Source organism: Ranitomeya imitator, chromosome 3, assembly GCF_032444005.1.
Source record: "Ranitomeya imitator isolate aRanImi1 chromosome 3, aRanImi1.pri, whole genome shotgun sequence".
In the NCBI taxonomy this organism is placed as follows: Eukaryota; Metazoa; Chordata; class Amphibia; order Anura; family Dendrobatidae; genus Ranitomeya; species Ranitomeya imitator.
This window is the reverse complement of record NC_091284.1, coordinates 167,322,713-167,394,801: the sequence shown is the minus strand read 5'-3', so window position 1 is coordinate 167,394,801 and position 72,089 is coordinate 167,322,713. Positions and strand designations below refer to the sequence as shown.

Genomic DNA, 72,089 nt, shown 5'->3' with positions numbered 1-72,089 from the left:
CTTCTGAGGTCCCAGAGTTCTTGTCTGATTATCAGGATGTATTTGAAGAGCCCAAGTCCGATGCCCTACCTCCGCATAGGGATTGTGATTGTGCTATCAATTTGATTCCTGGTAGTAAATTCCCTAAAGGTCGATTATTTAATTTATCCGTGCCTGAACACGCCGCTATGCGCAGTTATGTGAAGGAATCCCTGGAGAAGGGACATATTCGCCCATCGTCATCACCACTGGGAGCAGGGTTCTTTTTTGTGGCCAAGAAGGATGGTTCGCTGAGACCATGTATTGATTACCGCCTTCTTAATAAGATCACTGTTAAATATCAGTATCCCTTGCCATTGTTATCTGACTTGTTTGCTCGGATTAAGGGGGCTAGTTGGTTCACTAAGATAGATCTTCGTGGTGCGTATAATCTGGTGAGAATCAGGCAAGGAGATGAATGGAAAACTGCATTTAATACGCCCGAGGGTCATTTTGGGTATCTAGTGATGCCGTTCGGACTTGCCAATGCTCCATCTGTGTTTCAGTCTTTTATGCATGACATCTTCCGTGAGTATCTGGATAAATTCCTGATTGTTTACTTGGATGACATTTTGATCATCTCAGATGATTGGGACTCTCATGTGAAGCAGGTCAGAATGGTTTTCCAGGTCCTGCGTGCTAATTCTCTGTTTGTGAAGGGATCAAAGTGTCTCTTCGGTGTGCAGAAAGTTTCATTTTTGGGGTTCATCTTTTCCCCTTCTACTATCGAGATGGATCCGGTTAAGGTCCAAGCCATCCAGGATTGGACTCAGCCGACATCTCTGAAAAGTCTGCAAAAATTCCTGGGCTTTGCTAATTTTTATCGTCGCTTCATCTGTAATTTTTCTAGCATTGCCAAACCATTGACCGATTTGACCAAGAAGGGTGCTGATTTGGTTAATTGGTCTTCTGCTGCTGTGGAAGCTTTTCGGGAGTTGAAGCGTCGTTTTTGTTCTGCCCCTGTGTTGTGTCAACCAGATGTTTCTCTTCCGTTCCAGGTCGAGGTTGATGCTTCTGAGATTGGAGCAGGGGCGGTTTTGTCACAGAGAGGTTCTGGTTGCTCAGTGTTGAAACCATGTGCTTTCTTTTCCAGGAAGTTTTCGGCTGCTGAGCGTAATTATGATGTGGGCAACCGAGAGTTGCTGGCCATGAAGTGGGCATTCGAGGAATGGCGTCATTGGCTTGAAGGAGCTAAGCATCGCGTGGTGGTATTGACTGATCATAAGAACCTTACTTATCTCGAGTCTGCCAAGCGCTTGAATCCTAGACAGGCCCGTTGGTCGTTATTTTTTGCCCGCTTCGATTTTGTGATTTCGTACCTTCCGGGCTCTAAAAATGTGAAGGCGGATGCTCTGTCTAGGAGTTTTGTGCCCGACTCTCCGGGTTCATCTGAGCCGGCGAGTATCCTCAAGGAAGGAGTCATTGTGTCTGCCATCTCCCCTGATTTGCGGCGAGTGTTGCAAAAATTTCAGGCGAATAAACCTGATCGTTGTCCGGCGGAGAAACTGTTCGTCCCTGATAGGTGGACTACTAAAGTTATCTCTGAACTTCATTGTTCGGTGTTGGCTGGTCATCCAGGAATATTTGGTACCAGAGAGTTAGTGGCTAGATCCTTCTGGTGGCCATCTCTGTCACGGGATGTACGTACTTTTGTGCAGTCCTGTGGGATTTGTGCTAGGGCTAAGCCCTGCTGTTCACGTGCCAGTGGGTTGCTTTTGCCCTTGCCGGTCCCAAAGAGGCCTTGGACACATATTTCGATGGATTTCATTTCTGACCTTCCCGTTTCTCAAAAGATGTCAGTCATTTGGGTGGTCTGTGATCGCTTTTCTAAAATGGTCCATCTGGTGCCCTTGGTTAAATTGCCTTCCTCCTCTGATTTGGTGCATTTGTTCTTCCAGCATGTGGTTCGTTTGCATGGCATTCCTGAGAATATTGTTTCTGACAGAGGTTCCCAGTTTGTTTCGAGGTTTTGGCGAGCCTTTTGTGGTAGGATGGGCATTGACCTATCTTTTTCCTCGGCTTTCCATCCTCAGACTAATGGCCAGACCGAACGAACCAATCAGACCTTGGAGACATATCTGAGATGTTTTGTTTCTGCAGACCAGGATGATTGGGTGTCCTTTTTGCCGTTGGCTGAGTTCGCCCTTAATAATCGGGCCAGCTCGGCTACCTTGGTCTCTCCATTTTTCTGCAATTCTGGGTTCCATCCTCGTTTCTCTTCAGGACAGGTTGAGTCTTCGGACTGTCCTGGTGTGGATTCTGTGGTGGACAGGTTGCAGCAGATCTGGACTCAGGTAGTGGACAATTTGACCTTGTCCCAGGAGAAGGCTCAACTTTTCGCTAATCGCAGACGCCGTGTGGGTCCCCGACTTCGTGTTGGGGATCTGGTTTGGTTATCTTCTCGTCATATTCCTATGAAGGTTTCCTCTCCTAAATTTAAACCTCGTTTTATTGGTCCGTATAGGATTTCTGAGATTCTCAATCCTGTGTCTTTTCGTCTGACCCTCCCAGACTCCTTTTCCATACATAATGTATTCCATAGGTCGTTGTTGCGGAGATACGTGGCACCTATGGTTCCATCTGTTGAGCCTCCTGCCCCGGTTTTGGTGGAGGGGGAATTGGAGTATATTGTGGAGAAAATTTTGGATTCTCGTGTTTCTAGACGGAAACTCCAGTATCTGGTTAAATGGAAGGGTTATGCTCAGGAAGATAATTCCTGGGTTTTTGCCTCTGATGTCCACGCTCCAGATCTTGTTCGTGCCTTTCATGTGGCTCATCCTGTTGTCTGGGTTGTTTGTGACCGGTTCTCTAAAATGGTCCATCTGGTACCTTTGCCTAAGTTGCCTTCCTCCTCAGATCTGGTTCCATTGTTTTTTCAGCATGTGGTTCGTTTGCATGGCATTCCGGAAAATATTGTGTCTGGCAGAGGTTCTCAGTTTGTCTCTAGATTTTGGCGGGCCTTTTGTGCTAGGAAGGGCATTGATTTATCTTTTTCTTCGGCGTTTCATCCTCAGACTAATGGGCAAACTAAGCGAACTAATCAGACCTTGGAGACCTATTTGAGATGCTTTGTGTCTGCTGATCAGGATGATTGGGTGTCTTTCTTGCCGTTGGCCAAGTTTGCCCTTAATAATCGGGCTAGTTCGGCTACTTTGGTTTCACCTTTCTTTTGTAATTTTGGTTTTCATCCTCGTTTTTCTTCTGGGCAGGTTGAGCCTTCTGATTGTCCTGGTGTTAATTCTGTGGTGGACAGGCTGCAGCAGATTTGGACTCATGTGGTGGACAATTTGACGTTGTCTCAGGAAAGGGCTCAACGTTTTGCTAACCGCCGTCGGCGTGTTGGTCCCCGGCTTCGTGTGGGGGATTTGGTTTGGTTGTCTTCTCGTCATGTTCCTATGAAGGTTTCTTCTCCTAAGTTTAAGCCTCGGTTTATTGGTCCTTATAAAATTTCTGAAATTATTAATCCGGTGTCTTTTCGTTTGACTCTTCCTGCCTTTTTTGCCATTCATGATGTTTTCCATAGATCTTTGTTGCGGAGATATGTGGTGCCCGTTGTTCCCTCGGTTGACTCTCCTGCCCCGGTGTTGGTTGAGGGAGAGTTGGAATATGAGGTTGAGAAGATTTTGGATTCTCGTTTTTCGAGGCGGAGGCTTCAGTATCTTGTCAAGTGGAAGGGTTATGGCCAGGAGGATAATTCTTGGGTTGTTGCCTCCGATGTCCATGCTACCGATTTGGTTCGTGCTTTTCACTTGGCTCGTCCTGATCGGCCTGGGGGCTCTGGTGAGGGTTCGGTGACCCCTCCTCAAGGGGGGGTACTGTTGTGAATTCCGCTCTTGGGCTCCCTGCGGTGGTTGTAAGTGGCCCTTTTGTGAGTTCTGCTCTTGGGCTCCCTCTTGTGGTTTCTAGTGGTATGGCTGCTCCTTGGAGTTAGCTGTCATCTGCTGCCTCCACTTATCGTCTCTTCTGCTCCGCTATTTAAGTCTGGCTCTTTCTTCAGCCTGTGCCACTTGTCAATGTTTCCTGGCTGGATTCACATCTCTGCTTGGATTCTCCTGGTTTCCTGACCAGTTCTGCAAAGATAAGTTCTGGCTTTGCTCATTTCAGTCCACATGTTGTGGACTTATTGTTCTGTGCATTCTATATTTGTCCAGCTTGTCAGTATGGATTATTTCTGTAAGCTGGAAGCTCTGGGAAGCAGATTTACCCTCCATACCTTTAGTCAGGTGTGGAGATTTTGTAAACTCTGTGTGGATTGTTTTGTAGTTTTTATACTGACCGCACAGTATCCTTTCCTGTCCTATCTATCAAGCTAGACTGGCCTCCAATGCTAAAATCTGATTTCATTTCTGCGTATGTTATTTTCCCCTCCTCTCACCGTCAATATTTGTGGGGGGCTATCTATCCTTTGGGGATTTTCTCTGAGGCAAGATAGGTTTCCTGTTTCTGTCTTTAGGGGACGTTAGATCTTAGGCTGTGCCGAGGGGTCTAGGGAGCGTCAGGTACCCCCCACGGCTATTTTTAGTTGCGCTGCTAGGTTCAGGGTTTGCGGTCAGTACAGATACCACCTCCTTCAGAGCTTGTCTCATGTTGTTCCTAAACCACCAGATCATAACAGCACATCCTGTCAAAATGGTTGCCTCAATTACATGTGGAAACAGGTTCTTAATCAAGAGTCTTTTTCCATTACACAGCTTTGGTGGATACAAGTTTCTCAATAGAAGAATAGGTGCTCCTGGTTTTAGAAAGAGGTTGTGAGGAGGAAGTCCTTGTGGCTCCAAGGAATTGAGGAACTCAGTTGGATAAAATAATGCTTGAGCAGGGTCTATTACTGTATCCACTGACTTGTAGGTTGTGCACACACCTGGAAGGAGATTTAGAATTTGAAGATTGATCTTGTTGATGCTGTCATTTTTGGGAGCTAGAATAGCCCTGTCACACAGCCAGCCAGAATTTTTGAAGTGGAGTTGAATGTTTGGAAAAACCTTTGCTTTCAACTCCTCAATGGAAGTCACAATGCAACAAAAGTTGCTTGGGAAGGTGACCTGTCCAGTGGTTGAGTTTACTGGTGCCTTGCCATCTCCAATAGTCAACAGCTGGCTCGAAAACAGTCCAGCAGAAACATCGCCTGTCATGTAGACCCTCATGTTTGTGTTCAGTGACATTTTCTTTACTTTTCTCCAAAGATACAATGCTTTGAGACAGGCATTGAGTTTGTCTGCAGGGGTTGATCTTGGAATAACAGGTAGTGTTTGGCGGAAGTCACCTGCCAAAACAACAACTACTCTTCCCATGATATATTTGTTGCTATGCAGGTTTTGCAGCAGTCTATCCATTGCTTCCAGAGCCCTTTTGTGTGAAATGGTGCATTCATCCCAAATGATGGCACTGCATTTTTGAAGCAATTTGGCCAGTCCTGATCCCTTGGCAATATTACACACAGGACTGTCACTATGAGACAGGTTTAGTGGTAGTTTGAATGTCGAATGTGCTGTCCTGCCACCTTTGAAAAGTGTATCTGTAATTCCAGAAGATGCCACTGCAAGTGCAATCTTTATTTGTTGTCGAAATTTTGCCAATTGGAAGTTGATTACAAATGTCTTTCCTGTTCCACCTGGAGCATCAAGGAAGACAATCCCACCTTTGTTGGTTTCACTGAACCTTAAAATGTAGTTATAGGCGTCCCTTTGATCTGGTACCAATATTGGCTCATTCTGAGACACAAATGTTGCCAGTGCATCAATATTGTAGTTTGTTTCTATGAAAATCTCCCTACACATTTGGATGCCTTCAGGAGCAGGCAAACCAAGCAACTGTAAGGCTTTTCCTGACATTGCTATGCACTGATCTTCAAGGAGCATTAAAGTTTCATTCAACATTTCCTCAGTGAAGTTGATAAGTTGCTGAGGAATTTCCCTTCTAATCTGCATGAGGATGTCCTCACTGAGATCAGTTTTGCACTTTGTCCAAATCTCAAGAGGATTTGAAATGCTACAGGCTGTTAAAATAATAGCAAAGAGGTGTCTAAGGGTACCGTCACACAGTGGCATTTTGATCGCTACGACGGCACGATCCGTGTCGCTCGAGCATCGTAACAATATCGCTCCAGCGTCGTAGACTGCTGTCACACTTTGCAATGTACGACGCTGGAGCGATAATTTCATGACGTATGTGCGATGTAGAAGCCGTTGGTTACTATGTGCACATTGTATACAATATCGTGCACACCTTTGTTACACCATGCGATCATGCCGCCACAGCGGGACACTAGACGACTAAAGAAAGTTTCAAACCATCTGCTAAGACGTACGATTCTCAGCGGGGTCCCTGATCGCAGGAGCGTGTCAGACACAGCGAGATCGCTGGAACGTCACGGATATATCGCTGGAACGTCACGGATCGTGCCGTCGTAGCGATCAAAATGCTACTGTGTGACGGTATCCTTAGTCATTTTGGGGTTTGTGTGGCTGCTGCTTCACTGAGGGTCATGTCCCAGTGTCCATCATTTTCCAGAAGTCCTTTTCTTTGGCAACCTTCCCTGAATGTTTCACACACATGGCCTCTGACGGTCTTCAGGTCAGAAAATGATGTAGGGCCTTTAACAACATGAAGTAACATGCACAGGTAGAAGCACTCTGCATTTGACGGATGAACAGTGTAGACACGACCAAGTGTCTTTCACCCCTGGATAGCCTTCAATATTCAAGCCTCCGTTTCCTCCGTTCCAGTGTTTTTCTGGAGGCATTCCAAGTGTAGTACTTTGGTAAATCACAGTAGAGAATTGTTTTTGCAAAAGGGTCTTGTTGACACAGCTCAAAAAATGCCAAGAGGGTGGTCATAGGTGGTGTTAGGAGCTGCTGCTGCAAGTTTGCTGGGTTAAAGTAAATTTTCTGTCCATTTTCCAAGTGCACACTCAGATGCACAACTGGTGGGTAGCGCTCATGAATGGAGAATCCTAGTATTCTCCAAACAGCTTCATTGCTGCTTATATTCCTGCCCATCTGGAATGCCTCCACTTCATCAATAATAGGTCCATTTTTCTGGAGTTCAAAAACTGCTTGATCACTTCCTTTGTGGACATATTTGCAGATATACTTGATTGATTTCACAGAGTGGCAAGATTCAACATTTATGAAGGCCTGGAAGATTTTTGAGAACAAAGGGTTGTAAGGCACTACCCTCCTGTTGTCAATTTCTATCTCTTGGAGTGATGATCCAACAAGCATTTTGAGTTTTGCTGTGAAACCACCATCCCCTGGCTTTCTTCTTCGGTAGACTGGATATCCATCTTGTCCTGTTTGGGTTTCACGGACCAGGGATCGTGGGTAATGCTTTGAACACGTGCCATCAATCATACAGGGAGAATTTTTGTTGAAATGGTGTCAAACAGCAATGGGTTAATTTGAAGGTCTGGCAATTCGGCACTGATGATATTGTCAATTTCGGTAGGCTGTATTTTTTGCTTCAGCCAGATCAAGATGTGGGCTGTTGTGAATTCTGTTATCAAACTTCCTCCTGTGGTCATGAATGGTACTTCGGCGAGTTCTGTCCATGGACTCCCTCTGGTGGCTGTGAGTGGAGCTGCTGCTTCTGAGGTTCCTTCCACAGGTGACGGAGTTTATTCTTTGGCTGGCTGCTCTATTTAACTCCACTCAGATCGTTACTCCATGCCAGCTGTCAATGTTCTTGTACTTGTTCAGTTCGCTCTTGGATCTTTCTGGTGACCTGTCTACTCCAGCAGAAGCTAAGTCCCTGCTAGTTAATTATTTGTTCATTGTTTTCTTGTCAAGCTTGCTATCATGATTTTGCCTTGCTAGCTGGAAGCTCTGGGATGCAGAGTGGAACCTCCGCACCGTGAGTCGGTGCGGAGGTCTTTTTGCACACTCTGTGTGGTCTTTTTGTAGTTTTTTGTGCTGACCGCAAAGATACCTTTCCTATCCTCAGTCTGTTTAGTAAGTCTGGCCTCCCTTTGCTGAAACCTGTTTCATTTCTGTGTTTGTGACTTCATCTTAACTCACAGTCAATATATATGGGGGGCTGCCTTTTCCTTTGGGGAATTTCTCTGAGGCAAGGTAGGCTTTATTTTCTATTTCTAGGGTTAGTTAGCTCTTAGGCTGTGAAGAGGCGTCTAGGCCGAGTTAGGTACGCTCCACGGCTATTTCTATTTGTGTGATAGGATTAGGGGTTGCGGTCAGCAGAGTTCCCACTTCCCAGAGCTTGTCCTGTGGGAGTTTAACCATCAGGTCGTTCCGGGTGCTCCTAACCACCAGGTCCATAACAGTGGGCGTGAGGAAGGCCTCTTTTTTTGCCATTCAACTGAATATATCCAGCACTGCGTCTCACTATAAATATGTGATTTTGTGATGAGGTTAGTCATTTTTGAAAGTTTCTGTTTGAAAACCCGAGCAATAAAGTCATGGCGATTTACTGTTTTTTGGCTTGGCAACAGGTGCCCTCCAGTTTCCTCCCAGGCAGGATTGCAAGTAAAGGTGATGAAAAGACCTGGACAGCCATACTTTCTCACATAAGTTATTGCATCCTGTGTGTATTCATGCATGTGTCGTGGGCTTCCAGTGACAGTTGATGGAAGAATAACCATTTTCCCCAACTCTTTTGGATCAGCATCATTTGCAACAGCATCTCTAAGGTGAATATATTCCTCTGCCCTGAGCTTCTTTTGATTTAGTCGGATATATAAAAGACGTTCACTCTCAATCTTTGCATACATGTGAACAATAAATTAGTGGAAGAGGTGTTTGCATTTCAAGATGTGATGTTCCTCTGCAAATCTTGTAGAAAAAAAGCAGATCACAAACATGGCACAAAACTAAAGTCATTTCAAATGGCAACTTTCTGGCTTAAAGAAATCAAGAACAAAAAATGTGGTAGTCAGTAATGGTTACTTTTTTAACCAAGCATAGGGGGGAAATTAAGGTATCACTCAGTTCTGAGGAAAAAATTATGGAATCATGAAAAACAAACAAACAAAAAAACACTCCAACACATCACTAGTATTTTGTTGCACCACCTCTGCCTTTTATAACAGCTTGCAGTCTGTGAGACCTGGACAGTACTCTTCATCAATCTGGCTCCAACCTTCTCTTATTGCTGTTGCCAGATCAGCTTTGCAGGTTGAATCCGTGTCATGGACCATTTTCTTCAACTTCCACCAAAGATTTTCAATTGGATTGAGATCCGGACTATTTGCAGGCAATGACATTGACCTTATGTGTCTTTTTTCAAGGAATGTTTGCACAGTTTTTGCTCTATGGCAGGATGTATTATCATCTTGAAAAATGATTTCATCATGCCCAAACATCCTTTCAATTGATGGGATAAGAAAAATGTCCAAAATGTCAACATAAACTTGGTGGATGCTTTCCTGAAACGGAAAGTACTTGCAAGCAGCATAATACAAAGAATAGCAGGTTTACCCAGAGTCCTTTGCAGTAGGCGGAGCTATGCAAATCATCTCTTTCCACCCCAGTCTAATCCACAGCGCTTGGAACCGCCAAGCGTGCAATGCTGCGGATTAGTTTCTAAATTTACACAGCCAACCAATTCCTACCTGTGGACACGTGTTTCGGGCTTTAGGCCCTCATCAGCACAGGGCTGGAATTGGTTGGCTGCATGGAGTGGGGCTCGGTGAGCAAGCGATACATATATGCTAGCCACCTTAAGGAGAGACCCAAGTTGGGCTAAATGTAGCGGGACGAAAGAGACCGAAAAGCCCTCTACTTAAAGGAAATACATAGTGGATGCTTTCCTGAAACGGAAAGTACTTGCAAGCAGCATAATACAAAGAATAGCAGGTTTACCCAGAATCCTTCCTTCCTGCAGGTAGGAATTGGTTGCTGTGTAAATTTAGAAACTAATCCGCAGCATTGCACGCTTGGCGGTTCCAAGCGCTGTGGATTAGACTGGGGTGGAAAGAGATGATTTGCATAGCTCCGCCTACTGCAAAGGATTCTGGGTAAACCTGCTATTCTTTGTATTATGCTGCTTGCAAGTACTTTCCGTTTCAGGAAAGCATCCACTATGTATTTCCTTTAAGTAGAGGGCTTTTCGGTCTCTTTCGTCCCGCTACATTTAGCCCAACTTGGGTCTCTCCCTAAGGTGGCTAGCATATATGTATCGCTTGCTCACCGAGCCCCACTCCATACAGCCAACCAATTCCAGCCCTGTGCTGATGAGGGCCTAAAGCCCGAAACACGTGTCCACAGGTAGGAATTGGTTGGCTGTGTAAATTTAGAAACTAATCCGCAGCATTGCACGCTTGGCGGTTCCAAGCGCTGTGGATTAGACTGGGGTGGAAAGAGATGATTTGCATAGCTCCACCTACTGCAAAGGATTCTGGGTAAACCTGCTATTCTTTGTATTATGCTGCTTGCAAGTACTTTCCGTTTCAGGAAAGCATCCACTATGTATTTCCTTTAAGTAGAGGGCTTTTCGGTCTCTTTCGTCCAGCTACATTTAGCCCAACTTGGGTCTCTCCCTAAGGTGGCTAGCATATATGTAACATAAACTTGTGCATTTATTGAAGATGTAATGACAGCCATCTCCCCAGTGCCTTTACGCGACATGCAGTCCCATATCATCAATGACTGTGGAAATTTGCATGTTCTCTTCAGGCAGTCATCTTTATAAATCTCATTGGAACGGCACCAAACAAAAGTTCCAGCATCATCATCTTGCCCAATGCAGATTCGTGATTCATCACTGAATATGACTTTCATCCAGTCATCCACAGTCCAAGATTGCTTTTCCTTAGCCCATTGTAACCTTGTTATTTTTCTGTTTAGGTGTTAATGATGGCTTTTGTTTAGCTTTTCTGTATGTAAATCCCATTTCCTTTAGGCAGTTTCTTACAGTTCGGTCACAGACGTTGACTCCAGTTTCCACCCATTCATTCCTCATTTGTTTTGTTGTGCATTTCCTGTTTTGGAGACATATTGCTTAAAGTTTCCGGTCTTGACGCTTTCATGTCTTCCTTGGTTCACCAGTATGTTTGCCTTTAACAACCTTCCCATATTATTTGTATTTGGTCCAGATTTTAGACACAGCTGACTGTGAACAACCAACATCTTTTGCAACATTGCGTGATGATTTACCCTCTTTTAAGAGTTTGATAATCCTCTCCTTTGTTTCAATTGACATCTATCGTGTTGGAGCCATGATTCATGTCAGTCCACTTGGTGCAACACCTCCAAGGTGTGATCACTCCTTTTTAGATGTAGACTAACGAGCAGATCTAATTTGATGCAGGTGTTATTTTTGGGTATGAAAATTTACAGGGTGATTCCATAATTTTTTCCTCAGAATTGAGTGATTCCATAATTTTTCCCCTATGCTTTGTTAAAAAAAGTAACCATTACTAACTACCACGTTTTTTTTTCTTGATTTCTTTTAGTGTTTCTTAAAGCCAGAAAGTTGCCATTTGAAATCACTTTAGTTTTGTGCCATGTCTGTGATCTGCTTTTTTTCTACAAAATTAAACAACTGAATGAACATCCTCCAAGGCCGGTGATTCCATAATTTTTGCCAGGGGTTGTATGTATTCTAGCTTTTCTATTCTAATCGGTTAGTGTGATTTTACAGTAGCCGCAGATGAATTGCCGACTTTACAAAGGACATTGGTGCGTAAAAATCGGACAGCACTCACATGGTGCAAATGCTGTGCAATTGTATTTTCCTCTCACCCAGTGACTTCTATTGCAGGATGCGATCCGATTTCTGATTGCAATCGTAGCATGCTGCAATTTTTTTCCAGCCCGATTGTGATCCGATCTGAGCTGGAAAAAAAAACGCAGATGAGCACACAATCATAGATTAACATTGGTCCGAATTCAATCCGATTTTTTATCGGATTGCATTCGTCGGATTTCATAGCAAGTGGGAATGAGCCCTTACTGTCACTATATGAGTGGTCGTGACCATGGACACCTAAGCTACGGCAATGCCCTGCATGTGGGGTAAACAATATACTGCAGCTTATCAGAAGAACTATACTATATTTATAATTGGAGGTATTTGCTATTATTAATAATAATAATAATAATAATATTATACCTCCTACATATTGGGATAGGATCTTGGAGATCGAAATACCCTTTTTACTCCCAGGCTTCCAGCCTGGATGGTACTACAAGTCCCTGAGAGTACAGGACTGACATTGTCACCCCGCATCAACTGCAACTAAAGTGCATTTCTGCCCGGCGACAGAAATATAAACAGTCACAGTTGCATTTTTTAACAATAATACTTTATGTTTTAGAACTTTTTGTTGCATTGGCATTGTTTGCTCTATAATAATACATAAACTATTAATATGAAAAAATGCAGATGTACAGTAAGATTGTGTTTTCTTTACTTTCTTGTTAATCATTATTTTGAATCAAAGTCATATAGTTTTGTAATGAAAGCTACCATCTAATACAAGAAAAAAACAATCTTTAAAAACAGTCTCAAGACTTCGATTGTTCCTTTCACTATGAAACCAAGTAGGAATATCAACTAATCTGGTCCTGTGATCTTTTTCAAAAGAATACAAGACATTTCTATTGGTCTTTTTTTTCAAAATCTACGATAGCGCTGTACTATAAATAGAATGGATTTTAGAAGAACAATAGTCTCTCACATGGACACTAAAATGCATTGATTTATTCAAAGCTGCCTACCGACTGGTATTTCGACGCTCGCTCCTTAGAAGAAAACTGTCTTTTGCTTAAAGCTTCATTTGAAGGATTAAGAAAAACAGTCAAAAGTAAAGTCAGAAGAGGATAAAATGGAAGCAGTACTTTGCTTTTCTGAACTTGCAGGTCTTTTCCTGTCCCTTTCTGGTTACATTTGCTGCCTGGTGGCCTTATTCATTCCTTACTGGTTGACTTCTTCTTCAGGTCTTCTCATTAACGAAAATTACCGTCTTGGCTTGTGGCAAATATGTGTTATACAAGACGTGGGGTTTAGCGTTTGTCAAGAATATCAGACTCCACAGCAGCTACCAATCCAAGTCCAAATGGGTCGTGTCCTTGTGTGCCTCTCTGTCTTAATTGGGGCTTTAGGATTTATGGCCTCAACACCTGCACTGACCTGTGTGAAGTGCCTTGACAACTCTGAAGGACATGTCAGAAAGATGCTGAACATCCTTGGAGGACTTCTCTTTTCAGTGGCAGGTGCACTGACTTTCTACTCTGTGTCCTACTTTGCTTATGACACGCTGATCAAATTTTGGGACCGCAGCATCCCTAAAGACATTCCCCGCTGGGAGTTTGGGGATGCAATGTATGCCGGCTGGTTTGGTGGATTCTTTCTAGTATCTGGAGGATGTGTCCTGATCTTCTCACAATTCCGGGTCACTGGAGGAGATGAAATAATAATATGGCCTTAAGTAATCTATTTCAGAATTGCAGTTTCTGTTAGTAATTGCATTTCAATAGTCGTGCGTTGTATAGACCTTTTGTGATTCTTGAGCTTTTCTGTTCTCTGTAAGTATAGGATGTAAATAAGTGCAGCTTTGTCTGTACTATGTTATATAAACCATATAAAGGCAGATAGAATGGATCCAGCAGTTATTGCATATGCTTCATACTTAACAATAAAAGTGCTGAAAACAATAAGAGCTTTTGTGTAAGTCCTTTGCTCACATGTTTTCTCTAGTAAAATGTTTGAGAGCAGGCACAGGAATTTTCTACTCAGTAAAAGATACTCAAAGTCTCCAAACTACTCCCATAATGTCATATTCAATGTGATTCGCATTATTCAAAATCAATAGGTATATTATGGTTTCTGATGTTAATAAACTATAAACATTACATAATATGGTGCATATTGTACCTTGTTTTCATAATTAATTTAAAATCTGTTTTTAATGGTCTCAATAATTGATGATATGATTAATGTTTAATTGACTGGCATATTTCATCATGTTTGGTAGTAAGACCAGGGCTCCATGTTACTAAGTAGTCATGATTATGAAACTAATCTACTATATAATTGTCTAAGGGTCACTTCCGTCTGTCTGTCTGTCTTTCTGTCTGTCTTTCTGTCTGTCACAGATATTCATTGGTCGCGGCCTCTGTCTGTCATGGAAATCCAAGTTGCTGATTGGTCGCGGCAAAACAGCCACGACCAATCAGCGACGGGCACAGTCCGAAAGAAAATGGCCGCTCCATCCTCCCCGGAGTCAGTGCCCAGCGCCCGCATACTCCCCTCCGGTCAGGGCTCACACAGGGTTAATGGCAGCGTTGACCGCGGTGTAACGCACTTGGTTAACGCTGCTATTAACCCTGTGTGACCAACTTTTTACTATTCATGCTGCCTGTGCAGCATGAATAGTAAAAAGATTTAATGTTAAAAATAATTTAAAAAATAAAAAATTGTTATATACTCACCGTCCGTCGGCCCCTCGGATCCACAACAGGCCATTCCCGCTCGCGACGCTCCGGCAACCGGTCCATGCTGCGATCTCGCGAGATGATGATGTAGCGGTCTCGCGAGACCGCTACGTCATCATCTCGCAAGACCACAATGCACTCTTCAGACCGGAGCGCGCGACGAGCGTCGGTAACCGCTTTGCTTGGATCCAGGGGCTCTGGAAGGTGAGTATATAACTATTTTTTATTTTAATTCTTTTTTTTAACAGGTATATGGTGCCCACATTGCTATAGACTGCGTGGGCTGTGCAATATATTACGTGGGCTGGGCAATATACTACGTGAGCTGCGCAATATACGTGGGCTGCGCAATATACAACGTGGGCTGCGCAATATACCACGTGGGCTGCGCAATATACTATGTGAGCTGGGCAATATAGTACGTGGGCTGTGCAATATACTATGTGGTCTGTGCAATATACTACGTGGGCTGCGCAATATACTATGCGGGCTGGGCAATATACTATGCGAGCTGGGCAATATACTACGCGAGCTGCGCAATATACTACGTGGGCTGCGCAATATACTACGTGGGCTGCGCAATGTATTACGTGGGCTGCGCAATGTACTTCGTGGGCTGTGCAATGTACTGCGTGGGCTGCGCAATGTACTGCGTGGGCTGTGCTATACACTACACATACATATTCTAGAATACCCGATGCGTTAGAATCGGGCTACTATCTAGTATTATGAATGATAATTATGAAACTGTTCTTATTGATATTGTCCTACAATATTACAGCTACTATGTCCCTATAGGATTGCATGAAGTTGCACGTGTACATGAGATTTCATGCCACCATGTTATTACCAGTATGTCTACCCTGGAGACAAAGCCTAAGTTGGATGTTCTTACTTGGAAAACTTCTTTTAATAAAAATGTGCCCTTTTGCTTTGATCTCATCCTGGGGTGGGTGCACCAGCTTGACTAGTTTAAAGGGAACCTGTCAGCAGGATTGTGCACAGTAACCTACACACAGTGTCAGAATGGATTGATTGATTGATTGATTGATTGATAGAGGAGAAATTCTAACCATAATCAACTGCAAAGTCATGATCAATTAGATTCAAAGTAGAACCTGAATCCACAAATCCAGGCATGTAAACAGAACCAGACTCAATGAATACCTGTAAGAAAAACCCAATGCCTGTACCCGAGACAATCTCAGACGTGTGGAACTAGCATATCTATGAAAAGTCTCTTCTTTGCTTCCCTCTTGAAACTCATTAATATATTTTATTCAGGAAAAATAATGTGCCGGGTTAGGAAGTAGATAGAAAAATATTAAGTGGTTGATACCTTTTAATGGCTAACTGTTACAGAACAATGAAATAGAGACGTCCCTGCACCAGAAGCCAATTGACCATCCAACATACTTTAAATGGGACCGTTTTCATCCAAAACACATAAAAACTATTGTTTATTATCTACTGCCAAGCCATCAGATACAATCAGACATGTTCCAACCCTATGGATAGAGACAAACATGTCGGTGGGCTCAGAAAGACTGGGGTGTGAAAGTGAAAAATAGGCATTTTCAGCATTTTTTTTGTTTTTTTTAATTCATTGTGCTGTAGAAAATGACCTGGTAACATGATTCTTCAGTTCACACAACCGCTTTCTCTACGGCCAGTCTCACACGTCCAGATAATTCCGGTACCGGAAAAATTGGTACCGGAATTATCCGTGTCCGTGTGTCCGTGTGCTTACTGTGAACATCAGTGTGGCACACGTGCGGCAGCCGTGTGCCGCCCGTGTGCCAACTGGGTACCTCACGGACCGTGCAGGAGACAGCGCTACAAGTAAGCGCTGTCCCCTGCATCTGGTGCTGAAGCTGCCATTAATATCTTCTTTCCAGCAGCGTTCGCTAGCTAGAAGATATGAAAAATCCTTTTTTTTTTTTTCGTGTTTAAAATAAAGATCCCTGTCCCCTATGGGAGGTGGAGCCGTATATTCATGACTGTAATCGGCGGCCCCACATGACCGCTCATACAGGAGAAGGTGCGGCGAGGACAGGACGCTGCGAGGGAGCTGGGTGAGTATTTTATTAACAGCGGGACGAAGGTAATACATCCGAAACGCGCGTCGGGCGCACGCAGGTCCCGGACCCAGTCTCTCCTTTTAGGTAGTGACACAAGCTTATCTGCTGTAATTATCTGGCCGCATGGTTATTAACCCATAATAGTCTGCGGTATTCGGGCACCTTTCCATGCAGTAAGCTGTTATATAACATCTACCTTGCTGTGTGAACACTATTACCTATATGATTATTTGCACCTGGGCACTTTTTGGAACATAATACGCTGCTATAACTTCCATATGTAGAGCACTTACCTCGCAGTGAGCTGATGTAAAAAAAATCCCTCATTCAGGAAATCTATCTCGCTGTGGGGGCATTATCATACGGCCATTTGTACCAGGGCACGTTTAAATATAGTGTGCTACTATAACTCTCCTATTCAGACAATATACCTCGCTGTGTCTACACCACTGTTGTCAACAGTCACCTTATTTTACATCCCCTTATAGGGATATGCACTGCTTCCACTTTTTATAAAAGAATCTTTATGCACACATTTTTACTGTGTTTGATTGGATTTTTCTCTTTTTTTCACCAGTTTAGTGTGTGTATTTAACGTACATTATATTTCACATTTTTTATATGGGCCATACATGACTTATATTCTTTTATATTTTTATTTTTTTGTTATTATTTTTTTACATATATTGTATGTATAAATTGCCACTTTATTTAATAAAGGCATATTATTGATCCTAACGCTGTATGACTTTCTGGTGATTTCCTATCTTATGGTGGTTAGGTGTTCTATTAACAGCGGGGGGGGGACGCACAAGGGGTGGGAGGGGGTGGGGACAGGGATCTTTATTTTAAACACGAAAAAAAAAAAAAAAAGGATTTTTCATATCTTCTAGCCAGCGAACGCTGCTGGAGAGAAGATATGAATGGCGGCTTCAGCACCACATGGGGGGGACAGCGCTTACTGTAGCCCTGTCTCCTGCACGGCACACGGACTGCACACGGACAGCGTCCGTGTGCGGTACGTGTTTTACATGACTTTAATGGGTCCGTGTAATCCGTGCGCTCCCAAGAACACTGACATGTCTCCGTGTTTTGCACACGGACACACGGTCCGTGAAAACACGCTGACATGTGCAGAGACACATTGATTTCAATGTGTCTACGTGAGTTAGTGTCTCCGGTACCTGAGGAAACTGTCATCTCACGCACCGGAGCCACTGACATGTGAAACCGGCCTACATCTGAGAAAAACAGTCTGATTATTCTGATCAGACTTTGATCAGAGTGGCATCAGTTTTTCTCAGACTTGGAGAAAAAAAATGTTCCTCACCTTCTCTGTCCTGTCAGTGGATATCATCTGAGTGCTCTCCAATTTTCTTCATGGACCAACAGACTTGAATGGGTGAGGCCCATCCAATTGCCATAGGAAAATCGAGCATGCTGCAATTTGTTTCACAAAAAAAATAGGTACCGGTAATCTGCACTGCCACATTGAAAATTATTAGTACTCGGACCAAAAATATGGTCATGTGCATGAACCCTCAGTGCGATTATAGAAATAACCCTAACTTGTAAAATTTTTGTATATGTTAATGGTTCAAAAAAAGTCGGAACTTCGTAAAAAAAAAAATGGGTGTGTAAAAGATTCTGACTGAGGCCATGTGCAAATGTTGAGAATTCGGTGAGATTTTTACCATAGTGTGTGTAAAGCAAAAACCAGGGATTAGTAAAAAAAAAATGCTGAACTGGTGAGCGTGTTACACTTTTTTTCTGATTGTTCTACTTCTAGTTTGATGTTTATGGCATTACCTTTTTTTTATTTGTATGTTGCTGGACCTGTGTGAGGGCTTGGTCTTTGCGCATCGAGCTGCAGTTTTTATTGATATTTTTAGTAAATTTGACATTTGTTTTAGGATATACAGTCATCCAAAAATGGAGAATCGGGTGTCAAGTTTTTTTTTCTTTTCAGCTTTTAACATATTTGTCACAGTACAATGTTTGCTGCTATACTCATGGATATATCGGAGACTCCATTTTTGGGTGCTTTTCATTGTATATATTGTCTATATGTGTTGTCTAACATTATGCCTATTTCTTCCCCTCCCCTCCAGAGCGACTTTCTGAACAAGATCCAGGACCGAGTCGAAATATTTGGTCACAATCATAATTTGATTTTTATGTTTAATCTGGGCCTATGTCTACCTGCACTTGAATTGTGAAATAAAAATTTATTGCATTCAACACAATACTGTGGTGTGAATTTACCTCACTAGACGGCCCAGGGGTTCACTACTACCCCCTTCCACCTTCACCTCGCCTCCACCACTGTGTGCATGCCAATTCTCTATTGCACAGTTAAGGCAACAATACAAGTTAAAAGCATCTTTGAACCTCCACCATGACTGCAGATACTGTGTTATTTTCTTTGTAGGCCTCATTTCGTTTTCGGTAAACAGTAGAATGATATGCTTTACCAAAAAGCTCTATCTTGATCTCATCTGTCCACAAAGCGCTTTACCAGAATGATTTGGCTTACTCATGTATATTTTTGTAAACTGCAGTATAGCTATTATATGTCTCTGTGTCAGCAATGGGTCCTCCTGGGTCTCCTGCCATAGCGTTTCATTTCATTTAAATGTCGATGGACAGCTCGCGCTGATACTGAGCCTGCAGGACAGCTTGAATTTCTTTGAAACTTGATTGGGGCTACATACCCACCATTCGGACTATCCTGCTTTGCAATCAATTTTTCTCTGCTGTCCACGTCCAGGGAGATTAGCTACAGTGTCATGGGTTATAAACTTCTTGATTATGTTGCGCACCCTTGGACGAGGGGAACATCAAGATTTCTGGAGATGGACCTTCAGATTGTTGATATTGTTCAACAATTATGGTTCTCAAATCCTCAGACAGCTCTCTTCTCTTTCTGTTCTCCATGGTCTATGTTGCACCTACACACAATACAAAAATGTAGTCAACTTCTTCCCTTTTTATCCAATTTCAGGTGTGATTTTCATATTGCCCATACATGTTACAGGTGAGTTTAAGTGAGCATCACATGCTTGAAACAAAATTGTTTACCCGCAATTTTGGCAAAGTGCCAGCGATTTTTATCTCTCCCATTTTTGAGGTTTCGTGCAAAATTATGTCCACGTAGTCTTTTTTCCTGTTTTTTTTTTGTGTTGCTGCAATACACACAAAGGAAATAAACATGTGTTTAACAAAATATATAATTGCAATAATTTTCTGATAATACATCATTTTCTGGAATAATTTCAAAGGTGCCAACACTTTTGGCCATGATTGTATATGCATATATGAAAAAGTATAGAACCAAAAAGCTGTTCCATCTAGTATGTCCTCATGGATATTTTCTCTCTGAACCCTGCTTATACAGGTACTATACAAATGATCAGGTTTTTAATACATCAGATAGGCATTATATACATTAGATAGGACTGCTCTATTATGGGTATACCTTGACGATTGGTGGAGCAGCTTAATATACATTTTTTTGCTTAAAAACGTATTAACTAAATACCCTGTTTTTTTTTCATTTTTTGACTAGCACTTGCTTATTTACTGTGACTTTTTTTACAACGGAGTATTTTTGACCTCGCTGTGCTCTTTTTGTGTCTTCAAGTTTCTTGGTGGTGTGAACATGTTCCTACAGAATTGTTCACTGTGCAAGTAGCCCATGTGTTTTTGGTTCTATAATTGTTTTCTTGTTTCTACAAGACTGGGGAGTCCACCACTCCTCTGTGGGCCATTTGCTCTGAAGCTGTTCCATCTAGTATGTCCTCATGGATATTTTCTCTCAGAACCCTGCTTATACAGGTACTATACAGATGATCAGGTTTTTAATACATCAGATAGGGATTATATACATTATATAGGACTGCTCTATTATGGGTATACCTTGACGATTGGTGGAGCAGCTTAACATACTTTTTTTTGCAAAAAAACGTATTAACTAAATACCCTGTTTTTTTCATTTTTTGACTAGCACTTGCTTATTTACTGTGACTTTTTTACAACGGAGTATTTTTGACCTCGCTGTGCTCTTTTTGTGTCTTCAAGTTTCTTGGTGGTGTGAACATGTTCCTACAGACTTGTTCACTGTGCAAGTAGCCCATGTGTTTTTGGTTCTATAATTGTTTTCTTGTTTCTACAAGACTGGGGAGTCTACCACTCCTCTGTGGGCCATTTGCTCTGAAGCTGTTCCATCTAGTATGTCCCCATGGATATTTTCTCTCTGAACCCTGCTTATACAGGTACTATACAGATGATCAGGTTTTTAATACATCAGATAGGGATTATATACATTAGATAGGACTGCTCTATTATGGGTATACCTTGACGATTGGTGGAGCAGCTTAATATACATGTTTTGCAAAAAAACGTATTAACTAAATACCCTGGTTTTTTTTCATTTTTTGACTAGCACTTGCTTATTTACTGTGACTTTTTTACAACGGAGTATTTTTGACCTCGCTGTGCTCTTTTTGTGTCTTCAAGTTTCTTGGTGGTGTGAACATGTTCCTACAGACTTGTTCACTATGCAAGTAGCCCATGTGTTTTTGGTTCTATAATTGTTTTCTTGTTTCTACAAGACTGGGGAGTCCACCACTCCTCTGTGGGCCATTTGCTCTGAAGCTGTTCCATCTAGTATGTCCTCATGGATATTTTCTCTCAGAACCCTGCTTATACAGGTACTATACAGATGATCAGGTTTTTAATACATCAGATAGGGATTATATACATTAGATAGGTCTGCTCTATTATGGGTATACCTTGACGATTGGTGGAGCAGCTTAATATACATTTTTTTGCAAAAAAAGTATTAACTAAATACCCTGTTTTTTTCATTTTTTGACTAGCACTTGCTTATTTACTGTGACTTTTTTACAACGGAGTATTTTTGACCTCGCTGTGCTCTTTTTGTGTCTTCAAGTTTCTTGGTGGTGTGAACATGTTCCTACAGACTTGTTCACTGTGCAAGTAGCCCATGTGTTTTTGGTTCTATAATTGTTTTCTTGTTTCTACAAGACTGGGGAGTCTACCACTCCTCTGTGGGCCATTTGCTCTGAAGCTGTTCCATCTAGTATGTCCTCATGGATATTTTCTCTCTGAACCCTGCTTATACAGGTACTATACAGATGATCAGGTTTTTAATACATCAGATAGGGATTATATACATTAGATAGGACTGCTCTATTATGGTTATACCTTGACGATTGGTGGAGCAGCTTAATATACATGTTTTGCAAAAAAACGTATTAACTAAATACCCTGGGTTTTTTTCATTTTTTGACTAGCACTTGCTTATTTACTGTGACTTTTTTACAACGGAGTATTTTTGACCTCGCTGTGCTCTTTTTGTGTCTTCAAGTTTCTTGGTGGTGTGAACATGTTCCTACAGACTTGTTCACTGTGCAAGTAGCCCATGTGTTTTTGGTTCTATAATTGTTTTCTTGTTTCTACAAGACTGGGGAGTCCACCACTCCTCTGTGGGCCATTTGCTCTGAAGCTGTTCCATCTAGTATGTCCTCATGGATATTTTCTCTCAGAACCCTGCTTATACAGGTACTATACAGATGATCAGGTTTTTAATACATCAGATAGGGATTATATACATTAGATAGGTCTGCTCTATTATGGGTATACCTTGACGATTGGTGGAGCAGCTTAATATACATTTTTTTGCAAGAAAAGTATTAACTAAATACCCTGTTTTTTTCATTTTTTGACTAGCACTTGCTTATTTACTGTGACTTTTTTACAACGGAGTATTTTTTACTTCGCTGTGCTCTTTTTGTGTCTTCAAGTTTCTTGGTGGTGTGAACATGTTCTGACAGACTTGTTCACTGTGCAAGTAGCCCATGTGTTTTTGGTTCTACAATTGTTTTCTTGTTTCTACAAGACTGGGGAGTCCACCACTCCTTTTTGGGCCATTTGCTCTGAAGCTGTTCCATCTAGTATGTCCTCATGGATATTTTCTCCCTGAACCCTGCTTATACAGGTACTATACAGATGATCAGGTTTTTAATACATCAGATAGGGATTATATACATTAGATAGGACTGCTCTATTATGGATATACCTTGACGATTGGTGGAGCAGCTTAATATACATTTTTTTGCAAAAAAACGTATTAACTAAATACCCTGTTTTTCTTTACTAGCACTTGCTTATTTACTGTGACTTTTTTACCACGGAGTATTTTTGACCTCGCTGTGCTCTTTTTGTGTCTTCAAGTTTCTTGGTGGTGTGAACATGTTCCTACAGACTTGTTCACTGTGCAAGTAGCCCATGTGTTTTTTGTTCTATAATTGTTTTCTTGTTTCTACAAGACTGGGGAGTCCACCACTCCTCTGTGGGCCATTTGCTCTGAAGCTGTTCCATCTAGTATGTCCTCATGGATATTTTCTCTCTGAACCCTGCTTATACAGGTACTATACAGATGATCAGGTTTTTAATACATCAGATAGGGATTATATACATTAGATAGGACTGCTCTATTATAGGTATACCTTGACGATTGGTGGAGCAGCTTAATATACATTTTTTGCAAAAAACGTATTAACTAAATACCCTGGTTTTTTTTTTCATTTTTTGACTAGCACTTGCTTATTTACTGTAACGTTTTTACAACGGAGTATTTTTGACCTCGCTGTGCTCTTTTTGTGTCTTCATATATGAAAAAGTGTTTGCCCCTTCATGATTTCCTATTCCTTCCCATGTTTGTCACACTTAAATGTTTGAGATCACCAAACAAATTTAAATATTAGACAAAGATAACAGAAGTAATCACAAAATGCAGTTTTTAAATGAAGGTCTTTATTATTAAGGTCATGCCACAGCATCTCAAACGGATTAAGGTCACGACTTTCACTAGGCCACTCCAAAGTCTTAATATTGTTTTTCTAAAGCTATTTAGAGGTGGACTTGCTGATGTGTTTTGGATCATTGTCCTGCTGCATAACCCAAGTGCGCTTCAGCTTTACCAGACGAACAGATGGCCGGACATTCTCCTTCAGGATTTTTTGTTAGACAGCAGAATTCATGGTTCCATTTACTCCAGCATGTTTTCCAGATCCTGAAGCAGCCAAACAGCCCCACACCATCACACTACCACCACTAGTCTCTTTCTTATGGTGGAGTCATGAACACTGACTTTAACTGAGGCAAGTGAGGCCTGCAGTTCTTTGGATGTTGTTGTGGGGTCTTTTGTGACCTCTTGGGGTAATTTTGGTCAGTTGGCTGCAGCTGGAAAGGTTCACCACTGTTCCATGTTATTGTCTTTAGTGGATAATGGCTCTCAATGTGGTTAACTGGAGTCCCAAAGCTTTAGAAATGGCTTTATAGCCTTTTCCAGACTTATAGATCTCAGTTAATTTGTTCGTTATTTGTTCCAGAATGTCTTTGGATCACTGTATGATGTCTAGCTTTTGAGGTCTTTTGGTCTACTTCCCTTTGTCAGGCAGTTCCTATTTAAGTGATTTCTTGATTGGGAACAGGTTTGGTAGTAATCAGGCCTTGGTGTGGCTAGGGAATTTGATCTCAGCTTTCCGAAGATGTGATAAATTACAGTTAATTTATGTTTTAAGGAAGGGGTAATCACTTTTTCACACAGAGCCCTGTAGGTTTGGATGTCTTTTTCCCTCAATAATAAAGACCTTAATTTAAAAACTGCATTTAGTGTTTACTTGTGTTATCTTTGTATAATATTTACATTTGTTTGGTGATCTGAAACATTTAAGTGTCACAAAAGAATAGGAAATCACTTTTTCACACAACTGCATATGTGTATGTGCTCTCTGTAGACGTATATGTTTGTTTGCTAAGTACCCTGTGTTATTTATGTGTTATTGCTTTCACTTATTTACTTACAGCAGGGTACATGTTCATTTTGTTTATATCTTATATTTTATCTGTTTTATGGCCAGTGTAAACATGCTCCTATATTTTACATGCATACCAACTTATACTCCAGTTATTTTTTTATAGTTAAATAATATCTGTCATGCAGTTCTGTCTGTTTCTGGTTTTTGGCATGACAATGCATATGTTTGCTTTAACCCTTTACTCTTTTCCCCCTAATTTGAGTTGGGATACTGTTGGCTGTAACCTTAATGGAGCCTTCTCAGTTCCCTGCTCTGCTGCGCAGTCGTACATGGGCGTTTTGGTATTTGCCCTGCTGCATACCTTCCTCATGTGCGGTCCTGGTTGCTGCTTTGAAGCTGTCCGCGGGTTGTGAGGTCATTTGCAGTTGGTGCATGATTTTCCACGTGGCTCAGTTCATGCAGTCTCAGCCAGGTGCCCTGAGCCTCAGATCCTGCACTGTGTGCTGTAATGGTTTCTGTTTGTGCTTAGGGCATGCGAGGCCACACCTCCCCTACTTTTATCAGGGTTAGGGTGTGTACTTCAAATGCTGTCCCCAGCCAATTGCTGAGGGGCAGCTCATATATAAAGCTCCCCTGCCCTATGGGCGGGGCCTGAGCTACACTCACAAAGCTCTTGAACTTTGTGTGTTTGTGTTCCTGCACCTTTCCTGTCTATGTTTTGGTACCAAAGTCCTTGCCTTGATTCCTGTTTTGTCCTGTTCTGGCGCCTGTCCTGGAGGCGGTATATCCAGGCCCGAATCCTTGATCCTGTTCCTGTCCTGTACCTGAACCTGTCTGAACTGTGTCTGCTGTGATTATGTTCCTGGAATCCCTCTGCATTTGGAGCCTCACTCCCAGTGACTTTGAGTCTCTTGAAACCGGTATTTCTGCTGAGCATCTACTACTCTGTGCTCAGACTACCATGCGGTGTTAACCCTGTCTGGCTCATGTCAAGTACGGCGGTGTTTGCACCATCACACTTGAGTTCCTTCCTAGGTCCGATGCCCAGAGCCTGATGACCGCAGTCTGGAACCTGATGACCGCTGTCTGGAGCTTGGAGTCTGATGTCTCTGGTGGTGCCTGTAGGTCGTGTCGGATGTCCGGAACCGAACGACTCCTGTCTGATGCCTGCCTGTGACCCTGGGTCCAGATGTCTTGATGTCCTGCCTGTGTCTTGATGACCTCATGGACCCTGATGTCCTGATATCCTGTCTGTTCCCTGGTGTCCTGATGTCCTGAGGTCTTTCCTAAGTCCAGATGTCCTGTTTGTATCCTGATGTCTTGCCTGTACCCTGATGTCCTCATGTACCCTGATGTCCTGCCTGGGTCCTGATATTTCGGCTATCTGTGCGTCGGTGATCCGTTGGTGCCCTGGGGTCCACTGGGTCGTACCCTTCTGAGGTGTGGAATCAGGATCCTGACATCATCATGTTTTGTTTATGTACTGTGTGACTTTGCTTTAGTAAACTTTACTGTCTCTATACCTGAAGTATCGGTGTAATCATGTCCTACGTGTCTCTTTCCTTGTCCACATGCTCTGCTGCCACAGAACCCCGGTCGCTGCCCTCCAGGCCCGGGTCTCCCTCTGCGGTTTAAAGGGTCCGTATTTCGTCCCCTTGGGATGCGCGCCCCACGCCTTCTGAGGTTGGTCGGCTTGGGGGCGTTTATGGGCTGGGCCGCCTTTGCGGCCGCAGCTGATCGTGACAATATCTTTCAAATATCTCACTTAAGGTACCGTCACACTCAGCGATGCTGCAGCGATATAGACAAAGAGCCGATCGCTGCAGCGTCGCTGTTTAGGTCGCTGTAGAGACGTCAAACACAGCAGCTCCAGAACGATGCAGGAGCGATCCAGTGACGTAACGGCGACTCACTTATCGTTGTAGCTGGTTGTTAGCTCCATGTAAAACATTGCTGGCATCGTTGCTTTTGCTGTCAAACACGACGACCTGACGACCAAATAAAGTTCTGGACTTCTAGCTCCGACCAGCGATGTCACAGCAGGATCCTGATCGCTGCTGCGTGTCAAACACAACGAGCTCGCTATCCAGGACGCTGCAACGTCACGGATCGTTGTCTTTCTCATTGTAAAGTTGCTGAGTGTGAAGGTACCTTTATATACATGTTTTTATGCAGATCTCAAATCAGATATTAGAGCAGTATAATGTCATCATGGCCAAATACATGAAAATGCTGTAAAATATTTCAATCTGTGATGGGTGAGGACAAACTATCACATATCCACCCCATTGTGTTTTTAGGTGTTAGGTATCAAATCCCATAATATGGTATGGCATTTTTATTCTAAGTAATACAAAACACAAGCCTCAGGTACAAACTGTCAGTAAAAGATGAATGCCACCACGCACTATATACTGATGTTTCCAGGATACAAAAACCTCTTGTAAGAACAATACTAAGAGAATTAAGATTAAAACATCCCTTGTAAACATATTTGCTGTCAGTATTTTGTGTAATCCTTAAGGTAGGTGCACATGTTAAGTATTCGCTGCAGAAATTTTTGTCCCACCATTTCTACATCACTTGCCATAAAAATTGCAGCTTAAAATATGCTTGGTTTTTTTCGTGTTTTTTACATGCGCTTTTAGTGCACATTTTTCCCCACTCATTAGTATGGGTGACACCTGTCAAAAATGAGCAACGTGTGCATGAGACTTCAGGATTCTCATTTCCTTTTCCTGCAACAGAAAATATTTAAGATTTTGTGGCAAAACTGAAGAAAAAAAAGCTCTAAAAAAAGGCAACGTGTGCACACAGCTTTATTCTTCTTGGATTTTACTTTTTCACATTAGCAGACATGGGCAGACAAACTTGTGTCCAGAATTTTATGCTGCTAGAATCTACAGAATGCAGTGGGATGCAAATTTACATATCTAGGTTAAGTTAGATAGAGAGATAGATAGATATAGATGGATAGATAGAGAAATAGATGGATAGAGAAATAGATAGATACTAGAGAGATAGAGAATTATGAGAAGTGAATACGGCATGATCTGCAGCCATTACACAGTGTGATGCTGCGCTGGTGTCAAATATGACTAAAAAGTGAATAGATGTAATCATAATGGAAAGCTGGACGTAAAAGAAGACACGCCACCTCTTCTTATGTCTTTTTAATACATTCTTGTTTTTTCTTTGAAACAACAATGCTATTCTTGATAACACTGCGGTGAGCCGTCCCTCTGTTATTTCCCTGCTGCAGATGTATGAATAAATTGACAGCTGGATGTTACCATTCTTCTTACACAAGCTGCACTGTCAGCCCTGAAGGAACAATGCCATACTGTGTAGAGAGCCGCCATCTGGCAGATCTACAGCAGAGAAAAACGTTTTTGATTAGAACTCCAGCAAGCAGCCAAGTAAAGTATGAGATTCATTGCTGGAATCAGGGTCTCTACCCCTACATGATGCTGCTCTCAGATGGGGCAGCAAAAACCTGGTGACAGATTCCCCACTAAGCCACGCTCCTCTTCTTGAATAAAATAAATGTCTAAAACATCTAATAAAGATGGTGCAAGGTATACAGAACAGTTTTTTGTACTGATTGAATTGGTATATTACATGTAGCAATTGAAACCCAATGACCGTACAATATGCACTACGTTCCTAAGTACCACCTAATGGTGGCAAACGTAATATTTCATTACAAGTGTGATTGAATAAAATATTCTTAGCCCTAGTTTTGGTAAAATTTTCCCTGCTAGGGATTTCAGCTCTATATCGAAACGAAAAAGAAAATTAATAAGGTTGTCAAATTCCCATTATAAATATCTACTGTATATTCTCCCTTTATCTGTAATATTTTTCTTTACTTTCTGTGACGTTTCGTTTGAGGGAAGTCTCAAATGTGACATCACAGGAGGATGGACCTGCAGTCACTTTCCTGCTGCTTTTTTCACTTGAAAAAAAAGACATCATCAAGGTAAAGGAGCTGTGGTCAGGTAGCACAGCTTTTGTTACCATCTTCCCCTAATGACGTCCTAATGGCCGGGGAGGTTATGGTGAAGTGACCACAGGTACAGTGGCTGCCACCGGCTTCTTCAGTGGCAGCTACCAGTTTTCTGACACCCGGCATCTTCAATTTCCAGCACCACAGTCCTTACTGCTGATGTTAGATGTCATCAGGGGGAAGTGATAGCGGAAGAGTGAGTGATAGCTGCAACGCCCCACAGCTTCTATCACCACCATGAAACAAATTGTCATCATGGAGCGGGGCTTTTATCACCGTTCCCGGTTGACGATTCATTTGAGGGCCGTCGTGAAGCTATGAGGCGTCACTACCGTCATCCACACTGTTTCGATCACCATACCCTAATTACGTCTCATTTCAGGTAAATAGATGGCAGTGTCAGAATAAGGAACTATGGCCACGGTGACCAAAGATGTGCACGGGTGGGAGGTGAGAAGTGTGGAGGCAGCTACTGAAGCTGCTGTTGCTTCTCCATTATACAACCCTGAAAGAGGACATCATCAGGGAACAGCCGCAACAAAGCTGTGGTTAGTGATGAAGTCTTGTTCTAGGGGGTTGATAGAAGCAGCAAAAAAGTGACTACAAGGCCATCCTCCTGTGATGTCCCCATTTGAGACTCACCTCAAACGAAACATCACAGGAAGTAAAGAAAAAACACATATAGAGATTAGCAGGATAGGGAGAAAGGTAGGGAATTTTGTAATAAAGAAAATTATATAATTGCTTAGGTCTTAAAGATAATTATTAAGGACACTAGATGGTGGCCCGATTCTAACGCATCGGGTATTCTAGAATATGTATAGTAGTAAATAGCACAGCCCACGCAGTATATAACACAGCCCACGTAGTATATAACACAGGCCACGTAGTATATAACACAGCCACGTAGTATATAGCACAGCCATGTAGTATATAACACAACCCATGTAGTATATAGCACAGCCACGTAGTATATAAAACAGCCCACTTAGTATATTGCCCAGCCACGTAGTATATTGCACAGCCACGTAGTATATAGCACAGCCACATAGTATATAACACAGGCCACATAGTATATAACACAGCCCACGTAGTATATAGCACAGCCCACGTAGTATATAGCACAGCCCACCCGATATATAACACAGCCCACGTAGTATATAGCACAGAGATGTAGTATACAACACAGGCCACGCAGTATATAACAACCCACGTAGTATATAGCAATGTGGGCACCATATCCCTGTTAAAAAAGAATTAAAATAAAAAATAGTTATATACTCACCTTCCGGCGGCCCAGGTCTTTAGCGATGCTCCTCATGACGTTCCATTCCCAGTAATGCTTTGCGGCAATAACATGTGATGATGTAGCGGTCTTGTGAGACCGCTACGTCATTTTTGGTCATTGCCGCGATGCATTCTTGGGACCGGAGCGTCGCAAGGAGCAGGAAAGGCGCCGGAAGGTGAGAATATAATGATTTTTTTATTTTTTGTAATTATTTTTAACATTAGATCTTTTTACTATTGATGCTGAGGAAAAAGTTGGTCACACAGGGTTAATAGCAACGTTAACCGACTGCTTATGCCGCGTTATGCCCCCGTGTAACGCAGTCCATTTAACAGACTGCTAAACCGCTATAGGGGCACTGACTGGAGGGGAGTAGGGAGGGGGCACTGAGTGGAGGGGAATAGGGAAGGGCGAATTCGCGACCAATCAGCGACGTGGGATTTCCGTGACAGACAGACGGACGTACCCCTTAGACGATTATATAGATTGATTATAGGTATGAGACTACCCTAAAATTATTCAGTGATGTTCATTCATTTAAAGAAGGACTTCACCAAATAATAAACCTAGCAGAAATATTTTAAAGTTTTAGGAAGTGTAGACTGGAATGATTTTGGAAAATTTGGATGGATCCATATGGAATTATTGATTTTCCAGGTAAATTCCAAATTAGATCTCTTCAAGGAAGTTTTGATGGGAGATTTTCTGCTTTCTCTTGGTTGTCAAACTAATGTGTTTTCTCTTTTTAAATCATAATGACAACCCAAAACATCCAAATGACCCTGATCAAAAGTTCCCATACCCCATCTCTTAATACCGTGTATTGCCCCCTCTAACATCAATGACAGCTTGAAGTTTTTTGTAGCAGTTGTGGATGAGGTTCTTTATTTTCTCAGATGTAAAGCTGCCCACTCTTCTTGGCAAAAAGCCTCCAGTTCCTGTAAATTCCTGGGCTGTCTAGCATGAACTGTGCGCTTGAGATCTCCCCAGAGTGGTTCAATGATATTGAGGTCAGGAGACTGATATGGCCACTCCAGAACCTTCACTTTGATCTGCTGTAGCCAATGACAGGTCGACTTGGCCTTGTGTTTTGGATCGTCATGTTGGAACGTCCAAGTACGTCCCATGCGCAGTTTCCGGGCTGATGATTGCAAATTTGTCTCCAGTATTTTCTGATAACATGCTGCATTTATCTTTCCTTCAACTTTGACCAAGTTTCCTGTGCCTTTGTACCTCACACATCCCCAAAACATCAGTGATCCACCTCCATGCTTTACAGTAGGAATGGTGTTCCTTTCATCATAGGCCTTGTTGACCCCCTCTCCAAATGTAATGTTTATGGATGTGGCCAAAAAGTAAAAATTTGGTCTCATCACTCCAAATTACCTTGTTCCAGAAGTTTTGAGGCTTGTCTCTGTGCTGCTATGCGTATTGTAGGCAAGATACTTTGTGGCATTTGCTCAATAATGGCTTTCTTCTGGTGACTCGACCATGCAGCCCATTTTTCTTCAAGTGCCTCTTTATTTTGCATCTTGAAACAGCCACACTGCTGGTTTTCAGAGAGTCCAGTATTTCAGATGATGTTATTTGTGGGCTTTTCTTTGCATCCTGAACAATTTTCCTGGCAGTTGTGGATGACATTTTTGTTGGTCTGCCTGACCGTGGTTTTGTTTTTACAGTGCTCACAGTTTGAATGCTGCTGACTGGCATTATCAGTTCCTTGGATATCTTTTTGTATCCCTTTTCTGTTTTATACAGTTCAACTACCTTTTCCCCTAGACCTGTTGACAATTCTTTTGCTTTCCCCTTGACTCACAATCCAAAAACGTCAGTGGCTGGATGAAAGATGCAACAGTCTGTCTGGATCCCATAAAGTCACTCAGCTTTTATGCACACACACTGGTTACAAGCAAACAGGTCATAGGTGATGATGTTACCTTTAGTAGCCATTCAAACCCATTTGTGTCAACTTCTGTGCATGTTATCAGGCCAAAATCACCAGGGTATGTGAACTTTTGATTAGGGTCATTTGGATGTTTTGGATTTTCATTATGATTTAAAAAGAGAACACACAGTAGTTTAACAATAAATGGCTTCACCCAACCACTAACCATGAGTGGAGAAAAAGTTTATTTATATATAAATTGAACAGTTCCACTTCTCCTGTCCTATATATATATATATATATATATATACACACAGGGTCGCCATCAGGGCATTACTGCCCTGACTGGCGTATGGGACCCGGTGGGCATCTGCTCACCGGGCCCCCCTACAGGTGCTGCGGCACGCACGTCAATAGTTAACAGCCACCAGCCAATCGGAGGCTGGCAGCTGACTTGAGCTGCAGCGCGCACTTCACTGGCGTCTGACGTTATTGTCAGCCGCCGGTGAATGCGCGCTTCACCTGCATGGAGGGAGTGAGCTTCGCCCGCTGCAGGAGTGTGGCCAGGCAAGTGGCTATCCAGGGGGCCCCGGGGCAGAATGCTGGACACGCTGGGGCAGAGATGCTGGACACACTGGGGCAGAAATGCTGGACTCGCTGGGGCAGAGATGCTGGACACGCTGGGGCAGAAATGCTGGACACACTGGGGCATAAATGCTGGACACACTGGGGCAGAAATGCTGGACACACTGGGGCGGAAATGCTGGACACACTGGGGCAGAGATGCTGGACATTGGGGCAGAATGCTGGAGACACTGGGGGCAGAAATGCTGGAGACACTGAGGGCAGAATGGAGATATGGGCATGATTGGAAACACGGTGCAGAATGAAAGACATGGGGGCATGATTGGAGACACTGGGGGTAGGATTGGAGACAGATCGTGCAGGATCATGGGGCAGGATGGATACGATGGAGACAGGTGGGGCAGGATGGGGAGATCATATGGGGCAGAATGGATACTCATGAGGGCAGGATGCGATAACATATGGCTGGAGCCAGGAATGAGACACACAAGGGCCAGGATGGGGAATATTATTACCATAGGGGCTAATTAAGGGATATTATTACTGCAGTGACATATTTATTTTATTTTTTGAGTATACTGTTTTATATGGAGGGGGCGGTTCTGTTACTGTGTAGAGTGATACTTTTTTTTTTCTTCATGTGGTGTAATGTAGAAGTTGGGAAAAATTAAGTAATGTGTTCTGCAAGCGGAGCTCGAGATAACTGTGTTATTTCCTGCAGAGACAAGTTTTGGCTGGATGAAGTGACGGTGGTCTGTGCTGGATGAAAGTTGATAAATGAAGGACTTCACCTAGAGACGTCACAGGTGATTCAGTGTGTTACCTATACACTGACACTATACACTGTATACTATATACAGAGCTCCTGTGTATAATGTCACCAGTGATCACTGTATTACCTATACATAATATACAGAGCTCCTGTGTATAATATCACCAGTGATCACTGTATTACCTGTACACAGACACTGCATACTAAGTACAGATCTCCTGTTTATAATGGCACTTATGGTGATGGTATTGTGTTTTTTTTATAACTGATCAGTATTGTAGTATTTGGTCACTTTGTGGTGGTAATATGTGGTCTGGTCATGGTGCGGTGGAATTTGTTCCTTGTATGTGATATTATTCGGTCACTGGTGGTAATATATGGTCTGGTCATGGTGCGGGGGTATTTGTCCCTTGTATGTGCTATTTGGTCACTATGTGGTAATAATATGGTGTCTGGTCATGGTGTTGTGGTATTTCTTCCTTGTATGTGATGTTATTCGATCACTGTGGCGGTAATATGTGGTCTTGACATGGTGTAGCGGTATTTGATCCTTGTATGTGATATTATTGGTCATTTTAAAAATAGAAAAATAAATAAAAATATACCTAAAGTGTATTGCATATTTTAACAAATATTTACTAGGTTACAGCAGAGTAGGACCCGGCCAAAAGTGTCTACCGTGTTATGGTGGCGGCTTAAAAAATCTTTTTGGCCAAAACAAAAGCTGCCGGCTATATGTGTGATCTGGTGATGGGTACTGTTAATGTGTGATAGTTGAGAAGCGGAGTTTTTCCAAGAGGGAGCGGTGGGACTATGGACAGTTTGAGGGGTGGAGTGTGGAGGCGGGGCTGGGGTGGAGCCTGGGCCGAGTCTCAAGGGGGCCCCGAAAAATTTGCCAGTATGGGGCCCCAAAATTTCTTGTGGCAGCCCTGTATATATACATATATATATATATAGACTGTATATAGGCATTGCATTCAGTGTTAATTACCTAATGACCTGCTTATCTATGTCTGTGATTATGTAATCAGGAACAACATGTTATGGATTTTATTTACAGCCCATAGGTCTATATCTGTTTGTACATAACATAAAATATCAACATTAAAATAGTCATTTGCCCAGGATTTGGTAACTTTATCAGTACATTTTCATAGGAATGATATTACTGTTAAAATGGTTTGATTTAAACACCTAACCACGTGCATTGCTATATTGAAAAACTACCTAGCATTGTAAAATATATATATATAATTTATTAGATTAATTAATGTTGCATAATATCTAAAAACATTTTTTCAAAAGAGACACTTTAAGATTTAAAACAGATTTGGAGGAAATAAATGAATGCCAAGAAGGAGTGGAGTACTGTACTAATCTTTCATTTTTCTAATGTCTTCTAGAGAGTCAAACCAGTGACCACATAGGTTAGTATTTGTAACTCGTCTACATTTTCTTAGCACTAATTTTGGTTACATTTATACAAATGAAAAATATCAGCGGTGTTCATAGCAGCCAGTTGGATTCCAACTTTCCTTTTTCTAAGGATTATGAAAAAGTAAAATCAGTTGCCTGGTTGGTTCCTATAGGTAACTGTTCCATTCATTACTTGAAAACTACTACTACATGAAGAAAAAATAGTGAAGATTAAAACATCAGTATTTCCGATAGGAATAAGATTGCACTGGGAAAATAACTAATAACTATTTTTTTATGCCAACTATTTCTGCAACAGTAATCCACCATCATATGTATATACATTCATAGCTTGTCATCTAACTCCCAGACAAAGGCCTCATTCCTAATTCCATCACAATGAATAGTTCCATTTAAATGATGTTTTAATGAAATAAAGCTTCTGGATTTTTCAGTTAGTCCTGAGCCTATGCTGGTTCTGTCGGAGAATATAGAATCCTTGTCACTAATAGGATATAGTTTATTATCAAAATCTCCTGGTAACCTATAGCACAGGAAAAAGATTCCGCTTGTAAAAAGTAAAATAGCGGAGACAACTCCCACCGAAATCGCAGCACCTACTTCCTGCTTCTCAGGGCTGGACGGCATCACAAATGTATTTGGAAAGGGTATACTGAAATTATTGACAACTGAGTGCATGTTCCAGGCCACAGAAATCATAATGGAAATGCTGGACATTATGATTAAGATCCCGCTTGTTGTAAACCAATAAGGAATCCTTGGTACATGACTTGTACCTTGAAAAACATTTTTTAGTCCAAAGACACATACAGCGTTCCCAGCTGCCCCAAGAATGATAGCCACTAACATAAGTCCTTGTGCCACAAATATTTCCCGAGGTATGAAGGAGTCCTTCACACTAAAATGCTGACAGTACATATTCTCCAGGTTAGGTGATACTAAAACATGACTGAAGAAGCAAGTCCTCCATATTCCTATCCAAGCAATTCCAGAGGTAATGAGGGTGGTGTTAGCCACGTGCCATACTCTCCACTGCACAAGTCCTGTAGAAATGGAACCCAAAATCCAGCCCACAGTCGAAATAGCAAATCCGGCAATTTGAAGATTAGCTGTGTGGGCCAGGTAGGGCATGACCTGACGATCTTTAGCAGCTTCTCCGTTCCACAATCACTTATCACAGTCATCTATATCCAGTCACTGAGGAGAAAATAAAAAATGGTTAGGTTTTAGCAAGTATGGTGTAAGGATTTTAAATGAACGAGCCATGTTACCTGGAATTGTGAAAAACCTATTCGTATTGGCCTTGGCTTGATTTCCTCCTCAGCGTAATACTTCTGTCCTCTGACTCGTCTTTGCACAAAATAAGCACGATTGTTGAGCCAGCTAATAATCAGTGTTGCCAGGGAACAGGAAACAAGTCTATAGAATATGTTTAGCTTTACACCCTATAGTGTTTAGATACCTGATTAGCTATGTACTCAGCATGTAACAGCATGGCAACTGTTCTTGTTATATCTCATTTCTCAGATCTTCTGGTTTACCCAGATTAGATCTCAGCCTACTGATATTTGTGAATCTGAAATCGGAGTTAGTTTTGATATACAAATATATTGTCATTTTATTAGATATACTAAAATTATTTTTGGATTACTATTAAAATTATATAGAGATAATAGCTCATGTATCCAGTTACTGATTTTACTTATTTTGTTCATATATTTTATGTTGGAGTTTAAAACACAGAGTTTGAGCAATCAATGCCATGCTGTATGCAAATAAGCGTGAATAAAACTTGAAGTGCTTTAGATCTGTGGGGGTCTAGGCTAGCGTCGGACTGGAGCACCTTGGGCCCACCAGAGAAAATTATTCTTGGGGCCCACTATGTAGCTACATAGAAATAAATACAAGACCACCAATTGTGTGGTAAAACGTGCTAATATCAGGGTATAATATAAGGTAGTACACATCTTAATTATGTAGCAGGGGTTGGGATAGCCCCCCCTTATAGAATATAAAGTAGCCAACTCATAGAATATAAAGTAGCCCCTCATAGGCTACAATGCAGCCCCCTCATAGTATATAAAGTAGCCCCCTCATATAGTATAATGTAGCTCCCTCACATAATATAATGCAGCCCTGATATAGTATAATGCAACACCCTCATAGAATTTAATGCAGTCCCCCATAATGTAGCCCTCCATAGAATATAATGCAACCAACCTCATAGAGTATAATGCAACCCCCTCATAAGGTATAATTCATCCCCACTATAGAATGTAATGCAGCCTCGCATAAAATATAATGTAGCCCCCCATAGAATGTAATGCAACCAGCCTCAGAGAATAATGCAACCCCCTCTTAAGGTATAATGCGCCCCCTATAGAATGTAGCTCCCTCATACGGTGTAAAGCAGCCCCCTTCATATAGTACAATACAGCCCCCAGAATACAATGTAGCCCCCTCAGAGTATAATGCAGCCCCTACATATAATATAATGCCCCCCCTCATATAGTATAACGCCTCCCCCACAGAATATAATGTAGCCCCCTCGGAGTATAATGCAGCCCCCTCATAGGGTATCATGCTGCCGCCCTCTTTGGGTATAATGCTGCCTCCTCTCATAGGGTATAATGTAACTCCCCATAGGGAATAATGCTGCCCCCCTCATAGAGTACAATACAGCTCCCCCATAGGGTATAATGTAGCTCCCCCCATAGGAAATAATGCTGCCCCCTTATAGGGTATAATTTATTTCCCCACATAGGGAATAATGCTGCCTCCCATAGGGTTTAACCCCTTCATGACCTTGGGATTTTTCGTTTTTCCGTGTTCGTTTTTCACTCCCCTCCTTCCCAGAGCGATAACTTTTTTATTTTTCCGTCAATTTGGCCATGTGAGGGCTTATTTTTTGCGGGACGAGTTGTACTTTTGAACGACATCATTGGTTTTAGCATGTCGTGTACTAGAAAATGGGACAAAAATTCCAAGTGCGGTGAAATTGCAAAAAAAGTGCAATCCCACACTTGTTTTTTGTTTGGCTTTTTTGCTAGGTTCACTAAATGCTAAAAAAAAAATAAAAAAATTGCGTCTCTATTTTTCGTGATCTGGGGTCGGTTGAGGGCTTATTTTTTGCGTGCCGAGATGACGTTTTTAATGATAGCATTTCGGTGCAGATGCGTTCTTTTGATCGCCCGTTATTGCATTTTAATGCAATGTCGCGGCGACCAAAAAAACGTAATTCTGGCGTTTTGAATTTTTTTCCCGCTACGCTGTTTAGCGATCAGGTTAATGCTTTTTTTTAGTTGATAGATCGGGCGATTCTGAGCGCGGCGATACCAAATATGTGTAGATTTTATATTTTTTTTATTGATTTATTTTGATTGGGGCGAAAGGGGGGTGATTTAAACTTTTATATATTTTTTATTTTTTTAACATTTTTTTCAACTTTTTTTTTTTTTACTTTTGCCATGCTTCAATAGCCTCCATGGGAGGCTAGAAGCAGGCACAACGCGATCGCCTCTGCTACATAGCAGCGATCTGCTGATCGCTGCTATGTAGCAGAAATGGAGGTGTGCTGTGAGCGCCGACCACAGGGTGGCGCTCACAGCCACCGACGATCAGTAACCATAGAGGTCTCAAGGACCTCTATGGTTACAATGGAGACGCATCGCCGACCCCCGATCATGTGACGGGGTCGGCGATGATGTCATTTCCGGCCGCCCGGCCGGATGCGGTAGTTAAATGCCGCTGTCTGCGTTTGACAGCGGCATTTAACTAGTTAATAGGTGCGGGCAGATCGCGATTCTGCCCACGCCTATTACGGGCACATGTCAGCTGTTCAAAACAGCTGACATGTCCCGGCTTTGGTGCGGGCTCACCGCGGAGCCCTGCATCAAAGCAGGGGATCTGACCTCGGACGTACTATCCCGTCCGAGGTCAGATAGGGGTTAATGTAGCTCCCCTTCATAGGAAATACTGCCCCCTCATAGGGAATAATGCTGCCCCCTCATAGGGTACAATGCAGCTCCCCATAGGGTATAATGCTGCCCCCTCATAGGGTGTAATGCTGCCCCCATATGGTATAATGTAGCTCCCCCATAGGAAATAATGCTGCCCCAGGATATATAAAAAAAACACAATACTCGCCTCTCCTCCTCACTCCCTCGCTGATTCTGGTGGCGGCTCTGGTCCGATGTCAGGAGCTGTGCTGCAGTCGGCCTTGCACGCAGCAGGTATGTGATGAAGTGATGTCATCACGCACCCGCTGTTAGAGGCGAGGGGAATGATGGGAGAGGGAGTGTCATCTGATGCTCTCTCCTCCATTAATGCGCACTGGGGGGCCACGTGGGCTGGGGGCCCCTGAGGGAGCAGGGGCCCTGGTCTGTGGACCCTGATAGCGGGCAGTATTAGCTGCAGCCTGTGGCAAACTGCCCGCTATTAAAGTGAGTAGTGTAGCATCGGGTGGTTTCGTCAAACTCAATCTGACAGGTGCCCCGCCCCTATCAAAGTGTATCAAAGTGTGTAACCCCTCCCCTCCTCCTGTCAGCCAGCTGTCCCTGAGGCTGGCTGATTTCCCCTTTTGATATCGTTTGATATACTTTAATTTGTTGCAGTTTGATATTATTCACGTATTTGTTTTATATTTTTATACGTAGCTCGAGTTTGATTCTGTAAGCTGTATTTTATTCACAGTGTATCCATATAGTTCAGAACGTAAAGCTGTTTATTTGTGGCTCTACTGAACACTAGTACTAAATGGTGAACATTAACTAAATGTTTATTTTCACAAAAAGAAAATCTGCTGTGGGTCAGAGGTTTATAACACCTAGGCCAATTGTTGTTGTATTTGCTTTCCCAATAAATGCTTATTTACACAAACCGAAAAGTCAGATTTTCTGTTTGTACCTGTATTGTACCTGAAGGTTATGTAGGGTTATCTGCGGGTCATGTGCCCAGGCATTGTGTATTATTTATGTTTTTATAACGCAGAATGTTTGATATTTTGCTTTCTCTTTTTTGTGTCTGTAGATGTCATCTGAGAAGTTATTTGTGTTTCTACTGAGCATTAACTAAATTGGGGTCAGCTGTGTTATCTGAGGGTCAGATATTTTTGTACAAATTCATGCTGTTTGGTGATCTTTGTGAAGCAGAACTTTGTTTTATAACACATTTGTGCCTGTAGATGTTATCTGTGGGTCATCGGTGTTATCTGCGGGGCAGCTGCCTGGAGGTGTTATGGTATATAATTATATCCTAGGATCTGTACGACTACATACAGCGTGTTATGTTCATTAAAATGTTTTATTGTCAGAACTAATTGGAAATAAAGAACACATTTTAAGCTAACCGCACTCACTTTACACAAACAGAAAAAAGGAAACACACTTTAAGTTAGCTAACAGCATAATGCTGACAAATGCATCTTTGCGGAATCTGATAACGACACGATGAACAAAGGACTGCGCCTGAAAATCTTGATGTCACAAAACCTGATACGGTTCGATCATTATTCTGCAAGTCAGACGTGAAATTTTGTAAAACCTTCTTAAATGGAAAGCCTCGAGCTAAATGGTATAATACATATATGCAATAATGACCGCACACACGGCTATACAAATCTTGAATTTGTGCGTTCTGATAACAATAAGAATAACAATTCTTGTTCAGGAATGTCACAAAAGCGCGTGGAAAGATAATATTATCCGCACGGAAGCCGTAACTGTCAAAAAATATGCCCGTCTTATCGTCGCAGAGTACGATTAATATCCAGTGGCGACCAGCTTGATTCGCCGGGTCTGTATTCACAATATATGCCGCGGGTCTCTGAGTCACTCTTTCTTCCGGAAGCAAATCACACGGAAACACACCGGCGAATATGCGGTCTGTATAATTATCGGACCGCGCTACAACTGTAAGCTGCAGACTGTCCATCGTTGCTTAATTAATATCGTACAAGATCTCTCGCCTGTTATTAATTTCCAGAATGGTGTGGTTGACTGCAAAGACAATCATATTTATCGTGTGGGGTGTCGCTATCGCAAAGCGGACTTCAGCACGCAGATTACCTGTTTTAATGAGCGAGAAATGGCCTCCAGGCTCTTGATCAGGCGATAAATCAAAAGCAAATAGCGTGAAGCCAGCCATAAATTCTTCACGATCTATCGCCATGGCACAATCAGCCTTTTGCTTGCCCGATATATGGGCAAGCGCCATATATTCTCTGATGGCTAAATCAGCATTAAAATTAGGATTATAAGGCCTCGCGGGTATCTGCTGACCATCCAGATATAATGCCGCGTGGTTGACGTGGTAGTGGTGAAAGTCCAGTGGGTTTTTTGTATAAGAACCGCTGAAGCCCTCATTATCTACAAACCCCAATATAACAGTTTTTGGTATCTGTCCTAGGAAGAGGTTCTCGTGGTTCGTGATCCGTGTCCCTGCGGCGATGCTGTACACTTTCAGGCATGTTCGGTCAATAGCGTACTTGGCTGTTGCGGCTAGGAGGGCCTGGCTGTGGCCGATTCGGACAGCCAGTGATACCTGCACTCTTTTCACATAGAGAGCCGCCTGCGAGATTTGTACCTTCAGCGGCTCGGCTTCTGCGGACATGAGGCAGAAAGTATCCTTATTTCTTGACAGCTTAACCTTAAGGTCAAGACCGTTCAATATTAACTTTGGCTGGTTAAATATATCCCCAAAAATGGGCCCCAAAAGATCGATGGGTTTTGAGCGAGAAGCGGCACTGGCTCTTTTGATAAATCCAGCATTTGCGCCATCCAGGCGCCTGTCATTATGATGCCCCGCAGTGTCTTTATAGAACAAACCGGCTGTAAATTGTGATGCAAGCGTCTGTGAACTGTAATTTAAAAGGGTCTCTATGTACGCTCTATAGCTGTAGAGATTGTCCGATTGTGAGATAAGTCGGTCTCCCAGAGTAATATCGACCTGGTTAAAAAGAGTGGCTAGAGGGTAGTTTATGAGCGCCACACGCGCACCATCGGCGATGGCCGTATTATCCTGCTTCACGATGCGACAGCTTATGTACAGCAGCGTGTTGTTCAGATCATAATAATAATCACCGCTGCCAGATATGTAAAACTCCAACGGTCCATTGTCTGACAGAGCAGCAACCGGCTGTACTTCTACAAATAGAGATTTCTCGATACTTGTTTGAGTCGGTGGTACGGCAAAAATATCCAGTTCAGATTTTGCGCACTCTACAGAAGCGTCATGCAGGAAAGCCATGATAACTGATTAGAAGATGTCGTCCGCAGAGCGTCTTACTCGTTTCTGACGGGGGCGTCTCTTGGATGTAGTTTTATTCATGAGCATCGGCGGTAAAGGAGGGCAAACGCGCCGCTTTCTTTTTTGGTCTTTTTTAGCGACATAGATTATCCCAGAGCCGTCTTGCTGGGTTGGTGTATTTATCCTTCTCATAAGGGCCGTCGATGCTGATGTCACGGCATCTGCAGCGATGTTCCGGGCAGCCGTCCGAACGTGTGGTTTTACTAATTCTAAGCCTTTTCTGAAAAGCGGAACGGCGCGACGAAATAAGCCTTTAAATAGCCCTGCCAGGCCAGAGCCATACATGTACTCGCTCCCGCGGAATCCCTCTAGCCCGTGCCCCGACTGGGCAGTATAGTAGCGGGCATAAACAGCAGGATCTCCATACACCCTTTGAGACAGCATTTTATCGTGTCAATGCTGACGAGGTCTAATATGTAATCGCACTATACACTTTCCGTATCTGAATTTAACCGGCGTGCTCTGGTCCGACATGACTGTAATGTTTATGGAGTCAAAGTGTTGCTTGCACAGCGGTATGTAATCGGGCCGCGAGTAGCGCACCGTGACAATATCATTATCATCGCCGCTAACTTCGACGGTTCGTAGCAGTTGAACGTAACTGTCACCTACAAGTTGATGTTGAATTATATCAGTGTATACAAAAAGCGAATAAAAAACAGCCTTTGAATCGGGGTAAAAGCGGTCTGCAGTCCGAAAATAAATTTTAGCTTAGTACCCAGAGCAAATTGTATAGGGGATGGGTCGGGCAGGATCACCTCGCGGCGTAGCTCATCATACCGTATTCTGTAGGCAGGCGTAGATAAATACAGCGCTTCTATTCGGGCATTGACCGCGCCAACTAGCTTAGGAATGGACGAGTAAAATCCTGATTTTATGTGATACTGTACTAACGGTTCGCCGTGTTTAGCCGTGTAGAAGCTCCCTTCAAAAGCATCAAACGTGTTCCACGTATGGGGGTACTGTATTTCCGTTAACGCCACCTCATAATCTGCCGAAAGATGAACGGCCCGCGCTAACTTGGTATTGTACTCCGATATTGTGTTTTCAGGGTAGATTTTAATTGACGAATTACTGGGTAATGTCACGAAAAATGAGCCCGCTTCCATGGTTATATATCTGTCAACTCCGAGGCCGGGATCCAACTATTGAATTTTTCAGGGTAGCCCAGCCATTTGACAAAGCAGTGACTCACACCCCTGACACGTTTTTTTCTCAAAATTTTTTCTACTCTGTAGACACGATCCTCATCCATAGGTATTTTTTGCAGCTCTTCCTTATAAAATGACCCCTCTACAGGCTCCCCGGCTAAATCACTGATTTTATAAAGGGGTTTATGAAATTTAGTGGAGACGCCGGTGATTAAATAAATCTCTTCGCTGTACGTCTTCTCATAGCCCTTACAGAAGGTCGACTTATAGCGCGATATTCTGACATGAGAGCCAACCGTTAAAGACGGTTTAATCGGTTTATTAGTAATAGTAGAATAGTAGAACTGTAAATATTGCGCCAGATTTGCATCACGTTTCTCTCTGACACAGACGCGGGACTACAGCGGATCGTTGAGTGGTACGTATGGTTGTAGCTATTCAGCAAATCCGGTAAAATATCAATATACCTAAAGGTATTATGATGCGTAAGATAGCGCCACATACGGGTTTTTAATGTGCGATTAAAACGCTCGACCATAGCGGCTTTTACATCATTGTTTGTAAAAAAGTGATGAATATTGTGCGTATTACATAGTTGCCTGAGTGATGAATTTATAAATTCTTTGCCGCGATCCGTCTGCAGTTTCTTCGGTATGCGCTTATCATTTTGAAATATTAATTCGAACGATCTGGCGACACTAGCGCCTGTCTTGTTTGTCAAGGCCACGCACCATGCGTATCTCGATAGAACATCAATCACCGTCAGGATGTATTTGACATTATCATTTTCCCTTGAATAGTCAATTAAACTTAAGAGATCCGCCTGCCACTACGCATCAATGGCCGAGACGTAAATTTTATTTGTCAAAAAGCGTTTTCTAGCAGGCTTGTGTAGCGTGTAGGTGTCTTGCTTATTCAACCAAGCAATCACATCAGATTTCTTTATTCCGCGCGCTCTTGCAGATCTAAACGGGTATTTAGATTTGTCAATCGAGAATGATCCGGGTGCCTGGCTTGTAAAATATTGTTTTTCTAATATGGCATCATACGATTTAGACGTCATGATTGATTAAAATGATTGTGGCTCGTTAATCAAAAGCCTGCTTCTTTCAGAAATTCAGCTGTATAAAAATTCCTGTTTTAATCCGGCTATATCATGCGTGAGTTAATGCATGCATTAATTGCATGTATGGTTGTGTTCTGGGTGTTAACAGAAGGCGTGTGATGGGGCGTAACTGGGTGTGTTTCTGGGTGTTAACAGGTGAGCTGATTTCTGACACTCAGGATAAATACAGCTGGCTGGACCACTAAGTACATCAGACATTCACCAGAAGTCCGACTAGACTAAAAAGCAGAGCTATTCTAAATGTAAGTATATAAGACAGTTGTCTTATTATTCGCAAATGCTTAATTATATTTAACTATGCATCTCTAAAACCATAATTAAGGGTGTTATTTGTTTAATAAGTTAGTGTTATACTGGAGGATAGCTGCATATTTAGTATCGTTGTATAATATAGTTTTACTGCATAAACCATATTCTGTGGTACATAATTAATATAGAAAGACTTATCCGCGGACAACTATTATAACATAATTTATGTAATACAGTAGTTAATAACTGTTAATACGCCCTAACTAGCGCATGCAGCGCTTACTTACTACATGTGTTTTGTTTAACATAGACATATTTATAGTCATATTTATACAGTAGCGGTATATTTAGTGGGGCTGTGTAATATAGTTTTACCGCATAATTCATATTTGTGGCGCATAATTAATATAGAAAGACTTAGCCGTATTACCCATGATTTGCTTAGTATAAGAATATTTATACACGGGCCGCAGTTTTATTTGTTGTGTATATAAATGAGCTTGACGAGTGGTGGTGTGTGGTTAATATAGATTGCGCAAAAAATTTACACAGATAATTTATTTTAGATGGAATCCCAACATTTTTCGGCTTTTTCCAGTCAAGTTGCGGATTCGGTACTCGGTATGTTTCAAGATTTATATACATGTATCTGTTAGTGGCCCATTCTAAGTAAGGATTGTTTTATATATTATCTTTATATTGTTTATTCTTTCTTGTTTAAGATGAATTAATCAGGGCCCTCCCCGATAATCTAGATGAATTTACCAGGAACACCCCCGATGCTGTAGATGAATTTACCAGGAACACCCCCGATGCTGTAGATGAATTTATCAGCAACTACAGCGATGATTTTTTAAACGGCTTCAGCGTGCCTACTCTGGAGTGTGGCGCTGCTGTGGGGGCTTTGACTCAGTACATCATAGGTGCGTTGTGTGACTGCTGTGTATGTGTGTGTGTGTGTGTGTATATAGCTTTTAAGTATTTAGACGTGTAAATATATATATTAATTCTTTACAGATGTCGACATGCTTCCAGAACCAACCACCACGGAACACAATCAGCTGCCTGTTGAGGAACTGATGTACCAGACCCCCACGCCGAGAAACAGCCCTGATTCTAGAGCACCTAAAAAACAGCTCGGACCGGGGTGCCGGAAAGGAAAAGGTAAGAATCGTATGAAAAGTTTTTGCACAACCGCTCTGAGAAAATCCACTACGCCTCTACTAAGGCCTATATCTTTATTTATAGCTTGTAAACTGAAGCCTAGAAGAATTTTCACAAAAGAGAATATACCGGAGCTAATGGAGAGCCTCGCAGAAGCTACAGAAGATGCCACGGCAATCATTCACCACACATCGCTATCCCGTAAGTGTATATTTTGGTATACATGCACAGTCTCTGTACAATCAATGATACACGTGCTTCACCATTGAGATCCAGGGCACACACATATCTGACACATGTATAATCTTTCCTGCAGCTAAGCGCAGCGGCCTGCGACGGTCTCGCACATATCTGACACATGTATAATCTTTCCTGCAGCTAAGCGCAGCGGCCTGCGACGGTCTCGCACATATCTGACACATGTATAATCTTTCCTACAGCTAAGCGCAAAGTCATGAGAAAAACACCTCCAGCACCTCTACAGCCGCTACAGATCACCGAGAATGGCGCAGCACCAGCGTGGCCGGCGATACAGACGGCTAATGGAGCTGTTAGAGCATATCCGCTATCACCAATCTGCGTGGTGCAGGACGCAGGAAACCCTGTACCGTCGGACCATCGTGAAATACCCCATTCAAGCACCGGACAGCCATCGACAATCCGTGTGAATGACCCCGCGCTACTATATCCAGAAGTGGTCGAGGCACCCCGAAAACATAAGCGAAAAACAAAACATGTTACAGAGCCACCAACCGCATCCTGCGCCGTGGGTGCAACAGCCACGATGACTCGTGAAGAGTATGATCGCGAGATTGATCAGCTTGCTGATGGTAAGCAACCATCCGTAGAACCGCTCATTATACGTATCCCCCACACTATGCAACAGTCAGCGCCATGTGTAACGGGGCCTGCTAATGCCTCTGGGGTCGGACCCTCAGGACCCTCTAATTTGGGTGACATATCTCATGTCTGTGTATCTAACTCTGTTAATGTTAAGAAACGGTCAAAGAGGTCGCGGCCGGCTGATGTTAAGGTGTGTAAAGAGCTTAAGGTGTGTAAAAAACCACGGATTCATGCGCCAGCTATAGATCTGCAGCATGAATCCCGCAGCTGGGGCCCCGTTGAAATGCTTGTGTTTCAGGAACACTTCGTCCGCTACTTACGCTACAAACGCTGGGTCCCCAAAATAATGTTTTTTTGCGATACTTTTGAAAAATTATTATCAACACAAAGCCCAACACAGGCTAATAAGTCCGAACTATACGCACTTCGGAGCCTGCTGCTGGATGGCGAGATAACAACTACAGCGACCCCATTATGACTAGATATGGTCGGCTACGGCATGCATAAACCACCTAAACTAACACTACCCAGGTATAATAGGGCTAGAGTTATAAAGAGGGCTCTAAAATTGTTGGTCAGCGCTAGACGGGTGCTATGCTCTAGGAGGCGTCGTGGTGACATGTGTCCTGCAATGCCTCTACAGCCACCACAGACGTCGTCACAAGAGTCAGAACAGCACTCACATAGCCAAGGCAGCTCTGCAGATGCCGCACATGCATCTACACAAAATTCACAAGCCGCAGACGCTGACGCTGCTGGTAATGTGCGGGGCCCCGATCATACAGTATTTTTGCAACACATCCATCATCATGAAAGAGCCCTCCGCAATTTTAATGGCCATATACATACAGATCATTTTAGATTTGTAAATTTTGAGCGTGTACGATCATTTGAAGAGGGCTTGAATATTGTTCATGAAGGCATTCAGGCATTACTGGATAGAATCATCAGGGACATTGAACCTGGCGACTTTGTACAGTTAAGGTTTGATGCCGGCGATACTTTAGACCCTATTTTCACTACAAAACAAACCCGTGAAGATTTTAATTCAGAATCTTTTTTAAATGCTGTTGCCAGCGCACTTCAAAGTAACAATGAATGCATATCATCCAATTCGCTAAAGCTAGTCGTCACCATCATTAAAAACCGACGCGGTGGTGTAAAACAAAAAAGGCGCTTGAAATCTATAGCGAGCAGTCAGATCATTAAACAAAAGAGACAATGGCTGTATGATTTTAACAATTACACGACAAATCTGTGTTTGGCTGCTAGTGTGTGCGCCCTGATGGACGACACGGATGTCACTGATGGTGTATTACTGAGCCGCTCTAAAAACATACACGCAGCACTGGGCATCCCTGATGATCAATTAGTGAGTTTTAGCGACATCCCTGCATTTGAAAAATATTTGGGGGTCACCATTAAAGTACTGTACTATAGTCAGGGCGATTGGCGTTACTTTGAAAGCGGTAATACAGCTAATGGCAAAACAGTATTCATATTGTTCCATGATAATCACTACTACGGGATCAAAAATATGAAGGGTTTTATCGGTGCTAATTACTTTTGTGAGCTCTGCAATTCAGTGTTTCACCACAAAAACAAACACTCCTGCCAGTATTTTTGTAAAACCTGTCAGAGAGAGAATTGTGAAGAAAGCCGTCCCGACCAGCAACCCAGATGTCCTGTTTGCAGAATTTATTGCCGCACGAGCGAGTGCTTAGATTATCACAAACAATTGGGTTTAGGCGACCCGGCATTCTGCAGACTTAAAACATTTTGTGATAAATGCAACCGTTTTGTCCCCAGAAATAGCGAAACAGAGCATAAATGTAATGGTTTGCGCTGTCCTGTATGTCGCAGACATATAAATAAATTCGATGCCCATCTTTGTTACATGCGGAAGTATGTAGCACAGGATGAGTCAGATTGTTATATCTTTTATGATTTTGAATGTATGCAGGAGACAGGCACGCACGTCCCGAATTACATTTATGCTACAACGCTGTATGGCCACCCCTCCTGGGAGTTTGAGGGTGATACCTGTACACATGACTTTGTACAGTTCTTTACAAGCGGTACATTTTCAGATCATACATTTATTGCCCACAATGGTGGAAGATACGACGCATACTTTATTGTTAAGGAACTGATTTCTGAAAAACTACAAGTACAGTTGATAACCCAAGGTGGTCGTCTCTTGTGTGTGTCGCTACCCGATTTGTCTATAAGGTTCATAGACTCTCTAAATTTTATCCCCATGAAACTCAGTAAATTACCACAGGCCATGGGTTTTTCAGGCGGTAAAGGACATTTTCCTCACTTTTTCAATACCCGAGAAAACCAAAATTATGTAGGTCCCATACCGGATGTAAAATATTATGGGGTGGAGTACATGTCACCTGGTGAGAAGGTAGAGTTCCTGGAGTGGTATGAGGCCCAGGTAAATACAACTTTTGACTTCAAGGCCGAGCTAAAATCTTATTGCAAACAAGATGTTGAAATTTTGAGACACGCCTGCGAGATCTATAGAGAGCGTATTATGCAGATGACGCAGAAAAATGTTAAAAAATACTGTAAGCGTCAAAAGCAAAGGATTGTAGTGAGCAGATGTGTTGATCCTTTTCAGCTCATCACCCTGGCCTCGGTGTGTATGACAATGTACCGGTTTAAATTTCTTCCAAAAAAGACAATCGCCATTTTACCTGGTGATAATTATCACAAGGCAAAAAAGCGCTACTCGACACCCGCTATACAGTGGCTCATGTATGTAGCCCACTCCGAGAACATCGACATACAGCACGCTTTGAGAGGCGGTGAAAAACAGGTCGGAAAGTATTTTCTAGATGGTTATGCCTATGTTAGCGGCCAGCACATAGCCTTTGAATTTCAGGGGTGTTTTTACCACGGATGTCCCGTGTGCTATAATGAAAATGACACGAATAAGGTCACGAGTACGTCCTACGGCCAGTTATATTACACCTTTTTAGCTAAAAAGCGTTACGTACAGTGTTGCGGGTACACAGTAAGACTGATGTGGGAACATGAATGGAATTAAATGGTTGAAAATGATTCTAACCTTCAAACATTTCTTCGCCAGATGGAATTCCCCGTTCCTTTAGACCCCCGTGATGCGCTTTATGGCGGGCGAACTAACGCCATTAAGCTCTATCACCATCTGGAAGAAGGGGAGACTTTACACTACAACGATTTCACCAGTCTGTACCCCTTTGTAAACAAAACTAAAACATACCCTGTAGGCCATCCAGACATCATCTACGACAATTTTGGATTCATTAAAAAATACTTTGGCATTGCTAGAGTCAAGGTCTACCCGCCGAGAGATTTATTTTTTCCAGTTCTACCGGTAAAACTCAACAAAAAATTAATGTTTCCCCTTTGCTACACATGCGCTGCAAATTCCCAGGCAGATATTTGTGCCCACAGTGATGAAGAACGGGCGCTGACAGGCACCTGGTGCACTATAGAGCTCGAGATGGCTATAGAAAAAGGGTATCGGATCGCTCACATCTATGAAATATGGCATTTTCCTAAAACCACTGATGATCTGTTTGCGCCTTACATTAAATTACATCTTAGGGATAAGCAGGAAGCCTCTGGTTATCCTAGCTGGTGCACTGATGATGCCAAGAAACGGCAGTACATTGACTCTTTTCTTGAAAAAGAAGGTGTCCAATTACGGCCTGAAAATATAGCTGTCAATCCTGCTAAGCGACAGATCTCCAAGCTTTTCTTAAATTCTTTATGGGGAAAGTTTGCCCAGAGATCTAATCTATCATGTACCAGCATTGTTAGGGATCCAGATGAGCTTTTTAAGTATTTGTTCCTGCCTTACTATGACATTTCGATGTTACATTTCCTTGATGATGACACCGCAACCGTTAACTGGAAATATGCAAAAGGCCACCACACACTCAACAAAAACACAAACATTTTGATAGCGTGTTTTACAACAGCGTATGCTCGGTTAGAGCTCTATTCGCTGCTGGACCGGCTGCAGGAGAGGTGCCTTTATCACGACACAAACTCAGTTATTTTTGTACAGAGAGATGGTGAGTGGCAACCGCCTTTAGGCGATTACCTGGGGGAGCTGACCAGTGAAATACCCGATGGTACACACATCACAGAATTTGTATCCGCGGGCCCCAAAACTTACGGCTACAAACTCAACACCGGTAAAACTGTCTTAAAAGTTAAGGGGATAACACTAAATGTTGGTAACTCTCAATCTATTAATTTCAACAGTCTGAAAGATCTAGTTCTGGACTACCCGCGCAATTCTGCCGCAGAAACTCAGAAACGTATTGTCGTACAGCAGGCGTCCATTGTGAGAAATAAAAAGTACTGGGATATTGAAACAAGGCCATTACGCAAAACACAAAAGTGCGTTTATACAAAGCGGCGACTATTAGACGATTTCACAACATTACCTTTTGGGTATTAGTCGAGTATTGTGATGGATACGCGTCTGCAGCACCCATTCTCGTGCATTCTAGCAGGCCCGTCTAATTCTGGAAAGAGCTATTTTGTAAAACAGCTGCTATATAATATTGAAGCTAATTTTTCTCAGAAACCTGATAATATTGTATGGTTTTATTCGTGTTGGCAAAAACTATATGATGAAATCTCTCTCTCTTTTCCCCACGCCAGATTTGTGGAGGGTCTGCCGAATACATTCGTAGATGACGAATTATTCCCACCGGAGAAGGTGAATTTGGCGATTGTTGATGATCTCATGGAGAGTGCTAGTGAGAATTGTGAGATAGAAAAAGCCTTTACCAAGTATGTGCACCACAGAAATCTCAGCATTTTCTACCTGGTGCAAAACATATTTTGTCAGGGTAAGAAAAGCCGTACGATAAATTTAAACACAAAGTACATGGTGCTTTTTAATAACCCCCGAGATAAATTACAAATTTTAACTCTAGCTCGTCAGATGTATCCCGGAAAAACACGTTTTTTCCTAGAAGCTTTTGAGGATGCCACGCGGGAGCCTTACGGGTATTTGCTTGTAGATTTGAGAGCTAATACTCCTGAGGATCTGCGTTTAAGGACTGGGTTGATTCCACCCGCGTTGCCCGCTATGTTCAGAAGAAAAACACTTCTAAAAAGTGAATTTTACCCGGTATCAGACATTCTACGCTGTGGGCGTTGTGATGTAAAGATGTCTGAGAGGCTCCGGCGTAACTGGGCTCTCTTAAAAACCCTAGTTAAAGCAACATCCGCTGTCAGAAAGTCTATTTTGCGCGATGCAAGCAATGATTTAATTACAGCCATAGGCGAGATTGCTTTAAATATCTTAAAAGGCAGGATTCCGCTGAAAGAGCGCCAAAAAGGTATATTAAAGAAGTGGCGTAAAGCTATAAGAACACTGAGCGACAGATCTCAGCCCATAAAGAAAAAGAAGCGACTACTAAAACAGGCCGGCGGGTTTATCGGACCTCTTTTAGCTTTTGCAATTCCAATAATAACAAGCCTGATCGCCGGAAGATAATGGAGCATGCAGCGAAAATGTATCTAGTGCCCAAACAGGAGCTAGACAAACTAAGACCCGGTACTGCAGATAACATACGCGACAGTGTTATTCGCCGCCTTGATGGTGAAATTAGCGACATTTTACAGCGTCGTGACATTCCCGATGATGTGAAAATTAAAATGTATAGCTCTGTGCTGCAACGCTACTTGGTACATACGCGACACAGCTCAAAAGAAGTAACGGCTTTAAATCTCGTTAGCCCTCCTGATCCTGGTCAGCAGCAATTGCCAAATACCGACTCTGATAAAAATCATGAGATCGCTGAAATTGTCAGCCATATAAACCAAAGATATAAAAAGAATGCTGAATTTTTACTAAACAGGCTGCTGCAGAATAAAAATGTCACAGCATGGAATAATAAAACTGAATTTATTTTCAAAGGATCCGTAATACCAGGGTCTAACTTACTGGATTTGGTACGTAGTACAACGCAGAGCCATGCTCTGAACAGTAGAAATTTACCGCCGGGTTGGGATTCATTTATGCAGGCTATGGCCGAGCTAAATATGCCGTCTACAGTTGTGGGTAACACCGCTACTAGGAAGCTTTTAGATGAATTAAAAACTACCAACAGTGAGACACGCTCTGTATCTACACCGCTGAAGTTAGCGGCGGCTCCCCGTACAATTCAATCTTTACATTCCCCGTCATTAGGTACCACACGTGGAACTTTGCTACCTAAAAAAAGGTCTCTACCGATGCTACAAACCATGTGGCTCACGATGTAAAGAATGTACTGGCTAAAATGCTGTACTCGCCTTGTAACGCTATATTAATTATTTTGTAAGAAGTGTAATGATGTATGTTCATTGTACTATTTAATGTTTTTACTTTTTATATTCTGTAAGAATTTTTATAGTATTGAAATGTCTTTGAGATGCTGTTTTATTGTGAGAAATAAACTTTTTTTACATTTTTACAATATCGTGTCTTTGGTTTTTTATTCGTATAAAACACACCGCTTCTTACTTGCGTGTGTTGTATATATATATACAGACACAAGGAGAAAATCTGGTACACTGTGAATAAACACAGCTTACAATGCCCCGCAGATAACCCTACATAACCCTTTCATATAGTTAATGGTCAGTAGGGACACAAATAAGTTTTCTGAGAAAGCTAATACAAAAAACAAATAACCTCAGATGACATCTACAGGACACAATAACTTTTCTTGCCTCTTCCGTTTGTGAAAATAAACATTTATTGGGAAAGCAAATACAACAACAATAAACCTCTGACCCGCAGTTAACCCAAACAGAAAATCTGGCTCTTCTGTTTGTGAAAATAAACATTTAGTTAATGTTCACCATTTAGTTAATGTTCAGTAGAGCCACAAATAAACAGCTTGGTGTGTTATAAGTTCTGAACTATATGGATACACTATGAATAAAACACAGCTAACAGAATCAAACTCGAGCTACGTATAAAAATATAAAACAAATACGTGTAGAGACACAAATAAACAGCTTGGTGTGTTATAAGTTCTGAACTATATGGATACACTGTGAATAAAATACAGCTTACAGAATCAAACTCGAGCTACGTATAAAAATATAAAACAAATACGTGAATAATATCAAACTGCAACAAATTAAAGTATATCAAACGATATCAAAAGGGGAAATCAGCCAGCCTCAGGGACAGCTGGCTGACAGGAGGAGGGGAGGGGTTACACACTTTGATACACTTTGATAGGGGCGGGGCACCTGTCAGATTGAGTTTGACGAAACCACCCGATGCTACACTACTAAAGTGAAATAAAGTCACTCCTCTCCATGCCCATGGGAGCGTGGGGAAGCGTGAATATTCATTTCACTTTAGCAGCGGGAACAGGCTTTGACTTCCTGTCACCCGCTGCTGCTCCGCTGGCACCGGGGGCCCCCATAGCAGCTGCGTGGTGTGCAGGGCTGGACTGGGACTAAAATTCAGCCCTGCCATTTGAAGTTACACAGGCCCACTTGTCACATGGTGACTGTATAATATCTTTGTACACTTGTAGGCAGGGCCGGTTTTAGGCAAAGTGGGGTCCTAGGCAAAGTTTAAAATGGGGCACCAAACGCTAACATATTGCACATCACACAAAAGCACTTCTGTTGTATTTACAAGTGCTGAGTTCAGGCCGCTAAATGAGTTTGATCGACAATACTGAAGTTGTTCAACGCTTGTTTCCCAGCCTCTTTCCACCAGCTGAGGAATAATGATGGGACAGAACCATCACTAATAGATCACTAACAGATCCCCATACAGTATCATGTTATCAGCAGCACATCTACAGTTTACACCGGCGATGTGCTGCTGAGAACAATGATTTTTGTTCTGGTAAAAACAATCTGAATATGTAGCATTTTACTTGTTTAGTAAAATACACCCCATTGTCCTCCATATATTATAATGTGCACCACAATCCTCCATATAGTATAATACATTCCTTATAGTCCTGCATATATTAAAATACACTGCTCAGTCCTCCAAATAGCATAATACACTCTTCATAGTGCTCCATATAGTATAATGCCCCGCTATAGTCATCCATGTAGTACAATTCACTTCCCATAGTATAATGCACCCCATAGTTCTTCATATAGTATAAAGTATTCCCCATAGTCCTCAATACAGTATAATGCAGCCACCCCAGAGTATAATGCAGCCACCCCATAGAATATAATGCAGCCCCCCTCATGGTTTAATGCAGCCCCCTCATAGAGTATGATACAATCACCCCTTAAAGAATATAAATATAATATAGCCCCCATAGAATATAATGTAGCCCCGAAAAGAATAGAATACAGCCCACCTCCCCACAGAATATAATGCAGCCCCATCAAAGAGTATGATGCAATCATCCCTCATAAAATCTAATACAGCCCCCCATAGAATATAATACAGCCCACCTCCCCATAATATATAATGTAGCCCCCATAGAATATAATGCAGCCCCCCATAGTATATAACACAGCCTCCCCATAGAATATAATATACCCCCATATTATATAACACAGCCTCCCCCATAGAATATAATATACCCCCACAATAGTATATAACACAGCCACATAGTATATAACATGACCTCCCCCATAGTATATAGCACAACCTGCATAGTATATAGCAAAGCCTGCATAGTACACAGCACAACCCGCATAGTATATAGCAAAGCCCGCATAGTATATAGCACAACCCGCATAGTATATACCACAACCCGCATAGTATATAGCACAACCCGCATAGCATATAGCACAACCTGTATAGCAGATAACACAGCCCACGTAGTAGTATACAGCACAGCCCACACAGTAGTATACAGCACAGCCCACACAGTGGTATACAGCACAGCCCACAGCCGATGGTCAAGCCGAGAAGAGCCGTGCAGCGACTGCGACACAAGAGGCATGCCTGCGAGAGAGAAGGAACAGTGCGAGTGAGCAGGGCCATCACTTCCAGCTATCACCTACAATACCGGGGTTGGCTGGGACTAGGATCACAGGTTGGGAGGGTACCAGTCAGTGTGTGGGAGGCACAACAGGCTTTAATAGATTAAGTCAGGAAGAGACTTGCGGCATTGCGGGAAAACCCAGTGACCCTCACTAGAGCCAAAGCTTCAAGTGAGCATTCAAGTGATATCTTCCAAGACTGGGCGCACCACTAACATTAATTACTGAGAGACTTTCTAGCTTGTTCATAACCTATAAATATGAGAAGGAAGCATTTCGACAGTTGAGGGATGATAACACCTATTTGAAATTGTCATATAATCCGGTTGCCTCCTTCTCATCTCAGTTACAACGAATTCTCATTAAGGCCCATGAGGGAGGTATTATTGATAAAAGGATGTTGGAGGTGTTGACGGTCAGGTCCCCCAAGACGCCAATTTTTTACCTCTTGCCAAAAATCCACAAGGACGTCGTCGACCCTCCTGGACGTCCGATAGTGTCTGGCATTGAAGGTCTGTCTGACCCTATATGCAGATTCATAGATTATTTTCTGAAACCTTTGGTAGAAAATCTACCATCTTATGTACGTAACACTACGGACGTCCTCACGAGGGTCGACGGCGTCTCGGTGGATCAACATGTGCTGCTGGTCACCGCCGACATTCAAACCCTGTATACGTGCATCGACCATACTCATGGTCTGAATGCGGTCCGTTTCTTCCTGGGGACCTCCGACCTGGACAGCTCTGTATGTGAACTAATCCTCGAGCTCCTGCGCTTTGTCCTCACCCACAATTTTTTTGTTTTCAAAGATGTTTTTTATCTATAGAAGCGCGGCACAGCCATGGGTGCGGCCTGTGCGCCCTCGTACGCTAATCTCTTCCTTGGTTTTTGGGAGAGATTCCTTTTTGGTGACGAGGGCGCGGGGGCCGCCGACCATGTGCTGTGCTGGCTTCGATATATAGATGATATTTTTTTCATGTGGGCGGGGACATCACGGCAGCTCGAGGATTTCATGCTTCAATTAAACACAAATCCATTTAACATTAGGCTAACCTATCAGTATCATCCTACTAGGATTGATTTTTTAGACGTCACTTTGGAGGTCGATGCTGCTCGATACATCCAGACTGACGTCTTCCGAAAACCTACTTCTGTTATTGCCTTGATTCGTGCAGACTCAGCACACAATCCTGCCACTATCAGAGCTGTCCCGGTCGAACAGTTCCTGAGGATGAGACGGATCTGCTCATCCGACCAAAAATTTCATACTCAAGCCGTGGATCTGCAGTCCCGCTTTCTAGCACGTGGCTACAGCCATAGGAGTATTAAACGTGGCTTTGATAGGGCTAGAAAAACTTGGCGTAGTGACCTGCTATACACAACCAAGAGAAAGAAGGCGAATACCAATGATGATATGATTAGATTCATTGGTACATATAATCATGAATGGCAAAACATCAGGGGCATTCTGAATAAGCACTGGTCTATTTTGAAGACAGAGCCCGCCCTGGGGACCAGTTTGGGAGACTTTCCTGCTATGACCGCCAGGAGAGCGCCTAACTTAGGCAATCTTCTGGTTAGGAGTCATTACGTTCCACCTATCAAAAATATTTTCGGCACTCGGGGTCCCCTCCTGGGGTGTTTTCAGTGTGGCCACTGCCTGGCCTGCGCGAATGTCGAACGCATCTCTACTTTTGACACATCAGATGGCCTTAAACAATTTCAGATCAGACAGCACATTACTTGTGGCACAAGTAATGTTGTTTATTACGCCACATGTGCCTGTCCCCGTATATATATAGGCTTAACATCTAGGGAGCTCAGAATTAGGGTACGTGAGCACGTTCGGGACATTCGCGCGGCTGGGACGGTGGTCGATCCCTCTGAGCATTTTAGGACTTTTCACAATTGTGACGCGTGGTCTCTTCGGGTCAGGGGGATCGAAATTCTTCACCTGGGGTGAGGGGTGGAAATGATAAAAAACTCTTAGCCCAACGTGAGGCGAACTGGATAGTTTGCCTCAACACCATGGTACCCAACGGGCTCAATGAGGCACTGAGCTTCTCGTCCTTTTTATAATATAGTGACCATATTCTGGGGCTCATTAAGTCGTACCTTTTCCTGCCATCATTGTGTACCCCTTGGATCATAGAATCGGATCCTAGTATTGCTCTTTATGTTTTTAACTTTTATTATTTTTTCTATTACCTTTTTAGTTTTTATGAATTTGTGCATGGATCAGAGTATCCTATACATATCTTCATGTGTCTCCAGCTGGACCCTAAAGTTTCCTATTTGTGCGCCTGATACAACGGCATCTCCTCCTCCACTGAGATGCACACACCATTTGATGAGAAGAGGATTTCCTCTTGGAGGACCGTAAAAAGAACAAGAAGGGTGGACGTTTTTCTTTTATATGTTTATGCCTATATACTTTGTATCAGAGGCGATATGCTATAGGGAGCTGTGTGGGTTAATCTTACCCAGCTGTGCGCGTGCGCGCTGTTGATGCGGCGGCTCCTTCTCCTGCCTCGGCGTCTTCAGGCTTTCTGCAGCTGCGCAGTGAATCAGTATTCCTGTGCATGCGCAGTTGCGCTTGACGCCGACGGCCGGTGCAGGACCTGCGGCTCACAGTGCGCACGCGCCGCATGTGTTGGAGCTATTGGCCGGTTCACAACATGTGACCGGCCCCACAATTACCACCAATGGGATATAAAAGGTCCTTGCAGGGATATAGAGCTATCCCCTTGACAAAGCTGATATACCAATAGGCGAAACGTGCATTGGGGCTCTCTTGGATGCGGTTTAGTGCCACCTCCCCCACTAATCTTTGGTAAGTGTCGCTCCTGTTATATATTTGCATATTTAGACCACCTGGTCCTGATATAGATATGCTGCATTTGGAGCATACCTCTTTACCTCTTCACATGTATTGTGTACCATTGGAGCATAGGTGGCACTGTTGATCTGGCACACCATCCGGTTTTATTATTATATATCTTTTGGAATGTATTTATATCACTTGATATGTTTGTAATAAAGTTTAACTGTTTTAACCCTAAATACTCCTGCTTCCTCCGATTTTCGTTCTTCATAACCTATTGTAATCCTCTGTATAGTTAAATTGCATATTTACTAACCCTAATTGTTTACAAGTTATTGTTGTTTTAAAATACCAATATATCAACCCCTGGCTGTTTCTGCCTTGTGATCTCTTTACGTTGTATCCAGGCACCTGCATTACATCTGCATGAAGTTTTGAGAAATTGGTGGGGTCTCAGGACCCAGACCCCTTTGATCTAAAGCACTTCTGAAGTGAGTTTTTTAAATAAAAAAATATGATAGACTAGATGGCAGCCCGATTCTAAAGAATCGGGAGTCTAGAATCCATATATACTTTATTTATTCAAATGTAAGAATAATACAATTAATAAATAATAGTAAGAAAGAACAAAAATAATAGGCAGTATATGGAGAAAACACCAAACAAAAGTTCAAAATTGGTGTGAAAATGTCACTGAACCACTTCACAACTAAATATATATAGTTTTGGTAAATGGTATTATCATTTTTTTGACGAAATTCGGCAGGAGCTTGAAGAGCAACGTCACTGGGCCCGCCTCCACGCAGTAGAAACTTGCTGTGAGGTAAAAATTCAAAAATCACACCAAAATGGCGGGCGGAGTGTGTCACAGTACGGCACGTTTCTGATTGGTCGCTCGCAGCAGGCGGCAACCAATCAGACACTGGACACTGTTGACGTCACTTATCTCCAGACATTAGCTCCGGACATTAGCTCCGGACATTAGCTCCGGACATTATCTCCGCACATTAGCTCCGGACATTAGCTCCGGACATTAGCTCCGGACAAAGCCACGGAAGTTGGCACAAATTGCAGGAAGTAGTATTCTAGGCAATTAATCTCCGGACATTAGCTCCGGACATTAGCTCCGGACATTAGCTCCGGACAAAGCCACGGAAGTTGGCACAAATTGCAGGAAGTAGTATTCTAGGCAATTATATATTAGATATTCTTTATATCTGCTGTTCAGACCATTTTTTGTAGCAAGGAGTCTAAAAATGAATACACAGCTGTTGATTTCTGTTACCAGTGTCCATTACCTGTCTCCTTGCTTTGCTTGTGGCAGAGAATGCTGCTTGGCTGCTGTAGTCAATCAGTTGCATAGTAAGAAATGGGGTTAAAAAATGCTATTTTTTTCCATAAAAAAGACACACTACAATGGAACCAATTAAGATTCAGTGAGGCCTGTCTGCCATTTGTAGAATCCATTATATGTTGGGCAGCATGGTGACTCAGTGGTTAGCCTGTTTCTTTGCAGAACTGGAGTCCTTGGTTCTACTCCCACCAAGGACAACATCTGCAAAGTTTTGTACATTATTAATTTATAGTGAGGAATGGAGCTGCGGCGGTCCGCCATGTGGACTTGGAATCGGGGGAAGGCGAGTTTTCACATAAGGATGCGGTACATCTAAACGCGGCAGCTATAGACATGTAATGTTTAGCAGTACAGGAAGGCATCGAGAAGGGACTGAGGGTGTGGAGGGACACAAATGTGTGAGGGATGCAAAACATTTATGAAATAGGGGGAGGCCCTCGAAGTTGTGAGATTTGGATAATGTTCTGAACCCCTCTAGGTGGAATTAAGTGGTGATGGGTGATTGAGTGAGTGTGGTGTGGTTATTCATTACAGTGGGTAAAGGGGCTAAACTAGTCCACATGACTCACAAACACCCTTTGTCTTGTATGTTGTTGTTATATTACATTGTTGGCAATTAATATTGCAGCATGACCTATATCGGTAATTGTATTGCATTATAACTTGCTGACCCCTTTAAAGGGAACCTGTCACCAGGTTTGGCCAACAAGAGATATGGCCATCACCTTTCAGGGCTGATATACAGCATTCTATAATGCTGTATATCTGCACCCAACCTGACCTGTAAGAGAAGAAAAATAGCTTTTATTATACTCACTTGCGGGGTGGTCTGGTCTGATGGGTGTCGCCGGTATTGGTCTGGGGCCTCCCATCTTTTCGCGATGCCGCCCTCTTGTTGCTTTGTGTGGATGACGCGTCTCTTTGGCACTGCGCTCCTGCACAGGCGTACTTCTCTGCCCTGTTGAGGGCAGAGCAAAGTACTGCAGTGCGCAGGTGTCGGGAAAGATCAAAGAGCCCGGGAGCACGCGCACTGCAGTACTTTGCTCTGCCCTCATTAGGACAGAGAAGTACACCTGCGTAGGAGCGCTGTGCCGAAGAGACAGTGTGGATGACGAAGGGACACGGACCAAGATCAGCAACGCCCATCGGGCCGGACTGCCCCTCAGGTGAGTATAGTAAAAGTTATTTTTCTTCTCTTACAGGCCGGGTTGGCCAATAGTGTGTGCAGCCATTCTGGTTACCTTAGCACCACTGCTTTTTCCAATGTTACATCCGAATCTGGAATCACATTTTGCAAAAACATGAAGAAAGCGGTGTAGTTTCTACAGCACATGCTCACAGGCCTATAAACATTTTAGTAAATTTTTCTCTCAGTTTAACAAGTTAGCAGTCATTTTAATATTATAACATACTATACTAAATATTGTTATTTATGTCTTATTGTTAGCAACTAGACAATCTTAAAACGTACTTACTCATCATAAAGAAAATTTAGATTAGAGAGTAAAACAGCAACCTAGATGGATGTCTGAACTTGACCATGTATTTGCTGCTGTCTGGGTACTGATGTGAATTGATAATTAAGATCTTCGTGACATTTGAGGTACCTATAAGTCATGGTTGGATAGGGGTTCCCGGCCAAGCATGTATAGGTACAACATGGCGATCATGCAAAATCTGAACTCCAATATGGCGCTTCTTCCCTTCTTTGTACTGTGCCTCAAAAGTATTTTTCAACCACATATGGGGTATCGGCGTACTCAGGCGAAATTGCACTACAAATTTTGGGGTTCACATTCTCCTGTTAACATTGTAAAAATGCAAAATTTGGGGCTAAAGCAACATTTTTGTGGGGAAAATTTGATTTTTTTTTTAAATTCTTCTGCTTAACGTTATAAAATTCTGTGAAGCACCTGCAAGTTCAAGGTACTCACCACACTTCTAGATAAGTGTGGGGGTTTCCATTGTTTAGGCACTCCAGAGTTGTTATCTCATAAAGTGACTCAGAATTGTAAAATTTGACCTGGTCAGGGAGGTGAAAACAGGCTAGCAGGTGAAGGGGTTAAACTCTTCTGTTGGCAGTAAAGATGCTATACATTTTTTTCTTTTTTTGTTTCTCTTTTGATGTCTGAAGTTTACCATATTTTCATCCAAATCTCTGAGCACTGACTTTAATCAGCATTTAAACAGTCCCTTTGGCAATAAAGTTTTCTAAAGCAGATATTATTTTGCAGAGAAGAGTGTGTTAATAGCAGTCTCAACATTGGGCCACCCACTTGCTCAGATATTATTCCCAATTAGTCTGGAAAATTGGAATAATAATGTACGTGAGCAGAAATTAGTCGATTATAACATGGCTTGTGTGGCATCCTTGGCTGTACAGAAATTGATCACAGTATTAATATTTTAGTCACTGATACTAAAATGCTCTAATCATCCCAACAAAAGTATGCAGAATAGACTCCTCTTTAAATGAAAGGTAACAACTAAGTCAACCAGAAAAAAACATCTTATCTTTAGTTTACTTCTTTTTAAAAGAGATTTCCGCTTTCAGGTGTTTATTGCCGTTTTTGGCCAACGCCGTATTAAAATAATAAAGTCAACTAGTCGTCAGTGGCTCTGCCAATGTAGACGACATGAGCTGCTGAGCTCCGTGATTGTCTGCAGCGGTGATGTGAATTTTAATTGTGAAGTTGCAGTTTCAGCCAATACACATAGACCGTAGTAGCTGCAGAAAAGGCCAAGCACTTAAAAAACACTATAAATATGTCAATACACATACACTATGGAGGTAATTAAGTTTAATATTATTAATTTCTGAATAATAGTGTAAAATTTGAAAATGTTGCCTTCACTCCTGATTTGCACTAGAATTTATAACCTTTTATCCTACTCTCTTGACTCTTATAAATCACCACATTTTTTATTGAATTTTTAAGTACTACAGAGAAGGCTATAGGAAGAACAGAGAATAACGCGACACAAATTGAGCACGCCATTATTAAAATGGCAATAGTAACATGGCAATAGTTAAACCGACCTAGATGGTGTTCACACATTTTAGCCATGCTTTTTACACGCCCGAAAATGTTGCACAACAGAGTACACATTCACTCTGCACCATTATAGTCTATGGACCCAACGGTACATATGCCCAAATCCCATTTTGCAGGGGGGAGGATCAGAAGTAAACCCCAACGGGACCAGTGAACGGGAGCTAAAACGCATTGTGAAAACACCCACAGGCTTCTCGAACTGTTGTAAAAATGCATGTTTAAAATGTCACAAGTACATTGCCATCGCTTGTGGAATATGGTAGTAAATGTCTTTTAAAACAGTTTAACATACTAATAAAATAATGATGTGAAGAAGGCCTCTATACCCCTTAAAATATAACTCATTCTGCACAGTTCACAGACAATACCCCCAGCATACTTACAAATGGCAGGTGATGATAATTGTGACAACTTCTCTACCAGCCGTATACATAAGTTGAGTGACTTGATCACCTGGTTAGGGCAGGTAACAGTATACCTGGCATACCACTAGTTCTCTAGGTGTGGTGTACAAGCAACAGTGGCTATGGTGATAATGATATCTTATCTGTGAGGAACATATATCCTGTGGAGTCCTGCACCCGATGCTACAGTGTTTTATTGTTCTGCCTTGTGAACTACAGTTTCTGATCTCATCTCCTGCATCCTGCCAGGGCCATACTAGTGCTAAAATGATGCCCTAGCACACAAACCCCATCAGCCCACAAACGTTTGCCCTTCCCACGAAGCTCTGAGGTGCGAAGTGCATGCTTCAACTAATTTTTCTTTACTTGATATACCCCTTGTCACTCACTCCTATTCACACAAGAAGGAAAATAAAAGTAGATAGAAACACATCACACACATGTAATCCAACATTACACACAACACCCACATATCACTCGCACACGAAACGCATGATAATCACGTCAATTCAACATTACATAGAAGTCACACATTACATACATGTTGCACATATCACTCACACATTACATACATGCAGTACACACTATGCACATATCACGCACACTACACTGCAATTGTATTTACAGTAAATGGCTTTTTTGTAGGTAACACAATGGCATCCTCACTGAGATGACCAGCATCCCACACCATGATGTTTCCACCTTCTAACTTCACTTTTGGCATGGTGTTTTTGTGTTGACTTGCAGTGTCTTTTGACCTCCGAACATTGTGTGTATTATGGCATATAAATACCGTAGTTCAATTTTGGTTTCAACTGACCAGACTATATTCTCGCAGTATATCACAGGCTCATCTACATATTTTTGAGTAAACTTTAAGCATGCTTGAACATGCTTTTTGTTCAGCAATGGAGTCTTGTATGGTGAGTGTGCATACCGGCCATAGAAGTTGAGTGTACTAGTTGTTGTTTTCTTTGAAACAATTGTACCTGCTGATTTCAGGTCCTTCTGTAACTTTCTGTAGCTTTTCACAGGTGTTACTTGGCTCTTGGACAACTCTTCTAATAATTCTTTTGACTCCTCTGAAATCTTGTGGGGAGCACCTGATCATGGCTGGATTATGGTGAAATGATGTTGTTTCCACGTATAGATTATATTCCCAACAGTGTTCACTTGAACCTTTAGTAGTTTAAAAATTCTTCTGTAACCAATGCCATAAATATGTTTTGCAACAATAAGGTTGCAAAGGTCTTGAGACAGCTCACTGGCTTTACCCACCATGAGATGGTTCTTGTGTGGTACTTTAGTAATGATACACCTTTTTATAGGTCATCAGTTTAACCAGCTGATGTTATTTTTCACTAATTGGGAGAATTGCTTTCTAATTACTGATAGATTTTAGTTGTTGCCATAACTTTTCATGGCTTTTTGTATCTCTATTTCTTCATGTGCTCAGTGCTTAATTTTTGGACATCTATGGTTTGATTTTGTTGCCTGAGTGGATTGGATGGGTTGTTACCAACATCTCGTAAGACTTTCAGTTTAATAGCACCTTTTGAAACATAAATACTTAGAAAATTGGTGTCATTTTCAATACTCATTTCACCCGCTGTGTGTAAGGTTGTTGAGTTCAGATTGTGAGACCCGTGGATAGTCCTTACATTGATTTTTATGGATGTCTGTATGCAGGTACGGACTGGGGCTGAAATTCAGTCCTGGCAATTGAAATCACACAGGCCAATGTTGTCCCCATTCCCATGAACCAGATGGGATATATTATTATTATTTTCCTGGATGGAGGAAAAGAAGATTTTCTACAAGACCAATATTTCTAATGATACATGTGGACTGCTGGGGTAAGTGAGGGAGTCAGCAACTTTGTGCTCCATCACAACTCTTAACAGTATGGGTATCTTGAGAACACTGATTCTGTTAACAAGGTAGAAGACAAGGCAGCCCATGACCAGACAGGCCCTTCTGGAATTTGCCAGAATTGCCAGAGAGCCAGTCCGGCCCTGTCTATGAATCCATAGTTGATTGCTACTCCCTTCAGTGTCATGAATCAGATGCTTGTAATTTGGTTTTGCGATAAAGCTTTCAGTGTAGCCCTAGCCATCATTATTTGATTCACTTGATGTATTTCTGACAATTAATGGTATAAATAATATTTTTTTAATTATTGTAAGCTCACTTAAAGTAGTTTTATTAATAAGCTTATTACACTCAAATAGTTTATATGTACAGCACATAAATCTAGTCTATAAAATATCTATTTTGCTTAACAGTTGCTCATGGTCTATGGGGGGTTAGAACTTCTTGAAAATTATGATTCCTGAAATTTTATTCAGTCATCCATTGTCATTTTATGTCCTAGAAAAAGCATACTGTTTTTTTTATCAGTGTGCTGGGTCTATTTTTCATACATATTTTTCCCACGCATCCAATTTTACCATCAATGAAGCATCTCTTTAACACCTATGCCAAAATATATATATATTTTACAAACTTCTTCTTCCCGTAATAAAAAATGGACAGCATTTGGATGACACATCAATGGGAAGTCCATAAATTCTCTAGGTTTTCATGTGGACAAATGGTCCACAAAAAGAAAAAAAACTAGATATGTGAATACACCCATAGACTATAATGGGTACTCTATGAGAAGAACAAAGAAAGAACACAACTGCTGATGTGTGAATGTGGCCTTAGAAAGGGGTATAAAATGTCATCCATCCTTTAGCATTATTGATCAATCTCTTTAGATATGCAGTTCATAATGAATATTTGTATGGTACAGTACCACAGCAGAATAAAAAAATACATAAATGTTAATACCTAAAAAATATGTCGTACGGTATAGATCTGGTTAATCCTTTTAAAACCAATACGGTATATAAAATAAAATGAAAAAGCATCTTACCAGGATTTTGCATGAAGGAAAATTATATTAAAATAATCTTAAACATAAAATTAAAACCAAACCAAATGTTCTGTTATCTGATTGTAGTCTTCCTCTTTTTTTCAAATCTAAATCTTCCCCCAAAATATCAAATAAGGAAACTTAAAAAAAATGTCTAAGAAAATAGAACACACAGAATACACTTACATTATTGCGTGTTGTATGCACTTGACATGTTATTCCGTGTACTTTGAATACAGCAAATGACAGAAATATGAATGGTAAAGGATAGAGACCTGACGTATGCACCACTCCTTCACACTCACCCCCTAGGTCAACATATAGGAAATTAAGTTTAATAATTAACAAGAGATAGTTATGCAATTTTTTATTTCAGGAAATCACCTGTTCGAGGGAAATTTTAACAGAAAAATTTGTGCATTTTATGTATGAAGGGAAAGGGTCACCACTACGCTAGGAACTAGAAAAAGACATCTTAGTAAGACTTGAATTATATCTGAAAGCAGATCATAAGGACAATAGTTGAGGCCGTGGCCAATGTATGCAGATTAGAGATGTGCAAATCTTTTGAAATTCAAATTAGTGAGGTCTGACAGATATTTCCCCAAAATTTGTTTTGCATCAAATCAATTCACCTCAAATTGCTCAGAATATACGTGTGTAAAACTCTGAGGTCACCTCAGAACAGTTTTTACGCCCTAACTCCTTTATGACCGGAGCTTTTTTCGGTTTTGAGTTTTCATTTTTCGCTCCCCTCCTTCCCAGAGCCATAACTTGTTTATTTTTCCGTTGATATGCCCATGTGAGGGCTTATTTTTTGTGGGACGAGTTGTACTTTTGAACAGCAGCATTGGTTTCACTGTGTCGCGTGCTAGAAAATGGGAAAAAATTTCCAAATGCGGTGAAATTGCAAAAAAAAGTGCAATCCCACACTGGTTTTTGCTTGGCTTTTTTTGCTAGGTTCACTAAATGCTAAAACTGACCTGACATTATGATTCTCCAGGTCATTACGAGTTCAAAGACACCAAACATGTCTAGGTTAATTTTTATCTCAGTGGTGAGAAAAAATTCCAAACTTTGCTATATATATATATAAAAAAAAAAAATATTGCGCAATTTTCCGATACCCGTAGCGTCTCTATTTTTTGTGATCTCGGGTTGAATGAGGGCTTTTTTTTTTTTTACTGAGCTGAAGTTTTTAATGATACCATTTTGGTGCAGATACTTTTTTTGATCGCCTGATATTGCATTTTAATGCAATGTCACTGCGACCAAAAAAATGTAATTCTGGCGTTTTGAATTTTTTTCTCGCTACGCCGTTTAGCGATCAGGCTAATCCTTTTTCTATTGATAGATCAGGTTATTCTGAAAGCGGCGATACCAAATATGTGTATGTTTGATTTTTTTTATTGTTTTATTTTTAATGGGGCGAAAGGGGGGTGATTTGAACTTTTATATTTCTTAAATTTTTTCATATTTTTAAAAACATTTTATTTTACTTTTTCCGTTCTTCAATAACCTCCCTGGGAGGCTAACAGCTGGCATATCCAGATCGGCTCTGCTACATAGGGGCGAAGCTCAAATCGCTCCTATGTAGCAGAATTACTGCATTTCTATGAGCGCCGACCACAGGGTGGCGCTCACAGCAATCTGGCATCAACAACCATAGAGGTCTGCAGGAGACCTGTTGTTGTTATGCCGACGCACCGATGACCTTCGATCATGTGACGGGGGTCACCGGTGCGCGCATTTCCGTCCGGATGGCCGGAAGCGCTTGTTAAAGGCTGCTGTCAGAGTTTGACAGAAGCATTTAACTAGTTAATAGCGATCCGCCCGTGCCTATTATGGGCACATGTCAGCTGTTCAAAACAGATGACATGTCCCAGCTTTGATGCGGGCTCACCGCCGAAGGACGCCTCAAAGCTGGGGTTCTGCCATCAGATGTACTATTCCGTTCAGTAAGGGCTTAACCCCCAGAGGTATTTTCATCTTTCCGTTTTTGTTTTTTTGCTCCACTTCTTCCCAGAGCCATAACGTTTTTATTTTTCAGTCAATATGGCCATGTGATTGCTTGTTTTTGGTGGGAAGAGTTGTACTTTTGAACGACACCATTGGAATATCATGTACTGGAAAACGGGAAAAAAGTCCAAGTGCTTTGAAATTGCAAAAAAAGTGCAATTCCACAATTGTTTTTTTTGTTTTGATTTTTTACTATGTTCACTAAGTGCTAAAACTGACCTGCCATTATGATTCTCCAGGTCAATACAAGTTCATAGGCACCAAGCATATCTAGGTTCTTTTTCATCTAAGTGGTGAAGAAAATTCCAAAGTTTGTTAAAAAAAATAATAAATTGCGCCATTTTCCGATACCCATAGTGTCTCAATTTTTCATGATCTCGGGTTGGATGAGGGCTTATAGTTGGCGTGCAGAGCTGACATTTTTAATGATACCATTTTGGTGCTGTTAAAATCTTTTGATTGCCCATTATTGCATTGTAATGCAATGTTGCAGTCACCAAAAAAACATAATTCTGGCATTTTTACTTTTTTCTTGTTACGCCAATTAGCGATCGGGTTAATTATTTTTTTATATTGTTAGATCGGGCGATTCTAAATGCGGCAATACGAAATATGCGTATTTTTGATTTTTTTTTTTGTTTTATTTTCAATGGGGTCAAAAGGGGGTGATTTGAATTTTTATATTTTTTATTATTTAATATTTTAAACTTATTTTTTTTACTTTTAATGTAAATACCTTATTTGACAGTTATACATGGTAAAACAATTACCCTAAACACGCAGTAGGGCCATGTATAAAATTTTGGATTTTAATGACCTATCATCACATATAGAATGAGCATACTAACAGAACACATAGAAACAATATCTCAAATACAGATACCATCATGTGATACCAGACATCTGGCCCAGACAGTAACACATCGGGACAATAATGAATGGTATCTTCTGGAGCTCCCTCAAGCTATCAAAACAAAAAGAATATTGGAGCAAAAAACCACAAAGTATAATAAAGAATAGTAAATTTTATTTAATTAAATTATATAAAATAAATAATGTAGGACAATATCCAAAACAGAGCAAAAGATAGGGTTAATGGTGCACCAAGAGTGATGGCACCCACAGGACAAGAACATAGGCTGCTATTCCATACATGGTCAACACAAGGATCCAAAAATCAAATGCCTAGTGCATATAGTCTCAGATATAGCTCAATATAATCACATAGATCGCGAGCAGTAAAATCCCTCCATATCAGGCAGCCAAGTGGCTATGTGAAAAGCTTAGGGAGACCCGAGACCATTAGTAGAACTTACCCATGCTCTTGTCCATAGGAATACCCACGCGCCCTACGCACGTTTCACAACAGCTTCCTCAGGGGGCAGAGTGATAATCCATATTCCCCATTATCTTCCTTAAATAGCCACCTTATGATCACAATTGGCGGCGCATGTGGCCGAGGCGGGCGCAGCAGAGCCGCATCACTCCGGCGCCATCATGGCGCTGCGGGTCACGGGGAAAGCCCCGATGACGTCAATGACCCACATATGTCACTACCAGGCGCCGGCAATGATGCCGCAGCCCGCGACCACATCGGAGACATGCGCACCAGTGACAACAGATTCTCTCGGAAGTTGGTCTTACGTAAACTCCACACTAGATCAGCTGCAGAACAGGATCTGAGAACCATTACTGATCAAGAAGTATTAGACACTTTGGAGGACTTGGAACAAGAATCTATACAGGAATCTGCAGGTATTTTGCCGCCGCCTATTTTTTCCAAATCTACGACATTTCCCCCCTTGTCACTTTGCCCACAGGTGGACATTTTTACAAGAATGGTCACGGAGGAATTCAAAGTGGTTATGAACAGTAAAAAGAGGGATAACCTCACAGGTGCACAACGGAGGGCTTTAAAAGATCTTAAATTGCTTGATGACGTTGTCATCAAGCCAGCTGACAAGGGGGGGAAATATGAGAGGGAAGCTTTCAAACAGTTGAGAGATAAGGATACATACAGTTAGGTCCATATATATTTGGACAGAGACAACATTTTTCTAATTTTGGTTAAAGACATTACCACAATGAATTTTAAACAAAACAATTCAGATGCAGTTGAAGTTCAGACTTTCAGCTTTCATTTGAGGGTATCCACATTAAAATTGGATGAAGGGTTTAGGAGTTTCAGCTCCTTAACATGTGCCACCTTGTTTTTAAAGAGACCAAAAGTAATTGGACAATTGACTCCAAGGCTATTTCATGGACAGGTGTGGGCAATCCCTTCGTTATGTCATTCTCAATTGAGCAGATAAAAGGCCTGGAGTTGATTAGAGGTATGGTGCTTGCATTTGAAAGGTTTTGATGTGAAGTAAACATGCGGTCAAAGGAGCTCTCCATGCAGGTGAAACAAGCCATCCTTAAGCTGCGAAAACAGAAAAAACCCATCCGAGAAATTGCTACAATATTAGGAGTGGCAAAATCTACAATTTGGTGCATCCTGAGAAAGAAAGAAAGCACTGGTGAACTTATCAATGCAAAAAGACCTGGGCGCCCACGGAAGACAACAGTGGTGGATGATGGCAGAATAATCTCCATGGTGAAGAGAAACCCCTTCACAACAGCCAACCAAGTGAACAACACTCTCCAGGAGGTCGGCGCATCAATATACAAATCTACCATAAAGAGAAGACTGCATGGAGGTAAATACAGAGGGTTCACTGCTCGGTGCAAGCCACTCATAAGCATCAAGAATAAAAAGGCTAGACTGGACTTTTCTAAAAAACATCTAAAAAAGCCAGCACAGTTCTGGAAGAACATTCTTTGGACAGATGAAACCAAGATCAACCTCTACCAGAATGATGGAAAGAGAAAAGTATGGCCAAGGCGTGGTACAGCTCATGATCCAAAGCATACCACATCATCTGTAAAACCCGGCGGAGGCAGTGTGATGGCGTGGGCATGCATGGCAGCCAGTGGCACTGGGTCACCAGTGTTTATTGATGATGTGACACAGGACAGAAGCAGCCGAATGAATTCTGAGGTATTCAGAGACATATTTTGTGCTCAGATCCAGACAAATGCAGCAAAACTGATTGGTTGTCGTTTAATACTACAGATGGACAATGACCCAAAACATAAAGCCAAAGCAACCCAGGAGTTTATTAAAGCAAAGAAGTGGAATAATCTTGAATGACCAAGTCAGTCACCTGATCTCAACCCAATTGAGCATTCATTTCACTTGTTAAAGACTAAACTTCAGACGGAAAGGCCCACAAAGCAACAGCAACTGAAAACTACCGCAGTGAAGGCCTGGAAGAGCATCAAAAAGGAGGAAACACAGCGTCTGGTGATGTCCATGAGTTCAAGACTTCAGGCAGTCATTGCCAACAAAGGATTTTCAACCAAGTACTAAAGATGAACATTTTATTTAAAATTATTGAATCTGTCCAATTACTATTGGTCCCTTTAAAAAGAGGGTGACACATGTTAAGGAGCTGAAACTCCTAAACCCTTCATCCAATTTTAATGTGGATACCCTCAAATGAAAGCTGAAAGTCTGAACTTCAACTGCATCTGAATTGTTTTGTTTAAAATTCATTGTGGTAATGTCTATAACCAAAATTAGATAAATGTTGTCTCTGTCCAAATATATATGGACCTAACTGTATATCCAGCTATCACAGAATCCCCTATCAGCATTTAGAGAGGAATTACTGTGTATCTTGGAGATGGCATATGAGAGAGGGGTCATTTCCAAAAAAACTCTGAGTGGTTTGGTAACTAAGTGTCCTGTTGTCCCCATCACTCTTGGTGCACCATTAACCCTATCTTTTGCTCTGTTTTGGATATTGTCCTACATTATTTATTTTATATAACTTGATTAAATAAAATGTACTATTCTTTATTATACTTTGTGGTTGTTTGCTCCAATATTCTTTTTGTTTTGATAACAGAACACATAGGTCTGTATTTATATCAAAATGCAAAATGTATTAATAAAAATAGCAACAAGAAGACAAAGGTAGTGAGGGATTAATCACAAAGGAATATTACATAAAAATGGTGCAAAAAATAGGCCGCGCAGGGACCAAGGCTGCAATAAATAAGGTAAGAATGATTCACAAAACATGGGCTATATTGTGCCCAAGAGATGCCCCATGTATTATATCCAGAGTATAAATACGGTTATAAAAAACCTACAAACTTCAAACATTGGGTATAGCCATGGTATATACTATCATAGGTTTGCCCCCACTGGCCACAGGGTAACCGTCAATCACCTTCTAACAAGAATGTCATAGACCCGTGCATGATTAGCAACATATGGTACAAAAAATACAATATTACCGGTGATGACAGGGCAAGGAGAAT

General features: G+C 41.9%; 2 protein-coding genes across 3 annotated transcripts; one reads left to right on the top strand and one right to left on the bottom strand.

Moving 5' to 3' along the window:
* The first annotated feature begins 12,799 nt into the window (after positions 1 to 12,799).
* LOC138671976 (claudin-22-like) lies at positions 12,800 to 13,631 on the top strand. Its single transcript, XM_069760077.1, has one exon. The coding sequence runs from the start codon at positions 12,800 to 12,802 to the stop codon at positions 13,400 to 13,402; it is 603 nt and encodes a 200-aa protein (XP_069616178.1). The 3' UTR covers positions 13,403 to 13,631.
* A 5,211-nt stretch (positions 13,632 to 18,842) lies between these two features.
* CLDN34 (claudin 34) lies at positions 18,843 to 65,925 on the bottom strand. 2 transcript variants are annotated; one of them, XR_011319512.1, is made up of 3 exons: positions 65,886 to 65,925; positions 19,571 to 19,674; positions 18,843 to 19,440 (listed from the first exon to the last, which is right to left on the bottom strand). XR_011319512.1 is itself a non-coding variant. In XM_069760075.1 (2 exons), the coding sequence occupies exon 2, from the start codon at positions 35,441 to 35,443 to the stop codon at positions 34,637 to 34,639; it is 807 nt and encodes a 268-aa protein (XP_069616176.1). In that variant the 5' UTR covers positions 35,444 to 35,509; positions 65,886 to 65,922; the 3' UTR covers positions 33,941 to 34,636. The 2 variants fall into 2 exon arrangements, 1 of the variants encoding a protein (XP_069616176.1); XM_069760075.1 differs by lacking the exons at positions 18,843 to 19,440; positions 19,571 to 19,674 and adding an exon at positions 33,941 to 35,509 and having other exon boundaries at positions 65,886 to 65,922.
* Positions 65,926 to 72,089: the final 6,164 nt, after the last annotated feature.

What these genes read in the sequence shown, in the direction of transcription:
- LOC138671976 (XM_069760077.1), top strand. Translation starts at nt 12,800, where the DNA reads ATGGAAGCAGTACTTTGCTTTTCTGAACTTGCAGGTCTTTTCCTGTCC.
- CLDN34 (XM_069760075.1), bottom strand. Translation starts at nt 35,443, where the DNA reads ATGCCCTACCTGGCCCACACAGCTAATCTTCAAATTGCCGGATTTGCT.